Here is a 72089-nt window from a genome sequence, read left to right on the forward strand (position 1 = left end):
TGGGCAAGAAAATCCAACTTGTTGCACCTTCAAGCTTCCTTGTCCTATTCAAACAGGCCAAACAAAGGTACATAACACTAACAATGTATGTTATTGATAACAGCTAGATGATTGACTGCTAAGCTTGGATACACCCCAAAGATAAATAAGCTAAGATGTAGGCTTCTGATTAGCAGTGTGTCAGACTGCTCCATATAAATTGCTAATCAATCAGTATACTTGACATCGGCAGCTTTTTTTCCGTCAAATTGGAGTTGGAGTCTGGATATTCAATTCCAACGAGTCGGAATTGGAGTCGTTCACCAAAACAAACACTCAGAATGTTTGTATAGAATATACCTCGGCACAGTGATCTATCAATCCGCTGGGCACACACACTGGTTGAATCAACGTTGTTTCCACGTCATTTATATTTATACACCCCACTAAAGTATCAAATGTGAAAGCCCCCAAAATGTGTGCATTTGAGAAAAAAGATTGGAAATATGTATGTAATAGTTGCTAAATGACATTCAAAAGATAGTCTTTAACACAGTCAAACCTCAAAGGTTTGTAAATGTTTATTTTTACACTTGCCTTCAATTGTATCTAGTGTTTATCAAGATCTAATAAACTATGGGAAATCCTCATAGGACGAGTAACCTTCGCATAGATAAGAGCACATTTTTCCCCAGAATGTTTAGCCCCTCCCCTGAGGCTGTTCCATGCTCTATAAAAGGTGCGCCTCCATTGTCAGGCAGATCAATGAGCAGGAAGTAGTCACTATTTTTAGCCCTGTGTAGGTATAAGAGCTGTTTGAAGATGTCTCTTATAGAAGTTCTTCTCCAGACATCGAGTACGGTGACACTGCTGGGGGCTCTGCTGTTTCTGCTGGCTCTTTACTGCCTCTCCTCTGATTCCAACTCTGAGGAACAGGGGAAGGCGCCTCCAGGACCCAGGCCTCTGCCCCTGCTTGGTAACATGCTCCAGCTGGATCTCAAGAGGCCCTACCGCACCCTCTGTAAGGTGAGAGCAAGTCCTGAGATTAAACTATGTTATGGTTGTTGATATGATCTGTGACATTGTTTTACCTGCTTAAATATTTTCTAAATGTTTATTTTAGCAGGTTTAAAACTTCCAGTTAGTTTCAATAGGCATGTATTGTCAAAGCAACATAGTGTTTCAACCAGTTAGCAATAGTTTGTCAACACAGGAGCCCTCTAAAAGGTTTTTATTTTAATGTGGCCCTACTTACCACACTCGCTCTGAGTTTATGAATGTTTTCAGAGAATGTTCCTCCGTTAATGTTCCATTTCAGTTTTTTTAATTGCAGAATGTTATCAAATAATACAGGTGAAATGATGACATGTGCATTCACTCACATAATAGAGGCATTTGGCTTGAAAATCGTATCGGTCATAAATGCTTAAAGGGATAGTTTTTGTGAGGGGTAAAAACACAATCTTAATAGTTTTCTTGTCACAGACCAAACAACTCACCAAAATAGCTCACACATACTTCAATCCAACTTATATTGCAATGATATCACTTCAGGAGATGTGTCAACAGAATTATACTTTATTTGTTACAGAACTGCTTCCAACAACCTTTAGTTCAAGTTTTTATATTTACATTTCATGCATTGTTTACTTCACAGGGCTTTTCATAACACCTGCATTATAAGTCACACACTGATCTCCACAGTCTGTGTTTGGTTAATTTATTTTGAATAGCTAAGCTCTCAAAGCATCTTGAAGTTAAAGGGACAATCTGCAGTTCAAACAATAAAGCTTACACCCCACCACTGTTTAAGGTTAACAGCTGAGGAATGGGTCTGGAGAAATATAACCCCTCTGAAATTAGACAAACCTATGGATGCAATGACTGACCATCCATAATAATACAAATATAGTTTTAAATCATGTTTAGAGGCTACATGTATTTATTTTTATTTAACAATCTCATACTTTGGGTTCTGATGGGGTAAGCTCATAAGGTATTTCTAGTTATATTCTTCAAGAATCAATAGCTATAATTAGTAATTTAAAAGTTAAAAAATGGATGTACCAATGGCAGATTGACCCTTTTTAAACTGGTTCTCTTTAGAACTCAGTGTTTGTTTGTAAAAAAATGTGATTCTAACCAAACACTGTATAGCTTCACAACATTAAGGGCTAGATTGAATCCGATCGCATTTGTCCACTATGCACTTTTTAAAAGGCAATGTTCCCGCATTCTCGGAGATCACGGTAAAAGCTGCATATGTCGGCTCAATTGGAAATTACCTTTACATTCTGCATTGTCCAAATCAGCAATCGGATTGAATCCTGGCCTAAAAAGATAATTTCACGGATGGCCAGTCCTTGCATCCATAGTGCCATCTGTGAATTTGAGTGGTTGCATTTCTCCAGCCCCATTCCTCAGCTGTTTACCAAAATAAGTGATGGGACGGATGTTTTGATGTTTAATTATGGACTGCAGCTTTAAGATTGGTGTAAAACTCAGGAAAACATTGACAGACAGCTCTTTGAAACACCCTTGTGGTCATTGCCTGGTAAGGTCATTATGAGCCTAAATAGTATACTCCCAGTGTGTTGCACAGAACCCAAACCGGCTGCGTGTGTGGGCCATCGTGCAAACATTTATTTTGTCCCCCCACACAACGCGACCACGACACGCAGGTTAAAATATCAAAACAAACTCTGCTCCTATAAACCAATGAGGAGATGGGAGAGGCAGGACTTCCAGCGCGATCTGCGTCAGAAATATAACTAATTTCTATTGTAGCCCTTGGCAACGCAGGCACTCGTTGTCGCAATAATTGAATAACATGGATTTCCTCATTTATTTTGCAAAGCTCGGGCACGCAACGCGATCGGTGTGGTCAGCCTGTTAGATAGACCGTCAAGGCTCCGCCCGCCTGTGGGAAAACAACCTGCTGCTACATAGGTTACCCCATTGGCTCACCGCAAACAATTGTCTGCTTGTTTTAGTCAATTACAAAACTACATTTAAGAAAAGTACAACATGTCTAAAGATTACTTTTCAACATTGCTTCTCCCTAGCGTTTTCACTACTTAGAAAAATGTAATACTGTAGTGTCCTGAATGCCCCTATTCATGATGGTGCTAGCAGCCACGTGAGTGAGTGCTAACTAGCTACCGACCAGAATGTTATTAAAGCCCCTTTTCATGTGTTGTGGCTTTTAGCTAGCAAGCTACTTACTAGAATGCCGGATGTCATAGTGTTAACGTTGTTTATCAAATAATGAAGACAATACGATCGAGTGTGCAGTGCACATTCGAGTGAAGTTGATTTATCAATTGGGGAAAACATTCAATGGGTCTTCAGTATTGAATAGCCATTTATTTGTCTCGGTCTGCAAATTGTCCTCCTAAAAGGTAGGCTAACCTATAGGACTATGCTAAACGTCAAGTGTCGCTGTCATCATTCTTGCTGCTTTACAGTTCAGTAGCAGTACCTTTCGAGATCAGGTGCGCGTGTGTTCTCAACTAAAGAGTAGACTATAGTCTATGTAAACGTGGTCGGAGAAGCACAGAGTAGTTATCTTTCCAATTAAATATATTTCCTAAATATTGCCTAGAAATAGGGCTAAATATTGATCACCCATATTTCTCTGTCTGAAAATCTTCCCACTCCTAAAAGGTAGGCTATAAAAATAGCTCAAGAGAAAGTGCAATTTTCTCCAACTCTGCTCTCTTTAAACTACATCTACTAGCATATTGCCTGATATAGCCCAGTAATACAAAAGGCCATGTGAGAATCTCGGCTAATTTAACCCATTTCTTAAGTTATTTTTTTAGCATTTGATATTGCCTATAGGGCGCAAAATTGCTGGGACCATGGCTGGCTAGTGAGCTGCTTCACATTCGCCTAACATAACATTGCGGGACTTAGGTTAGGTTTGGGACCAGTTCTTGCGGTAGCGGGTGGAGGAGCGGGATGAAGAAATCGGTCCTGCGCAGACCTCTACTGTGCACCATGACAGTGAAGCCTGTAACGTTAGAGCTATTTATGACTGTCAATGTGAAAAGTAGGGAACCTGACAGATCAATTACGTTACATTGCCATACTGACTAAAAAACGTGACAATGTGCCTCCGAGTTGTCGGGTAGGCTGTTTGGAGTGTATCTCACTGGATTTAGGACTGCACAAACACAACAGAGCGTGCTGACAGGCTGTGTGAAGGAAAAGTCCTCCCCCCCCCCCATCCCCAGTGAACGTTGTGCCTGTGTATATGTAAACGATGTGAAATGGCTAGCTAGGTAGCGGTGGAGCGCGCTAGCAGCCTTTCAGTCGGTGACGTCACTTGCTCTGCAAGGGCCGCGGCTTTTGTGGAGCGATCGGTACTGCGCTTCGTGGGTAACTCTTGTTGTGTGCAGAGTCGGCGCGAACCAGGGACCCTCTGCACACATCAACAACTGACACCCATCCTCCTTTTCCGCAGCAACCAGTGATCCGGGTCAACAGCATCAATGTAACAGTATAACTTTATGGCGTCCCCTCGCCCCGACCCGGGCGCGAACCAGGGACCCTCTGCACACATCAACAACTGACACCCACGAAGCGTCGTTACCCATCGCTCCACAAAAGCCGCGGCCTTATAAAACGGGGACTAAGGAGGAAATGGGTCGTGGTTATCTTTATATGCATTCATTTTAGTTTTGTACCTGTAACCCTCTGAATATTTTTTTTTAACAAGTTGGTCACAAAAAAAATAAACATTTCAGGCTACATAGATTGGCTCCTGGATCTCCTCAACGAGGTCACACTTGATCCAGCGCTGTATGTGGGGAAGTTGTGCGAGCTGTCCATCCCAGGACCCCGATCTGCCCAGTATGAGGCCTGACAAGTAGGAGGCCAAAGCTGGATTTGTCTCCCGCTTCAATCTTGGGGGTGACTGTGGCCAAGTGGGTGACTGAAGCGGGGTACATGGGTCCCCCTCCTCTCCCGCTCCCCTCACCATCAAGCTCTGTAGTTGGTGGCATTCCCTAAAGCCTAAGTAATTCCCTTTTATGTGATATGATATCACATTGTTACTTTGTATAGTTTTATTTCAAGCATTCGGATGGAAGATGAGTGTTACAAATTGTACGAATCAGTGTGGTCCTGCACATTAGTGAGGCCGGATGTCTACAGTATATTAGGATATGGCTCTAAGAATGTATTTATGTCAAATGTCACCATTATTTATCATGATTGTTCATGTTGATCAATATTACGGCTATGCTGGCCTATTGTAAGTTATCAAATGAATGTCTGATCAATTAATACAATTCTGAACATATCATTTATAATGTTAATATAAAGGCACCAATAAATTGTTCAGTACACTTATTGTATGCTGTTTTCATGTACATTCCCTTATGTCTAAGCTTCTAAGGGGACTCAGGCTTTACTAATTCTGCTGAAGTGTATCAGTGAACTGTATTCTGTAATTAATTAGTTACAAAACAATAGAAATGCAAATGCGTATAGCTGCTGTTTGTCTGATATCCAACAGTCCATGATCAGCTCTATTGACCATGAGAGCATTTTGAAGAGAAAATTGGTTGAGGCATTCTCCGAGTCGATATTCACGTAATAAGATGGAATTCCCCTCGACCACGTCCACAAATTGGGGGATATCAAACATTCTTTCCCATTGACCCCCAGTGTAAAAGAGCCAACTTGGTCGTATAATTTTTTTGTTATACAGAAACAACAAACCATGATGAAAAGCTGCTGTGTGTTCAATGTACATGTAACCAGGTCAGAAATTACGGCCTACGGTTCGCAATGCTCCCACGTAGGGAAATAGAGCCTGAAAGAAGAGCCCTGTGGCTTCAGGCTATTCGGTATGGGAGTGTGGGAAATTGTGGGGAGCCGGTGTCCAAGTAGGCTACACATAGCTAGAGCTCTATAAATGTGGAAACAATGTAATCACAGGTAAGACATTTAACTTGTTTAGCAAGTACAGTCCGTTAGTAACTCCATTCACTACTTGTAGCTGTATAGTTTGTTTGTGTTGTTGGTCTTGGCTAGCTTAGTTACCAGTATCGTTCTGCTTGAGCTTTCTTACGGTTTGTAAACAAAGATGTATGATGACAGTTTTAAACTGTAACATATATTTTAACTGGTTAAGATAAGAGCTACCATTGGTGTTTTAAAATAGTCGGTTTTACCTGAAATGTAATAAAGCCAGAAGTAATGCCTGCCTCATGAATCCAAGCGTTTGACATGGGGGGGACCAGTAACTTTTTCAGCTTTGCCAATCTAGCAGCTACAGTACTTTTTCATACTTGGGTCAACCTGCTATGAACTGGTTACATCCAAATATCATCTAATTTGATGAAAAACATGATTTTCACTGTCCGGGACCTTTTAATAAACCATGCATTTAGTCTTTATGTTCTACAGCTGTCCAAGAAATATGGGTCTGTTTTCACGGTTCACTTTGGACCCACAAAAGTGGTCATCCTGGCAGGATACAAGACGGTCAAGCAGGCGCTGGTCAACCATGCAGAGGAGTTTGGGGACAGGGGCATGCTTCCTGTGTTGTATGACTTCACCAATGGACATGGTAATGTGGGATATGTGAAACTTGTAATCTCGGTTAACTGTTGCATTCTAGACAATATTCTGTCAAGCAAGCATATTTGGGTCTGTAACAGCCCCAATTATGTGACAAATAAATGATTCTCTCCTGACACATGCACAATATTACTTTTCAATAGGTATTCTGTTTGGCAATGGCGACTCATGGAAAGAGATGAGGCGCTTTGCCCTGGCGAACCTTAGAGACTTTGGGATGGGCAAGAAAGGGAGTGAGGAGAAAATCTCAGAGGAAATTCACTATCTGATTGAAGTGTTGGAAAAACATGAGGGTAAGAATTCGTAGTTCTGATTTTGAAAACCAAAAAAAGGGTTACATAAAAAAATCCTTAGGCTTTCTAATTGAATTTCTGATCTGGTTCTTTTTAATAGGTAAAGCATTTGACACAACCCAGCCATTGAGTTATGCTGTCGCCAACGTAATCTCCAACATTGTGTACGGCAGCAGGTTTGAATACTCTGACTCCAAGTTCCGAGCCACAGTGGATCGAGCCAATGAGAACCTACGAATTGCAGGCTCTGTTTCAGTTCAGGTACTGTACTATGTGCTCATGATGTTTACTTTGCCATTCTCAGAGTGAAAAACAAACTGGTCACACTTGACTAAACCAGGAAAATGTAATAGTTATTCAAATGTGTACTGGGCTACTGGAATAATAGAGGGTAATTCATGCTTAACTTTTTGTTTACTGGGAGATAGTTGTACAACATGTTCCCCTGGCTGGGCCCTTGGCTGAAAAGCAGGAAGCTTTTGTTGAAGAATATTGAGAACAACAAGAAGGAGATGAGGGAGCTGGTGAGGGGGCTGAAGGAGACTCTCAACCCTCAAATGTGTAGAGGCTTTGTGGACTCGTTCCTTGTCCGAAAGCAGACACTGGAGGTATGAAATCTCACTACAGTTAAAAATCATCTCAATTAAAAACAACAAGATGACAAATGTAAAAAATGACGGTGTCCGTAAAATGTATATAGGCTCAGAACTTTTGTAAAACAGCACAGATAGAAATATATGGCAAATAGAAATCAAGCTGAATGATCTTCAGAGATTGATCGGTGGGGTTGAGGGTAGCTGAAGGATGGGATTAAATACAAACAAAAGATAACTTTTGTAAAATGTATATAGTGTGTGTTAGCTGGAAGTAGAAGCCTAAGTGTTGTTGTCCATTAGTTTACTGCAATTAGGGGAGGGGTGGAAGGGTTAGTGAAAAATAATAAAGGTAAATATACACTGCTCAAAAAAATAAAGGGAACACTTAAACAACACAATGTAACTCCAAGTCAATCCCACTTCTGTGAAATCAAACTGTCCACTTAGGAAGCAACACTGATTGACAATAAATTTCACATGCTGTTGTGCAAATGGAATAGACAAAAGGTGGAAATTTATAGGCAATTAGCAAGACACCCCCAATAAAGGAATGGTTCTGCAGGTGGTGACCACAGACCACTTCTCAGTTCCTATGCTTCCTGGCTGATGTTTTGGACACTTTTGAATGCTGGCGGTGCTTTCACTCTAGTGGTAGCATGAGACGGAGTCTACAACCCACACAAGTGGCTCAGGTAGTGCAGTTCATCCAGGATGGCACATCAATGCGAGCTGTGGCAAAAAGGTTTGCTGTGTCTGTCAGCGTAGTGTCCAGAGCATGGATGCGCTACCAGGAGACAGGCCAGTACATCAGGAGACGTGGAGGAGGCCGTAGGAGGGCAACAACCCAGCAGCAGGACCGCTACCTCCGCCTTTGTGCAAGGAGGTGCAATGCCAGAGCCCTGCAAAATGACCTCCAGCAGGCCACAAATGTGCATGTGTCAGCATATGGTCTCAAGGGGTCTGAGGATCTCATCTCGGTACCTAATGGCAGTCAGGCTACCTCTGGCGAGCACATGGAGGGCTGTGCGGCCCCACAAAGAAATGCCACCCCACACCATGACTGACCCACCGCCAAACCGGTCATGCTGGAGGATGTTGCAGGCAGCAGAACGTTCTCCACGGCGTCTCCAGACTCTGTCACGTCTGTCACATGTGCTCAGTGTGAACCTGCTTTCATCTGTGAAGAGCACAGGGCGCCAGTGGCGAATTTGCCAATCTTGGTGTTCTCTGGCAAATGCCAAACGTCCTGCACGGTTTTGGGCTGTAAGCACAACCCCCACCTGTGGACGTTGGGCCCTCATGGAGTCTGTTTCTGACCGTTTGAGCAGACACCTGCACATTTGTGGCCTGCTGGAGGTCATTTTGCAGGGCTCTGGCAGTGCACCTCCTTGCACAAAGGCGGAGGTAGCGGTCCTGCTGCTGGGTTGTTGCCCTCCTACGGCCTCCTCCACGTCTCCTGATGTACTGGCCTGTCTCCTGGTAGCGCCTCCATGCTCTGGACACTACGCTGACAGACACAGCAAACCTTTTTGCCACAGCTCGCATTGATGTGCCATCCTGGATGAACTGCACTACCTGAGCCACTTGTGTGGGTTGTAGACTCCGTCTCATGCTACCACTAGAGTGAAAGCACCGCCAGCATTCAAGTGACCAAAACATCAGCCAGGAAGCATAGGAACTGAGAAGTGGTCTGTGGTCACCACCTGCAGAACCATTCCTTTATTGGGGGTGTCTTGCTAATTGCCTATAATTTCCACCTTTTGTCTATTCCATTTGCACAACAACATGTGAAATTTATTGTCAATCAGTGTTGCTTCCTAAGTGGACAGTTTGATTTCACAGAAGTGTGATTGACTTGGAGTTACATTGTGTTTAAGTGTTCCCTTTATTTTTTTGAGCAGTGTATTTAAACTCTCAATTCAATTCAAGGGCTTTATTGGCATGGGAAACATGTTAACATTGCCAAAGCAAGTGATGTAGATAAAACAAAAGTGAAATAACAATAAATGTACAGTAAACATTACTCACAAAAGTTCCAAAAGATTAGACATTTCAAATGTCATTGTGCAAGTAGTTAAAAGGGAAAATAAATAAAAATAAACACGGGTTGTATTTACTATGGTGTTTGTTCTTCACTGGTTGCCCTTTTCTTGTGGCAACAGGTCACAAATATTGCTGCTGTGATGGCACACTGTGGTATTTTGGGGGGCAAAATAAAACCACCCGCAGGCCAAATTCGGGCACGGGCTGCCAGATGGGGAAACCTTAGACTGACCAGGTAAATCCAGCTGAAAGCGATGATGTCACTTGTTAAATCCCCTTCGATCAATGTAGATGAAGGGGAGGAGACATGTTAAAGAAGGATTTTTAAGCTTTGAGACATGGATTGTCTGTGTGCCATTATTTGTACTATTTTCTACATTGTAGAATAATAGTGAAGACATCAAAACGATGAAATAACACATATGGGATCATTTAGTAACCAAAAAAAGTGTAAAACAAATCAACATTTATTTTAGATTCTTCAAAGTATTCACACTTTGCCTTTGACAGCTTTTGCACACTCTTGGCATTCTCTCAACCAGCTTCATGAGGTAGTCACCTGGAATGTACTTCAATTAACATGTGTGCCTTAAAAGTATTTGTGGAATTTCTTTCCTTAATGCGTTTGAGCCAATCAGTTGTGTTGTGACAGGGTAGGGGTGGTATACAAAATATAGCCCTATTTGGTAAAAGACCAAGTCCCTATTATGTCAAGAACAGCTCAAATAAGCAAAGAGAAACGACAGTCCATCATTACTTTAAGACATGAAGGTCAGTCAATCCGGAACATTAAGAACTTTGAACGTTTCTTCAAGTGCAGTCACAAAAACCATCAAGCGCTATGATGTAATTGGCTCTCATGAGGACTGCACAGGAAAGGATGACCCAGAGTTACCTCTGCAGCAGAGGATAAGTTCATTAGAGTTACCAGCCTCAGAAATTGCAGCCCAAATAATTGCTTCAGAGTTCAAGTAAGACACATCTCAACATCAACTGTTTAGAGGAGACTGCGTGAATGAGGCTTTCATGGTCGAATTGCTGCAAAGAAACCACTACTAAAAGACACCAATAAGAAAAGGAGACTTGCTTGGGCCAAGAAACACGAGCAATGGACATTAGACCGGTGGAAATCTGTCCTTTAGTCCGAGTCCAAATTTGAGATTTTTGGTTCCAACCGATGTGTCTAATTGAGATGCAGAGTAGGTGAAAGGATAATCTCTGCATGTGTGGTTCCCACCGAAAGGCATGGAGGAGGTGTGGGCCTTTGCTGGTGACACTGTCAGTCATTTATTTAGAATTCAAGGCACACTTAACCAACATGTGTTTTATTTCGTAATTTTGATGTCTTCACTATTAGTCTACAATGTAGAAATTTTTTTCAAATAAAGAAAAACCATGGAATGAGTGTCCAAACTTGTGTGTATACATACAGTTGAAGTCAGAAATGTACATACACTTTAGCCAAATACATTTTCACAATTCCTGACATTTAATACTTGTAAAAAGTCCATGTCTTAGGTTAGTTAGGATCACCACTTTATTTTAAGAATGTGAAATGTCAGAATAATAGTAGAGAATGCTTTATTTCAGCTTTTATTTCTTTCATCACATTCCCAGTGGGCCAGAAGTTTACGTACACTCAATTAGTATTTGGTAGCATTGCCTTTAAATTGTTTAACTTGGGTCAAACATTTTGGGTAGCCTACTACGAGCTTCCCACAATAAGTTGGGTGAATTTTGGCCCATTCCTCCTGACAGAGCTGGGTTAACAGTCAGTTTGTAGGCCTCCTTGCTGGGACATGCTTTTTCAGTTCTGCCCACAAATGTTCTATAGGATTGAGGTCAGGGCTTTGTGATGGCCACTCCAATACCTTGACTTTGTTGTCCTTAAGCCATTTTGCCACAACTTTGGAAGTCCATTTGGAAGACCCATTTGCGACCTAGCTTGTAGTGTTCTTCGGCTTGCAAGCCTCCCCCTTTTTCCTCCGAACATAACGATGGTCATTATGGCCAAACTGTTCTATTTTTGTTTCATCAGACCAGTGGACATTTCTCCAAAAAGTACAATCTTTATCCCCATGTGCAGTTGCAAACTGTAGTCTGGCTTTTTAATGGCGGTTTTGGACCAGTGGCTTCTTCCTTGCTGAGCGGCCTTTCAGGTTACATCGATATAGGACTCGTTTTACTGTGGATATTGATACTTTTCTACCAGTTTCCTCTAGCATATTCACAAGGTCCTTTGCTGTTGTTCTGGGATTGATTTGCACTTTTCGCACCAAACTACGTTCATCTCTAGGAGACAGAACATGTCTTCTTGAGCGGTATGGCGGTTACGTAGTCCCATGGTGTTTATACATGCGTTCTATTGTTTGAACAGATGAACGTGGTACCTTCAGGTGTTTGGAAATTTCTCCCAAGGATGCACCAGACTTGTTGGAGTTCTACAATTTTTTTTCTGAGGTCTTGGCTGATTTCTTTTGATTTTCCCATGATGTCAAGCAAAGGTAGGCCTTGAAATACATCCACAGATACACCTCTAATTGACTCAAATGATGTCCATTAGCTTATCCGAAGCTTCTAAAGCCATGACATCATTTTCTGGAATTGTCCAAGCTGTATAAAGGCACAGTCAACTTAGTGTATGTAAACTTCTGACCCACTGGAATTGTGATACAGTGAAATAATCTGTCTGTAAATAATTGTTGGAAAAATGACTTGTCATGCACAAAGTAGATGTCCTAACTGACTTGCCAAAACTATTGTTTGTTCACAAGAAATTTGTGGAGTGGTTGAAAAACGAGTTAATGATTCCAACCTGACTTCAAATATATATAATACACAGTGCATTCGGAAAGTATTCAGACCCCTTCCTTTTCCCCACATTTTGTTACGTTACAGCCTTATTCTAAAATGGATTACATGTATATTTTTCTTGATCAATCTACACACAATAACCCATAATGACAAAGCGAAAACAGGTTTGAATTTTTTTGCAAATTCATACCAAATAAAAAAAGATGCCTATTTGACAAGTATTCAGACTATGTCCACCTTTGGTAATTTCAAATGATTGGACATGATTTGGAAAGGCACACACCTGTCTATAATGTCCCACAGTTGACGGTGCATGTCAGAGAAAAAAACCAAGCAATGAGGTCAAAGGAATTGTCCGTATAACTCAGAGTATTGTCGATGCACAGATCTGGGGAAGGGTACCAAAAAATTATCGAAGCATTGAAGGTCCCAAAGACGACAGTGGCCTCCATCATTCTTAAATGGAAGAAGTTTGGAACCACCAAGACTCTTACTAGAGCTGGCTGCCCGGACAAACTGAGCAATCAGGGGAGAAGGGCCTTGGTCAGGAAGGTGACCAAGAACCCAATGGTCATTCTGACAAAGCTTCAGAGTTTCTCTGTGGAGTTGGGAGAATTTTCCAGAAGACAACCATCTCTGCAGCACTCCACCAATCAGGCCTTTATGGTAGAGCGGCCAGATGGAAGCCACTCCAGTAAAAGGCACACAACAGCCCGCTTGGAGTTTGCCAAAAGACACGTAAAGGACTCTGACCACGAGAAACAAGATTCTCTGGTCTGATGAAACCAAGATTGAACTCTTTGGCCTGAATGCCAAGCATCACGTCTGGAGGAAACCTGGCACCATCCCTACAGTGAAGAATGGTGGTGGCAGCATCATGCTGTGGGGATGTTTTTCAGCGGCAGGGAGACTAGTCAGGATCGAGGCAAAGATAAACGGAGCAAAGTACAGATATCCTTGATGAAAACCTGCTCCAGAGCGCTCAGGACCTCAGTGGGGCAAAGGTTTACTTTCCAACAGGACAACAACCAGGACACACTCAATGTCCTTGAGTGGCCCAGCCAGAGCCCATATTTGAACCCAATTGAACATCTCTGGTGAGACCTGAAAATAGCTGTGCAGAGCCACTCCCATCCAACGTGACAGAGCTTGAGAGGATCTGCAGAGAAGAATGGGGAAAAACTCCCCAAACACAGGTGTGCCAAGCTTGTAGCGTCATACTCAAGAATACGAGGCTATTATCGCTGTCAAAGGTGCTTCAAGAAAGTACTGAGTAAATGGTCTGAATACTTATATAAATATGATATTTAAGTTTATTTTATACATTTGTAAAAATGTATAAACCTGTTTTTGCTTTGTATTAAATATTAAAGCTGATCTACCCCCCCCCCCCACCCAAGTAGGGATTTAGTGTGCATTGAGAAATATGTAAATGGCCCATGTCATAAAGAAAAAAAAGCGTTCCACAGGGATACTGGCCCATGTTGACTCCAATGCTTCTCACAGTTGTTTCAAGTTGGCTGGATGTCCTTTGGGTGGTGGAACATTCTTGATACACACGGGAAACTGTTGAGCGTGAAAAACCCAGCAGCGTCACAGTTCTTGACACTCAAACAGATGCGCCTGGCACCTACTGTACTACCATACCCCATTCAAAGGCACTTAAATCTTTTGTCTTGCCCATTCACACACAATCCATGTCTCAAGGCTTAAAAATCCTTCTTAAACCTTTCTCCTCCCCTTCATCCACTGATTGAAGTGGATTTAACAAGTGATATCAATAAGGGATCATAGCTTTCACCTGGATTAACCTGGTCAGTTTATGTAAGGTTTCCCCAACTGGCAGCCCGCAGTCCGAATTTGGTGGTTTTACTTGGTCGCCTAGGTTTTCTGGAATTTAAAACGGTTTATTTTTATTTTATTTTTTTACACAAACTGTAAAACACCAGGAAATCAGCTCTAACTGATATTCATTTTGGAAATGTGCTCCCAAGTATTCCCACACATAAGAGAGAGACGTGATTATCTACAACTTTGAGAAATTATAGTATTTTAGTCATTATCTCGTGGTCAATTTGCAGTCTACAAATGTATATGTAATTATATTCCAGCCATCCGTTCAGGGGAATAAAAAAATAAAAATATCCGCCTGCAGGTGAATCTAGTTGATGATCCCTGGTCTATGCCATGGAAACATATTTTCTCCCCTTTTTTAAAATGCCTTTTCTGTGTTTTTCTGTCTGTATAAGGAATCTGGCAACAAGAACTCTCACTACCATGACAACAACCTGATATCCTCTGTGAGAAACATGTTTTCTAATGGTACTAACACCACAGGGACAACCCTATGCTGGGCTTTGATGCTAATGGCCAAGTACCCCCTTATACAGGGTAAGTATCAATGTGCACACAGACACACACCATTGTACAGACATTGCTACACGTGATTGTAGTAATGCAAGACAATCAAGGTGTTACTTGCTGTGAACATTTCCCACTTGAACCACAGGCCAGTTTATAGTTTGTTTCAATTGCTTGAACACTGAATGAAGCTGTAGTCCACATATATATATATATATATAAAGGGAACACTAAAATAACACATCCTAGATCTGAATTAAATACTTTTTTCTTTACATAGTTGAATGTGCTGACAACAAAATCACACAAATTATCAATGGAAATCAAATTTATCAACCCATGGAGGTCTGGATTTGGAGTCACACTCAAAATTAAAGTGGAAAACCACACTACAGGCTGATCCAACTTTGATGTAGTGTCCTTAGAACAAGTCAAAATGAGGCTCAGTAGTGTGTGTGGCCTCCACGTGCCTGTATGACCTCCCTACAACGCCTGGGCATGCTCCTGATGAGGTGGCGGATGGTCTCCTGAGGGATCTCCTCCCAGACCTGGACTAAAGCATCCGCCAACTCCTGGACAGTCTGTGGTGCAACGTGGCGTTGGTGGATGGAGCGAGACATGATGTGCTCAATTGGATTCAGGTCTGGGGAACGGGCGGGCCAGTCCATAGCATCAATGCCTTCCTCTTGCAGGAACTGCTGACACACTCCAGCCACATGAGGTCTAGCATTGTCTTGCATTAGGAGGAACCCAGGGCCAACCGCACCAGCATATGATCTCACAAGGGGTCTGAGGATCTCATCTCGGTACCTAATGGCAGTCAGGCTACCTCTGGCGAACACATGGAGGGCTGTGCGGCCCCCCAAAGAAATGCCACCCCACACCATGACTGACCCACCGCCAAACCGGTCATGCTGGAGGATGTTGCAGGCAGCAGAACGTTCTCCACGGCGTCTCCAGACTCTGTCACGTCTGTCACATGTGCTCAGTGTGAACCTGCTTTCATCTGTGAAGAGCACAGGGCGCCAGTGGAGAATTTGCCAATCTTGGTGTTCTCTGGCAAATGCCAAACGTCCTGCACGGTGTTGGGCTGTAAGCCCAACCCCCACCTGTGGACGTCGGGCCCTCATGGAGTCTGTTTCTGACTGTTTGAGCAGACACATGCACATTTGTGGCCTGCTGGAGGTCATTTTGCAGGGCTCTGGCAGTGCTCCTCCTTGCACAAAGGCGGAGGTAGCGGTCCTGCTGCTGGGTTGTTGCCCTCCTACTGCCTCCTCCACGTCTCCTGATGTACTGGCCTGTCTCCTGGTAGCGCCTCCATGCTCTGGACACTACGCTGACAGACACAGCAAACCTTCTTGCCACAGCTCGCATTGATGTGCCATCCTGGATGAGCTGCACTACCTGAGCCACTTGTGTGGGTTGTAGACTCCGTCTCATGCTACCACTAGAGTGAAAGCACCACCAGCATTCAAAAGTGACCAAAACATCAGCCAGGAAGCATATGAAATGAGAAGTGGTCTGTGGTCACCACCTGCAGAACCACTCCCTTATTGGGGGTGTCTTGCTAATTGCCTATAATTTCCACCTTTTGTCTATTCCATTTGCACAACAGCATGTGAAATTTATTGTCAATCAGTGTTGCTTCCTAAGTGGACAGTTTGATTTCACAGAAGTGTGATTGACTTGGAGTTACATTGTGTTTAAGTGTTCCCTTTATTTTTTTGAGCAGTGTATATATAAATAAAATGGAGTTGTACTATGGTGTGGTAATAAAGGATAGCCATAGAGGACAACAGGTTCTTAACTTGAGAGGGAGAGCAGTGGAGCGAAAACCCAGAAGGAAGCAGTGATCGGTGTAGAATACACAATTATAATCTTTGTTCTAATAATAAATAATTTAAAAAAAACTAGTCTACAAAGTATTTATAAATATTCTCAAAAAATCCACTTGCAAAAACAACATCCTTCCATGTTGATCAGATGCACTTTCCCCACCGTCCATTTTGCTCCAACCTTCCAGCTTGGACAGGTGTATATTTTGTGTGCAGTTTTTTTCTCATTCGTGTATAAGCATTTTATTTGGAACAATGTTTTAGATTTTCAAAACAGTGTACACAAGACACAGTACCGTTTTTCATAACACTAAATGCATTTTCTAAATGTACACTGAACAAAAATATGAACGCAACAATTTCTACAGGCTGTTATAACCTTCCCAGGGACTGCGGTTGAAAATTAGCCGGCTGGCTAAAACCGGCACTTTTACTGAAACGTTGATTAATGTGCACTGTCCCTGTAAAAATAAAATAAACTCAAACTCTACGATTTTACTGAGTTAGTTCATATCAGGAAATCATTCAATTGAGAAACATCTATGGATTTCACATGACTGGGAATACAGATATGCATCTGTTGGTCAGAGACCTTAAAGGTAGGGGAAGTATCTGGTGTGACCACCATTTCCCTCATGCAGTGCAACACATCTCCTTCACATAGAGTTGATCAGGCTGTTGATTGTGGCCTGTCGAATGTTGTCCCACTCCTCTTCGATGGCTGGGCGAAGTTGATAGGTATTGGCAGGAACTAGAACACGCTGTCGATCCAGAGCATCCCAAACATGCTCAATGTGACATGTCTGAGTATGTAGGCCATGGAAGAACTGGGACATCAGCTTCCAAACATCTGTTGTGTACAGCATGTAAAATGAAACTAAATCAGTACTCCCATAATGAAATCTTTTACCATTAACATGTAAACTCTTTGTACAGTGACTGGTTTTACAGTACTTCAGTCACAATTGCACTTTCAACATCTCTTCCCTTTGATTTATCTTTACTGCATTGTAAAGCGTTACAATATACACCACCGAACACTTTTGCAATTCTAAACAGAATCAAATTTAGTTTACTGAAATTCTTCCTGCTTTAGTATTAATCGCTAATTGAGAGAAGAATACAGGTAATTTCTAGTAAATGTTTGATAACCATATCCTACAATTTACTAATAGAAAAATAGTCTATTGATGGTGATAGTGTCACGCTTGCTCCCTCCCTCCTGCAATCAACGTCCCTGGTCTACTCTCCACCAGTCCTGACAACCCACATTGTGCATAGCTGCTCCCATCGTTAAGCCCACCTGGACTTCATCACCAGCCTGATTACTCTCCCTTATAGCCCTCACCAACCCCAGTCATCAGGCAGTACTGACTCTGTTTTCATGTCCTGATGTCCTGACGTCTCTTGTTTTGTATTCGCTATGTTCGTTATTATTAAAATCACCATCTGCACTTGACTTGGTGTTACAGTTAGTATTTGTTGAGACATTATGCAATGAATGTTGATTATCATCTTGTTCTATGACAAATTATACTGTTTTGATAGTTACTTAATTTAGTGACATGTTTTGATCGGGTTAGTGCATTTTGCTAGGGAAATGTGTTTTGGCAAACACTTTTGTTTGCGTTATCCCTGTTTTTAGGGAAGTGTTCAAACAATTCAGACACTAACAGTTTTGTTGGACATGATTTACACAATTTACTTATTGTGTAGCTGTTGTCTACTGTTTTGCAAAAAGGGTCTTGTGTACAATTGGGACTACTGTTTAACAAAAAGGTGTTATGCATTTAGTGTGATCTGTGCAGAAAAGGTAACTATTTTGGTACGTAGGTTAAGGTATCATTCCCAGCTTAATTCAGTTATTAAGCCGTCTTGGAAAAATTATAAAATGTCCAGGGTAAAGATTAAGATTACATTTTCTGAGGTCAGTAACTTTGGTCCTCCCTCCTTTCTGTCTCAGACCGGGTCCAAGAGGAGATCAGCAGCATCATAGGAAGTCGTCAGCCCTTAGCAGAGGACCGGAAGAACCTGCCCTACACTGATGCAGTGATCCATGAGACCCAGCGACTGGCCAACGTTTTACCCATGGCCATCCCTCACACCACCAGCAGAGACGTCACCTTCCAGGGATATTTCATCAAGAAGGGGACGCTTGTGTTTCCTCTACTGACGTCTGTCCTACAAGATGGAAGCGAGTGGGAGAGCCCACACACCTTTAACCCCGCCCACTTTCTGGATGAGGAAGGTCGATTCGCCAAGAGGGATGCCTTCATGCCCTTCTCTGCAGGTGAGTTCCACTGTTTCTGTATCCATACTGACTGGGTAAGTGAATCCTTCTATGGCACTCTAAAATTAAGAGTTTGGGGAATTGCTTTGAACCAGGGAGAGTTTATGGTATAAAATGTGTACAATTTGACATTTATGTGAACTATAGGAAATGTATGTAGACCTAATTGTCATATGTTGTCTTCCTCATTTGACCTTCTTCCAGGTCGTAGGGTGTGCCTGGGGGAGGGTCTGGCCAGGATGGCGCTCTTCCTCTTCTTCACCTCCCTCCTGCAGCGCTTTCGTTTCTCTCCTCCTCCTGGAGTAACAGAGGATGATCTGGACCTCACACCGGCCGTGGGGTTGACCCTCAATCCTTCACCTCACCAGCTGTGTGCTGTGAGCCGGGTCTGAGATGAGACCAGTCCCTCAATGGTTTTGGTTTAATTTGATTGCTCTACATTCCAACAATGTAATTGATTGATACAAAGCACCGCTATTATGTATGTACAGAATGCTTGTTGTTTTTGCTTGCTGTCCTGCCTTGTCTGGGACTGGACAGCTGTTGCTAAGTAAAGTCAATCAGTTTTCTAACTAATGTTATCAGTAGTTGATATATACCTACCCTTGTGGGAATGTTTTTATATGACTAGCAAGCATACTTAGCCATATCTGCTAGCTAGAACAAATAACTACCACTAACTAGCTAGCTCCAGCAGGAGTGGAAGGTCAACTGCCTACTTTCACTCCATGAGCGGTTCTAGTTATGGAAGGAGACTTGAAACAAAAAGACAGCATTTGCACAGGAAACCAATTTTTGGATCTTTTCCCACTGTTTGGTCTTTTGACCAACCAGATCAGCTCTTTTGCCTACAATTGGACAAAAGACCAGAATTGGGCTGCCTGTGTAAATGCAGCTTTTTGGTCTCACTAAAAGTTGTTTAACCTGTTCGCTAGCTGGTGGCTAGTTTAAGCTACTCCTTGTCCATTGATGTTAGCTAGTGGTTAGCTCTAGCCACATTAGCTACTGTACTAATAACTATTTACATTATATATATATATATGCACGAAAATCCATTTTATTGCACCTTTAAGCTTCCTTGTCCTATTCAAACAGGCCAACCAAAGGTACATAACACTAACAATGTATGTTATTGATAACAGCTAGATGATTGACTGCTAAGCTTGGATACACCCCAAAGATAAATAAGCTAAGATGTAGGCTTCTGATTAGCAGTGTGTCAGACTGCTCCATATAAATTGCTAATCAATCAGTATACTTGACATCGGCAGCTTTTTTTCCGTCAAATTGGAGTTGGAGTCTGGATATTCAATTCCAACGAGTCGGAATTGGAGTCGTTCACCAAAACAAACACTCAGAATGTTTGTATAGAATATACCTCGGCACAGTGATCTATCAATCCGCTGGGCACACACACTGGTTGAATCAACGTTGTTTCCACGTCATTTATATTTATACACCCCACTAAAGTATCAAATGTGAAAGCCCCCAAAATGTGTGCATTTGAGAAAAAAGATTGGAAATATGTATGTAATAGTTGCTAAATGACATTCAAAAGATAGTCTTTAACACAGTCAAACCTCAAAGGCTTGTAAATGTTTATTTTTACACTTGCCTTCAATTGTATCTAGTGTTTATCAAGATCTAATAAACTATGGGAAATCCTCATAGGACGAGTAACCTTCGCATAGATAAGAGCACATTTTTCCCCAGAATGTTTAGCCCCTCCCCTGAGGCTGTTCCATGCTCTATAAAAGGTGCGCCTCCATTGTCAGGCAGATCAATGAGCAGGAAGTAGTCACTATTTTTAGCCCTGTGTAGGTATAAGAGCTGTTTGAAGATGTCTCTTATAGAAGTTCTTCTCCAGACATCGAGTACGGTGACACTGCTGGGGGCTCTGCTGTTTCTGCTGGCTCTTTACTGCCTCTCCTCTGATTCCAACTCTGAGGAACAGGGGAAGGCGCCTCCAGGACCCAGGCCTCTGCCCCTGCTTGGTAACATGCTCCAGCTGGATCTCAAGAGGCCCTACCGCACCCTCTGTAAGGTGAGAGCAAGTCCTGAGATTAAACTATGTTATGGTTGTTGATATGATCTGTGACATTGTTTTACCTGCTTAAATATTTTCTAAATGTTTATTTTAGCAGGTTTAAAACTTCCAGTTAGTTTCAATAGGCATGTATTGTCAAAGCAACATAGTGTTTCAACCAGTTAGCAATAGTTTGTCAACACAGGAGCCCTCTAAAAGGTTTTTATTTTAATGTGGCCCTACTTACCACACTCGCTCTGAGTTTATGAATGTTTTCAGAGAATGTTCCTCCGTTAATGTTCCATTTCAGTTTTTTTAATTGCAGAATGTTATCAAATAATACAGGTGAAATGATGACCAATGTGCATTCACTCACATAATAGAGGCATTTGGCTTGAAAATCGTATCGGTCATAAATGCTTAAAGGGATAGTTTTTGTGAGGGGTAAAAACACAATCTTAATAGTTTTCTTGTCACAGACCAAACAACTCACCAAAATAGCTCACACATACTTCAATCCAACTTATATTGCAATGATATCACTTCAGGAGATGTGTCAACAGAATTATACTTTATTTGTTACAGAACTGCTTCCAACAACCTTTAGTTCAAGTTTTTATATTTACATTTCATGCATTGTTTACTTCACAGGGCTTTTCATAACACCTGCATTATAAGTCACACACTGATCTCCACAGTCTGTGTTTGGTTAATTTATTTTGAATAGCTAAGCTCTCAAAGCATCTTGAAGTTAAAGGGACAATCTGCAGTTCAAACAATAAAGCTTACACCCCACCACTGTTTTAGGTTAACAGCTGAGGAATGGGTCTGGAGAAATATAACCCCTCTGAAATTAGACAAACCTATGGATGCAATGACTGACCATCCATAATAATACAAATATAGTTTTAAATCATGTTTAGAGGCTACATGTATTTATTTTTATTTAACAATCTCATACTTTGGGTTCTGATGGGGTAAGCTCATAAGGTATTTCTAGTTATATTCTTCAAGAATCAATAGCTATAATTAGTAATTTAAAAGTTAAAAAATGGATGTACCAATGGCAGATTGACCCTTTTTAAACTGGTTCTCTTTAGAACTCAGTGTTTGTTTGTAAAAAAATGTGATTCTAACCAAACACTGTATAGCTTCACAACATTAAGGGCTAGATTGAATCCGATCGCATTTGTCCACTATGCACTTTTTAAAAGGCAATGTTCCCGCATTCTCGGAGATCACGGTAAAAGCTGCATATGTCGGCTCAATTGGAAATTACCTTTACATTCTGCATTGTCCAAATCAGCAATCGGATTGAATCCTGGCCTAAAAAGATAATTTCACGGATGGCCAGTCCTTGCATCCATAGTGCCATCTGTGAATTTGAGTGGTTGCATTTCTCCAGCCCCATTCCTCAGCTGTTTACCAAAATAAGTGATGGGACGGATGTTTTGATGTTTAATTATGGACTGCAGCTTTAAGATTGGTGTAAAACTCAGGAAAACATTGACAGACAGCTCTTTGAAACACCCTTGTGGTCATTGCCTGGTAAGGTCATTATGAGCCTAAATAGTATACTCCCAGTGTGTTGCACAGAACCCAAACCGGCTGCGTGTGTGGGCCATCGTGCAAACATTTATTTTGTCCCCCCACACCAAACGCGACCACGACACGCAGGTTAAAATATCAAAACAAACTCTGCTCCTATAAACCAATGAGGAGATGGGAGAGGCAGGACTTCCAGCGCGATCTGCGTCAGAAATATAACTAATTTCTATTGTAGCCCTTGGCAACGCAGGCACTCGTTGTCGCAATAATTGAATAACATGGATTTCCTCATTTATTTTGCAATGCTCGGGCACGCAACGCGATCGGTGTGGTCAGCCTGTTAGATAGACCGTCAAGGCTCCGCCCGCCTGTGGGAAAACAACCTGCTGCTACATAGGTTACCCCATTGGCTCACCGCAAACAATTGTCTGCTTGTTTTAGTCAATTACAAAACTACATTTAAGAAAAGTACAACATGTCTAAAGATTACTTTTCAACATTGCTTCTCCCTAGCGTTTTCACTACTTAGAAAAATGTAATACTGTAGTGTCCTGAATGCCCCTATTCATGATGGTGCTAGCAGCCACGTGAGTGAGTGCTAACTAGCTACCGACCAGAATGTTATTAAAGCCCCTTTTCATGTGTTGTGTTGTGGCTTTTAGCTAGCAAGCTACTTACTAGAATGCCGGATGTCATAGTGTTAACGTTGTTTATCAAATAATGAAGACAATACGATCGAGTGTGCAGTGCACATTCGAGTGAAGTTGATTTATCAATTGGGGAAAACATTCAATGGGTCTTCAGTATTGAATAGCCATTTATTTGTCTCGGTCTGCAAATTGTCCTCCTAAAAGGTAGGCTAACCTATAGGACTATGCTAAACGTCAAGTGTCGCTGTCATCATTCTTGCTGCTTTACAGTTCAGTAGCAGTACCTTTCGAGATCAGGTGCGCGTGTGTTCTCAACTAAAGAGTAGACTATAGTCTATGTAAACGTGGTCGGAGAAGCACAGAGTAGTTATCTTTCCAATTAAATATATTTCCTAAATATTGCCTAGAAATAGGGCTAAATATTGATCACCCATATTTCTCTGTCTGAAAATCTTCCCACTCCTAAAAGGTAGGCTATAAAAATAGCTCAAGAGAAAGTGCAATTTTCTCCAACTCTGCTCTCTTTAAACTACATCTACTAGCATATTGCCTGATATAGCCCAGTAATACAAAAGGCCATGTGAGAATCTCGGCTAATTTAACCCATTTCTTAAGTTATTTTTTTAGCATTTGATATTGCCTATAGGGCGCAAAATTGCTGGGACCATGGCTGGCTAGTGAGCTGCTTCACATTCGCCTAACATAACATTGCGGGACTTAGGTTAGGTTTGGGACCAGTTCTTGCGGTAGCGGGTGGAGGAGCGGGATGAAGAAATCGGTCCTGCGCAGACCTCTACTGTGCACCATGACAGTGAAGCCTGTAACGTTAGAGCTATTTATGACTGTCAATGTGAAAAGTAGGGAACCTGACAGATCAATTACGTTACATTGCCATACTGACTAAAAAACGTGACAATGTGCCTCCGAGTTGTCGGGTAGGCTGTTTGGAGTGTATCTCACTGGATTTAGGACTGCACAAACACAACAGAGCGTGCTGACAGGCTGTGTGAAGGAAAAGTCCTCCCCCCCCCCCATCCCCAGTGAACGTTGTGCCTGTGTATATGTAAACGATGTGAAATGGCTAGCTAGGTAGCGGTGGAGCGCGCTAGCAGCCTTTCAGTCGGTGACGTCACTTGCTCTGCAAGGGCCGCGGCTTTTGTGGAGCGATCGGTACTGCGCTTCGTGGGTAACTCTTGTTGTGTGCAGAGTCGGCGCGAACCAGGGACCCTCTGCACACATCAACAACTGACACCCATCCTCCTTTTCCGCAGCAACCAGTGATCCGGGTCAACAGCATCAATGTAACAGTATAACTTTATGGCGTCCCCTCGCCCCGACCCGGGCGCGAACCAGGGACCCTCTGCACACATCAACAACTGACACCCACGAAGCGTCGTTACCCATCGCTCCACAAAAGCCGCGGCCTTATAAAACGGGGACTAAGGAGGAAATGGGTCGTGGTTATCTTTATATGCATTCATTTTAGTTTTGTACCTGTAACCCTCTGAATATTTTTTTTTAACAAGTTGGTCACAAAAAAATAAACATTTCAGGCTACATAGATTGGCTCCTGGATCTCCTCAACGAGGTCACACTTGATCCAGCGCTGTATGTGGGGAAGTTGTGCGAGCTGTCCATCCCAGGACCCCGATCTGCCCAGTATGAGGCCTGACAAGTAGGAGGCCAAAGCTGGATTTGTCTCCCGCTTCAATCTTGGGGGTGACTGTGGCCAAGTGGGTGACTGAAGCGGGGTACATGGGTCCCCCTCCTCTCCCGCTCCCCTCACCATCAAGCTCTGTAGTTGGTGGCATTCCCTAAAGCCTAAGTAATTCCCTTTTATGTGATATGATATCACATTGTTACTTTGTATAGTTTTATTTCAAGCATTCGGATGGAAGATGAGTGTTACAAATTGTACGAATCAGTGTGGTCCTGCACATTAGTGAGGCCGGATGTCTACAGTATATTAGGATATGGCTCTAAGAATGTATTTATGTCAAATGTCACCATTATTTATCATGATTGTTCATGTTGATCAATATTACGGCTATGCTGGCCTATTGTAAGTTATCAAATGAATGTCTGATCAATTAATACAATTCTGAACATATCATTTATAATGTTAATATAAAGGCACCAATAAATTGTTCAGTACACTTATTGTATGCTGTTTTCATGTACATTCCCTTATGTCTAAGCTTCTAAGGGGACTCAGGCTTTACTAATTCTGCTGAAGTGTATCAGTGAACTGTATTCTGTAATTAATTAGTTACAAAACAATAGAAATGCAAATGCGTATAGCTGCTGTTTGTCTGATATCCAACAGTCCATGATCAGCTCTATTGACCATGAGAGCATTTTGAAGAGAAAATTGGTTGAGGCATTCTCCGAGTCGATATTCACGTAATAAGATGGAATTCCCCTCGACCACGTCCACAAATTGGGGATATCAAACATTCTTTCCCATTGACCCCCAGTGTAAAAGAGCCAACTTGGTCGTATAATTTTTTTGTTATACAGAAACAACAAACCATGATGAAAAGCTGCTGTGTGTTCAATGTACATGTAACCAGGTCAGAAATTACGGCCTACGGTTCGCAATGCTCCCACGTAGGGAAATAGAGCCTGAAAGAAGAGCCCTGTGGCTTCAGGCTATTCGGTATGGGAGTGTGGGAAATTGTGGGGAGCCGGTGTCCAAGTAGGCTACACATAGCTAGAGCTCTATAAATGTGGAAACAATGTAATCACAGGTAAGACATTTAACTTGTTTAGCAAGTACAGTCCGTTAGTAACTCCATTCACTACTTGTAGCTGTATAGTTTGTTTGTGTTGTTGGTCTTGGCTAGCTTAGTTACCAGTATCGTTCTGCTTGAGCTTTCTTACGGTTTGTAAACAAAGATGTATGATGACAGTTTTAAACTGTAACATATATTTTAACTGGTTAAGATAAGAGCTACCATTGGTGTTTTAAAATAGTCGGTTTTACCTGAAATGTAATAAAGCCAGAAGTAATGCCTGCCTCATGAATCCAAGCGTTTGACATGGGGGGGACCAGTAACTTTTTCAGCTTTGCCAATCTAGCAGCTACAGTACTTTTTCATACTTGGGTCAACCTGCTATGAACTGGTTACATCCAAATATCATCTAATTTGATGAAAAACATGATTTTCACTGTCCGGGACCTTTTAATAAACCATGCATTTAGTCTTTATGTTCTACAGCTGTCCAAGAAATATGGGTCTGTTTTCACGGTTCACTTTGGACCCACAAAAGTGGTCATCCTGGCAGGATACAAGACGGTCAAGCAGGCGCTGGTCAACCATGCAGAGGAGTTTGGGGACAGGGGCATGCTTCCTGTGTTGTATGACTTCACCAATGGACATGGTAATGTGGGATATGTGAAACTTGTAATCTCGGTTAACTGTTGCATTCTAGACAATATTCTGTCAAGCAAGCATATTTGGGTCTGTAACAGCCCCAATTATGTGACAAATAAATGATTCTCTCCTGACACATGCACAATATTACTTTTCAATAGGTATTCTGTTTGGCAATGGTCGACTCATGGAAAGAGATGAGGCACTTTGCCCTGGCGAACCTTAGAGACTTTGGGATGGGCAAGAAAGGGAGTGAGGAGAAAATCTCAGAGGAAATTCACTATCTGATTGAAGTGTTGGAAAAACATGAGGGTAAGAATTCGTAGTTCTGATTTTGAAAACCAAAAAAAGGGTTACATAAAAAAATCCTTAGGCTTTCTAATTGAATTTCTGATCTGGTTCTTTTTAATAGGTAAAGCATTTGACACAACCCAGCCATTGAGTTATGCTGTCGCCAACGTAATCTCCAACATTGTGTACGGCAGCAGGTTTGAATACTCTGACTCCAAGTTCCGAGCCACAGTGGATCGAGCCAATGAGAACCTACGAATTGCAGGCTCTGTTTCAGTTCAGGTACTGTACTATGTGCTCATGATGTTTACTTTGAGAATAATGGCAGAGTGAAAAACAAACTGGTCACACTTGACTAAACCAGGAAAATGTAATAGTTATTCAAATGTGTACTGGGCTACTGGAATAATAGAGGGTAATTCATGCTTAACTTTTTGTTTACTGGGAGATAGTTGTACAACATGTTCCCCTGGCTGGGCCCTTGGCTGAAAAGCAGGAAGCTTTTGTTGAAGAATATTGAGAACAACAAGAAGGAGATGAGGGGAGCTGGTGAGGGGGCTGAAGGAGACTCTCAACCCTCAGATGTGTAGAGGCTTTGTGGACTCGTTCCTTGTCCGAAAGCAGACACTGGAGGTATGAAATCTCACTACAGTTAAAAATCATCTCAATTAAAAACAACAAGATGACAAATGTAAAAAATGACGGTGTCCGTAAAATGTATATAGGCTCAGAACTTTTGTAAAACAGCACAGATAGAAATATATGGCAAATAGAAATCAAGCTGAATGATCTTCAGAGATTGATCGGTGGGGTTGAGGGTAGCTGAAGGATGGGATTAAATACAAACAAAAGATAACTTTTGTAAAATGTATATAGTGTGTGTTAGCTGGAAGTAGAAGCCTAAGTGTTGTTGTCCATTAGTTTACTGCAATTAGGGGAGGGGTGGAAGGGTTAGTGAAAAATAATAAAGGTAAATATACACTGCTCAAAAAAATAAAGGGAACACTTAAACAACACAATGTAACTCCAAGTCAATCCCACTTCTGTGAAATCAAACTGTCCACTTAGGAAGCAACACTGATTGACAATAAATTTCACATGCTGTTGTGCAAATGGAATAGACAAAAGGTGGAAATTTATAGGCAATTAGCAAGACACCCCCAATAAAGGAATGGTTCTGCAGGTGGTGACCACAGACCACTTCTCAGTTCCTATGCTTCCTGGCTGATGTTTTGGACACTTTTGAATGCTGGCGGTGCTTTCACTCTAGTGGTAGCATGAGACGGAGTCTACAACCCACACAAGTGGCTCAGGTAGTGCAGTTCATCCAGGATGGCACATCAATGCGAGCTGTGGCAAAAAGGTTTGCTGTGTCTGTCAGCGTAGTGTCCAGAGCATGGATGCGCTACCAGGAGACAGGCCAGTACATCAGGAGACGTGGAGGAGGCCGTAGGAGGGCAACAACCCAGCAGCAGGACCGCTACCTCCGCCTTTGTGCAAGGAGGTGCACTGCCAGAGCCCTGCAAAATGACCTCCAGCAGGCCACAAATGTGCATGTGTCAGCATATGGTCTCAAGGGGTCTGAGGATCTCATCTCGGTACCTAATGGCAGTCAGGCTACCTCTGGCGAGCACATGGAGGGCTGTGCGGCCCCACAAAGAAATGCCACCCCACACCATGACTGACCCACCGCCAAACCGGTCATGCTGGAGGATGTTGCAGGCAGCAGAACGTTCTCCACGGCGTCTCCAGACTCTGTCACGTCTGTCACATGTGCTCAGTGTGAACCTGCTTTCATCTGTGAAGAGCACAGGGCGCCAGTGGCGAATTTGCCAATCTTGGTGTTCTCTGGCAAATGCCAAACGTCCTGCACGGTTTTGGGCTGTAAGCACAACCCCCACCTGTGGACGTTGGGCCCTCATGGAGTCTGTTTCTGACCGTTTGAGCAGACACCTGCACATTTGTGGCCTGCTGGAGGTCATTTTGCAGGGCTCTGGCAGTGCACCTCCTTGCACAAAGGCGGAGGTAGCGGTCCTGCTGCTGGGTTGTTGCCCTCCTACGGCCTCCTCCACGTCTCCTGATGTACTGGCCTGTCTCCTGGTAGCGCCTCCATGCTCTGGACACTACGCTGACAGACACAGCAAACCTTTTTGCCACAGCTCGCATTGATGTGCCATCCTGGATGAACTGCACTACCTGAGCCACTTGTGTGGGTTGTAGACTCCGTCTCATGCTACCACTAGAGTGAAAGCACCGCCAGCATTCAAGTGACCAAAACATCAGCCAGGAAGCATAGGAACTGAGAAGTGGTCTGTGGTCACCACCTGCAGAACCATTCCTTTATTGGGGGTGTCTTGCTAATTGCCTATAATTTCCACCTTTTGTCTATTCCATTTGCACAACAACATGTGAAATTTATTGTCAATCAGTGTTGCTTCCTAAGTGGACAGTTTGATTTCACAGAAGTGTGATTGACTTGGAGTTACATTGTGTTTAAGTGTTCCCTTTATTTTTTTGAGCAGTGTATTTAAACTCTCAATTCAATTCAAGGGCTTTATTGGCATGGGAAACATGTTAACATTGCCAAAGCAAGTGATGTAGATAAAACAAAAGTGAAATAACAATAAATGTACAGTAAACATTACTCACAAAAGTTCCAAAAGATTAGACATTTCAAATGTCATTGTGCAAGTAGTTAAAAGGGAAAATAAATAAAAATAAACACGGGTTGTATTTACTATGGTGTTTGTTCTTCACTGGTTGCCCTTTTCTTGTGGCAACAGGTCACAAATATTGCTGCTGTGATGGCACACTGTGGTATTTTGGGGGGCAAAATAAAACCACCCGCAGGCCAAATTCGGGCACGGGCTGCCAGATGGGGAAACCTTAGACTGACCAGGTAAATCCAGCTGAAAGCGATGATGTCACTTGTTAAATCCCCTTCGATCAATGTAGATGAAGGGGAGGAGACATGTTAAAGAAGGATTTTTAAGCTTTGAGACATGGATTGTCTGTGTGCCATTATTTGTACTATTTTCTACATTGTAGAATAATAGTGAAGACATCAAAACGATGAAATAACACATATGGGATCATTTAGTAACCAAAAAAAGTGTAAAACAAATCAACATTTATTTTAGATTCTTCAAAGTATTCACACTTTGCCTTTGACAGCTTTTGCACACTCTTGGCATTCTCTCAACCAGCTTCATGAGGTAGTCACCTGGAATGTACTTCAATTAACATGTGTGCCTTAAAAGTATTTGTGGAATTTCTTTCCTTAATGCGTTTGAGCCAATCAGTTGTGTTGTGACAGGGTAGGGGTGGTATACAAAATATAGCCCTATTTGGTAAAAGACCAAGTCCCTATTATGTCAAGAACAGCTCAAATAAGCAAAGAGAAACGACAGTCCATCATTACTTTAAGACATGAAGGTCAGTCAATCCGGAACATTAAGAACTTTGAACGTTTCTTCAAGTGCAGTCACAAAAACCATCAAGCGCTATGATGTAATTGGCTCTCATGAGGACTGCACAGGAAAGGATGACCCAGAGTTACCTCTGCAGCAGAGGATAAGTTCATTAGAGTTACCAGCCTCAGAAATTGCAGCCCAAATAATTGCTTCAGAGTTCAAGTAAGACACATCTCAACATCAACTGTTTAGAGGAGACTGCGTGAATGAGGCTTTCATGGTCGAATTGCTGCAAAGAAACCACTACTAAAAGACACCAATAAGAAAAGGAGACTTGCTTGGGCCAAGAAACACGAGCAATGGACATTAGACCGGTGGAAATCTGTCCTTTAGTCCGAGTCCAAATTTGAGATTTTTGGTTCCAACCGATGTGTCTAATTGAGATGCAGAGTAGGTGAAAGGATAATCTCTGCATGTGTGGTTCCCACCGAAAGGCATGGAGGAGGTGTGGGCCTTTGCTGGTGACACTGTCAGTCATTTATTTAGAATTCAAGGCACACTTAACCAACATGTGTTTTATTTCGTAATTTTGATGTCTTCACTATTAGTCTACAATGTAGAAAATTTTTTCTAATAAAGAAAAACCATGGAATGAGTGTCCAAACTTGTGTGTATACATACAGTTGAAGTCAGAAATGTACATACACTTTAGCCAAATACATTTTCACAATTCCTGACATTTAATACTTGTAAAAAGTCCATGTCTTAGGTTAGTTAGGATCACCACTTTATTTTAAGAATGTGAAATGTCAGAATAATAGTAGAGAATGCTTTATTTCAGCTTTTATTTCTTTCATCACATTCCCAGTGGGCCAGAAGTTTACGTACACTCAATTAGTATTTGGTAGCATTGCCTTTAAATTGTTTAACTTGGGTCAAACATTTTGGGTAGCCTACTACGAGCTTCCCACAATAAGTTGGGTGAATTTTGGCCCATTCCTCCTGACAGAGCTGGGTTAACAGTCAGTTTGTAGGCCTCCTTGCTGGGACATGCTTTTTCAGTTCTGCCCACAAATGTTCTATAGGATTGAGGTCAGGGCTTTGTGATGGCCACTCCAATACCTTGACTTTGTTGTCCTTAAGCCATTTTGCCACAACTTTGGAAGTCCATTTGGAAGACCCATTTGCGACCTAGCTTGTAGTGTTCTTCGGCTTGCAAGCCTCCCCCTTTTTCCTCCGAACATAACGATGGTCATTATGGCCAAACTGTTCTATTTTTGTTTCATCAGACCAGTGGACATTTCTCCAAAAAGTACAATCTTTATCCCCATGTGCAGTTGCAAACTGTAGTCTGGCTTTTTAATGGCGGTTTTGGACCAGTGGCTTCTTCCTTGCTGAGCGGCCTTTCAGGTTACATCGATATAGGACTCGTTTTACTGTGGATATTGATACTTTTCTACCAGTTTCCTCTAGCATATTCACAAGGTCCTTTGCTGTTGTTCTGGGATTGATTTGCACTTTTCGCACCAAACTACGTTCATCTCTAGGAGACAGAACATGTCTTCTTGAGCGGTATGGCGGTTACGTAGTCCCATGGTGTTTATACATGCGTTCTATTGTTTGAACAGATGAACGTGGTACCTTCAGGTGTTTGGAAATTTCTCCCAAGGATGCACCAGACTTGTTGGAGTTCTACAATTTTTTTTCTGAGGTCTTGGCTGATTTCTTTTGATTTTCCCATGATGTCAAGCAAAGGTAGGCCTTGAAATACATCCACAGATACACCTCTAATTGACTCAAATGATGTCCATTAGCTTATCCGAAGCTTCTAAAGCCATGACATCATTTTCTGGAATTGTCCAAGCTGTATAAAGGCACAGTCAACTTAGTGTATGTAAACTTCTGACCCACTGGAATTGTGATACAGTGAAATAATCTGTCTGTAAATAATTGTTGGAAAAATGACTTGTCATGCACAAAGTAGATGTCCTAACTGACTTGCCAAAACTATTGTTTGTTCACAAGAAATTTGTGGAGTGGTTGAAAAACGAGTTAATGATTCCAACCTGACTTCAAATATATATAATACACAGTGCATTCGGAAAGTATTCAGACCCCTTCCTTTTCCCCACATTTTGTTACGTTACAGCCTTATTCTAAAATGGATTACATGTATATTTTTCTTGATCAATCTACACACAATAACCCATAATGACAAAGCGAAAACAGGTTTGAATTTTTTTGCAAATTCATACCAAATAAAAAAAGATGCCTATTTGACAAGTATTCAGACTATGTCCACCTTTGGTAATTTCAAATGATTGGACATGATTTGGAAAGGCACACACCTGTCTATAATGTCCCACAGTTGACGGTGCATGTCAGAGAAAAAAACCAAGCAATGAGGTCAAAGGAATTGTCCGTATAACTCAGAGTATTGTCGATGCACAGATCTGGGGAAGGGTACCAAAAAATTATCGAAGCATTGAAGGTCCCAAAGACGACAGTGGCCTCCATCATTCTTAAATGGAAGAAGTTTGGAACCACCAAGACTCTTACTAGAGCTGGCTGCCCGGACAAACTGAGCAATCAGGGGAGAAGGGCCTTGGTCAGGAAGGTGACCAAGAACCCAATGGTCATTCTGACAAAGCTTCAGAGTTTCTCTGTGGAGTTGGGAGAATTTTCCAGAAGACAACCATCTCTGCAGCACTCCACCAATCAGGCCTTTATGGTAGAGCGGCCAGATGGAAGCCACTCCAGTAAAAGGCACACAACAGCCCGCTTGGAGTTTGCCAAAAGACACGTAAAGGACTCTGACCACGAGAAACAAGATTCTCTGGTCTGATGAAACCAAGATTGAACTCTTTGGCCTGAATGCCAAGCATCACGTCTGGAGGAAACCTGGCACCATCCCTACAGTGAAGAATGGTGGTGGCAGCATCATGCTGTGGGGATGTTTTTCAGCGGCAGGGAGACTAGTCAGGATCGAGGCAAAGATAAACGGAGCAAAGTACAGAGATATCCTTGATGAAAACCTGCTCCAGAGTGCTCAGGACCTCAGTGGGGCAAAGGTTTACTTTCCAACAGGACAACAACCAGGACACACTCAATGTCCTTGAGTGGCCCAGCCAGAGCCCAGATTTGAACCCAATTGAACATCTCTGGCGAGACCTGAAAATAGCTGTGCAGAGGCACTCTCATCCAACGTGACAGAGCTTGAGAGGATCTGCAGAGAAGAATGGGAAAAAACTCCCCAAACACAGGTGTGCCAAGCTTGTAGCGTCATACTCAAGAATACGAGGCTATTATCGCTGTCAAAGGTGCTTCAAGAAAGTACTGAGTAAATGGTCTGAATACTTATATAAATATGATATTTAAGTTTATTTTATACATTTGTAAAAATGTATAAACCTGTTTTTTGCTTTGTATTAAATATTAAAGCTGATCTACCCCCCCCCCCCACCCAAGTAGGGATTTAGTGTGCATTGAGAAATATGTAAATGGCCCATGTCATAAAGAAAAAAAAAGCGTTCCACAGGGATACTGGCCCATGTTGACTCCAATGCTTCTCACAGTTGTTTCAAGTTGGCTGGATGTCCTTTGGGTGGTGGAACATTCTTGATACACACGGGAAACTGTTGAGCGTGAAAAACCCAGCAGCGTCACAGTTCTTGACACTCAAACAGATGCGCCTGGCACCTACTGTACTACCATACCCCATTCAAAGGCACTTAAATCTTTTGTCTTGCCCATTCACACACAATCCATGTCTCAAGGCTTAAAAATCCTTCTTAAACCTTTCTCCTCCCCTTCATCCACTGATTGAAGTGGATTTAACAAGTGATATCAATAAGGGATCATAGCTTTCACCTGGATTAACCTGGTCAGTTTATGTAAGGTTTCCCCAACTGGCAGCCCGCAGTCCGAATTTGGTGGTTTTACTTGGTCGCCTAGGTTTTCTGGAATTTAAAACGGTTTATTTTTATTTTATTTTTTTACACAAACTGTAAAACACCAGGAAATCAGCTCTAACTGATATTCATTTTGGAAATGTGCTCCCAAGTATTCCCACACATAAGAGAGAGACGTGATTATCTACAACTTTGAGAAATTATAGTATTTTAGTCATTATCTCGTGGTCAATTTGCAGTCTACAAATGTATATGTAATTATATTCCAGCCATCCGTTCAGGGGAATAAAAAAATAAAAATATCCGCCTGCAGGTGAATCTAGTTGATGATCCCTGGTCTATGCCATGGAAACATATTTTCTCCCCTTTTTTAAAATGCCTTTTCTGTGTTTTTCTGTCTGTATAAGGAATCTGGCAACAAGAACTCTCACTACCATGACAACAACCTGATATCCTCTGTGAGAAACATGTTTTCTAATGGTACTAACACCACAGGGACAACCCTATGCTGGGCTTTGATGCTAATGGCCAAGTACCCCCTTATACAGGGTAAGTATCAATGTGCACACAGACACACACCATTGTACAGACATTGCTACACGTGATTGTAGTAATGCAAGACAATCAAGGTGTTACTTGCTGTGAACATTTCCCACTTGAACCACAGGCCAGTTTATAGTTTGTTTCAATTGCTTGAACACTGAATGAAGCTGTAGTCCACATTATATATATATATATATATATATAAGGGAACACTAAAATAACACATCCTAGATCTGAATTAAATACTTTTTTCTTTACATAGTTGAATGTGCTGACAACAAAATCACACAAATTATCAATGGAAATCAAATTTATCAACCCATGGAGGTCTGGATTTGGAGTCACACTCAAAATTAAAGTGGAAAACCACACTACAGGCTGATCCAACTTTGATGTAGTGTCCTTAGAACAAGTCAAAATGAGGCTCAGTAGTGTGTGTGTGGCCTCCACGTGCCTGTATGACCTCCCTACAACGCCTGGGCATGCTCCTGATGAGGTGGCGGATGGTCTCCTGAGGGATCTCCTCCCAGACCTGGACTAAAGCATCCGCCAACTCCTGGACAGTCTGTGGTGCAACGTGGCGTTGGTGGATGGAGCGAGACATGATGTGCTCAATTGGATTCAGGTCTGGGGAACGGGCGGGCCAGTCCATAGCATCAATGCCTTCCTCTTGCAGGAACTGCTGACACACTCCAGCCACATGAGGTCTAGCATTGTCTTGCATTAGGAGGAACCCAGGGCCAACCGCACCAGCATATGATCTCACAAGGGGTCTGAGGATCTCATCTCGGTACCTAATGGCAGTCAGGCTACCTCTGGCGAACACATGGAGGGCTGTGCGGCCCCCCAAAGAAATGCCACCCCACACCATGACTGACCCACCGCCAAACCGGTCATGCTGGAGGATGTTGCAGGCAGCAGAACGTTCTCCACGGCGTCTCCAGACTCTGTCACGTCTGTCACATGTGCTCAGTGTGAACCTGCTTTCATCTGTGAAGAGCACAGGGCGCCAGTGGAGAATTTGCCAATCTTGGTGTTCTCTGGCAAATGCCAAACGTCCTGCACGGTGTTGGGCTGTAAGCCCAACCCCCACCTGTGGACGTCGGGCCCTCATGGAGTCTGTTTCTGACTGTTTGAGCAGACACATGCACATTTGTGGCCTGCTGGAGGTCATTTTGCAGGGCTCTGGCAGTGCTCCTCCTTGCACAAAGGCGGAGGTAGCGGTCCTGCTGCTGGGTTGTTGCCCTCCTACTGCCTCCTCCACGTCTCCTGATGTACTGGCCTGTCTCCTGGTAGCGCCTCCATGCTCTGGACACTACGCTGACAGACACAGCAAACCTTCTTGCCACAGCTCGCATTGATGTGCCATCCTGGATGAGCTGCACTACCTGAGCCACTTGTGTGGGTTGTAGACTCCGTCTCATGCTACCACTAGAGTGAAAGCACCACCAGCATTCAAAAGTGACCAAAACATCAGCCAGGAAGCATATGAAATGAGAAGTGGTCTGTGGTCACCACCTGCAGAACCACTCCTTTATTGGGGGTGTCTTGCTAATTGCCTATAATTTCCACCTTTTGTCTATTCCATTTGCACAACAGCATGTGAAATTTATTGTCAATCAGTGTTGCTTCCTAAGTGGACAGTTTGATTTCACAGAAGTGTGATTGACTTGGAGTTACATTGTGTTTAAGTGTTCCCTTTATTTTTTTGAGCAGTGTATATATAAATAAAATGGAGTTGTACTATGGTGTGGTAATAAAGGATAGCCATAGAGGACAACAGGTTCTTAACTTGAGAGGGAGAGCAGTGGAGCGAAAACCCAGAAGGAAGCAGTGATCGGTGTAGAATACACAATTATAATCTTTGTTCTAATAATAAATAATTTAAAAAAAACTAGTCTACAAAGTATTTATAAATATTCTCAAAATCCACTTGCAAAAACAACATCCTTCCATGTTGATCAGATGCACTTTCCCCACCGTCCATTTTGCTCCAACCTTCCAGCTTGGACAGGTGTATATTTTGTGTGCAGTTTTTTTCTCATTCGTGTATAAGCATTTTATTTGGAACAATGTTTTAGATTTTCAAAACAGTGTACACAAGACACAGTACCGTTTTTCATAACACTAAATGCATTTTCTAAATGTACACTGAACAAAAATATGAACGCAACAATTTCTACAGGCTGTTATAACCTTCCCAGGGACTGCGGTTGAAAATTAGCCGGCTGGCTAAAACCGGCACTTTTACTGAAACGTTGATTAATGTGCACTGTCCCTGTAAAAATAAAATAAACTCAAACTCTACGATTTTACTGAGTTAGTTCATATCAGGAAATCATTCAATTGAGAAACATCTATGGATTTCACATGACTGGGAATACAGATATGCATCTGTTGGTCAGAGACCTTAAAGGTAGGGGAAGTATCTGGTGTGACCACCATTTCCCTCATGCAGTGCAACACATCTCCTTCACATAGAGTTGATCAGGCTGTTGATTGTGGCCTGTCGAATGTTGTCCCACTCCTCTTCGATGGCTGGGCGAAGTTGATAGGTATTGGCAGGAACTAGAACACGCTGTCGATCCAGAGCATCCCAAACATGCTCAATGTGTGACATGTCTGAGTATGTAGGCCATGGAAGAACTGGGACATCAGCTTCCAAACATCTGTTGTGTACAGCATGTAAAATGAAACTAAATCAGTACTCCCATAATGAAATCTTTTACCATTAACATGTAAACTCTTTGTACAGTGACTGGTTTTACAGTACTTCAGTCACAATTGCACTTTCAACATCTCTTCCCTTTGATTTATCTTTACTGCATTGTAAAGCGTTACAATATACACCACCGAACACTTTTGCAATTCTAAACAGAATCAAATTTAGTTTACTGAAATTCTTCCTGCTTTAGTATTAATCGCTAATTGAGAGAAGAATACAGGTAATTTCTAGTAAATGTTTGATAACCATATCCTACAATTTACTAATAGAAAAATAGTCTATTGATGGTGATAGTGTCACGCTTGCTCCCTCCCTCCTGCAATCAACGTCCCTGGTCTACTCTCCACCAGTCCTGACAACCCACATTGTGCATAGCTGCTCCCATCGTTAAGCCCACCTGGACTTCATCACCAGCCTGATTACTCTCCCTTATAGCCCTCACCAACCCCAGTCATCAGGCAGTACTGACTCTGTTTTCATGTCCTGATGTCCTGACGTCTCTTGTTTTGTATTCGCTATGTTCGTTATTATTAAAATCACCATCTGCACTTGACTTGGTGTTACAGTTAGTATTTGTTGAGACATTATGCAATGAATGTTGATTATCATCTTGTTCTATGACAAATTATACTGTTTTGATAGTTACTTAATTTAGTGACATGTTTTGATCGGGTTAGTGCATTTTGCTAGGGAAATGTGTTTTGGCAAACACTTTTGTTTGCGTTATCCCTGTTTTTAGGGAAGTGTTCAAACAATTCAGACACTAACAGTTTTGTTGGACATGATTTACACAATTTACTTATTGTGTAGCTGTTGTCTACTGTTTTGCAAAAAGGGTCTTGTGTACAATTGGGACTACTGTTTAACAAAAAGGTGTTATGCATTTAGTGTGATCTGTGCAGAAAAGGTAACTATTTTGGTACGTAGGTTAAGGTATCATTCCCAGCTTAATTCAGTTATTAAGCCGTCTTGGAAAAATTATAAAATGTCCAGGGTAAAGATTAAGATTACATTTTCTGAGGTCAGTAACTTTGGTCCTCCCTCCTTTCTGTCTCAGACCGGGTCCAAGAGGAGATCAGCAGCATCATAGGAAGTCGTCAGCCCTTAGCAGAGGACCGGAAGAACCTGCCCTACACTGATGCAGTGATCCATGAGACCCAGCGACTGGCCAACGTTTTACCCATGGCCATCCCTCACACCACCAGCAGAGACGTCACCTTCCAGGGATATTTCATCAAGAAGGGGACGCTTGTGTTTCCTCTACTGACGTCTGTCCTACAAGATGGAAGCGAGTGGGAGAGCCCACACACCTTTAACCCCGCCCACTTTCTGGATGAGGAAGGTCGATTCGCCAAGAGGGATGCCTTCATGCCCTTCTCTGCAGGTGAGTTCCACTGTTTCTGTATCCATACTGACTGGGTAAGTGAATCCTTCTATGGCACTCTAAAATTAAGAGTTTGGGGAATTGCTTTGAACCAGGGAGAGTTTATGGTATAAAATGTGTACAATTTGACATTTATGTCAACTATAGGAAATGTATGTAGACCTAATTGTCATATGTTGTCTTCCTCATTTGACCTTCTTCCAGGTCGTAGGGTGTGCCTGGGGGAGGGTCTGGCCAGGATGGCGCTCTTCCTCTTCTTCACCTCCCTCCTGCAGCGCTTTCGTTTCTCTCCTCCTCCTGGAGTAACAGAGGATGATCTGGACCTCACACCGGCCGTGGGGTTGACCCTCAATCCTTCACCTCACCAGCTGTGTGCTGTGAGCCGGGTCTGAGATGAGACCAGTCCCTCAATGGTTTTGGTTTAATTTGATTGCTCTACATTCCAACAATGTAATTGATTGATACAAAGCACCGCTATTATGTATGTACAGAATGCTTGTTGTTTTTGCTTGCTGTCCTGCCTTGTCTGGGACTGGACAGCTGTTGCTAAGTAAAGTCAATCAGTTTTCTAACTAATGTTATCAGTAGTTGATATATACCTACCCTTGTGGGAATGTTTTTATATGACTAGCAAGCATACTTAGCCATATCTGCTAGCTAGAACAAATAACTACCACTAACTAGCTAGCTCCAGCAGGAGTGGAAGGTCAACTGCCTACTTTCACTCCATGAGCGGTTCTAGTTATGGAAGGAGACTTGAAACAAAAAGACAGCATTTGCACAGGAAACCAATTTTTGGATCTTTTCCCACTGTTTGGTCTTTTGACCAACCAGATCAGCTCTTTTGCCTACAATTGGACAAAAGACCAGAATTGGGCTGCCTGTGTAAATGCAGCTTTTTGGTCTCACTAAAAGTTGTTTAACCTGTTCGCTAGCTGGTGGCTAGTTTAAGCTACTCCTTGTCCATTGATGTTAGCTAGTGGTTAGCTCTAGCCACATTAGCTACTGTACTAATAACTATTTACATTATATATATATATATGCACGAAAATCCATTTTATTGCACCTTTAAGCTTCCTTGTCCTATTCAAACAGGCCAACCAAAGGTACATAACACTAACAATGTATGTTATTGATAACAGCTAGATGATTGACTGCTAAGCTTGGATACACCCCAAAGATAAATAAGCTAAGATGTAGGCTTCTGATTAGCAGTGTGTCAGACTGCTCCATATAAATTGCTAATCAATCAGTATACTTGACATCGGCAGCTTTTTTTCCGTCAAATTGGAGTTGGAGTCTGGATATTCAATTCCAACGAGTCGGAATTGGAGTCGTTCACCAAAACAAACACTCAGAATGTTTGTATAGAATATACCTCGGCACAGTGATCTATCAATCCGCTGGGCACACACACTGGTTGAATCAACGTTGTTTCCACGTCATTTATATTTATACACCCCACTAAAGTATCAAATGTGAAAGCCCCCAAAATGTGTGCATTTGAGAAAAAAGATTGGAAATATGTATGTAATAGTTGCTAAATGACATTCAAAAGATAGTCTTTAACACAGTCAAACCTCAAAGGCTTGTAAATGTTTATTTTTACACTTGCCTTCAATTGTATCTAGTGTTTATCAAGATCTAATAAACTATGGGAAATCCTCATAGGACGAGTAACCTTCGCATAGATAAGAGCACATTTTTCCCCAGAATGTTTAGCCCCTCCCCTGAGGCTGTTCCATGCTCTATAAAAGGTGCGCCTCCATTGTCAGGCAGATCAATGAGCAGGAAGTAGTCACTATTTTTAGCCCTGTGTAGGTATAAGAGCTGTTTGAAGATGTCTCTTATAGAAGTTCTTCTCCAGACATCGAGTACGGTGACACTGCTGGGGGCTCTGCTGTTTCTGCTGGCTCTTTACTGCCTCTCCTCTGATTCCAACTCTGAGGAACAGGGGAAGGCGCCTCCAGGACCCAGGCCTCTGCCCCTGCTTGGTAACATGCTCCAGCTGGATCTCAAGAGGCCCTACCGCACCCTCTGTAAGGTGAGAGCAAGTCCTGAGATTAAACTATGTTATGGTTGTTGATATGATCTGTGACATTGTTTTACCTGCTTAAATATTTTCTAAATGTTTATTTTAGCAGGTTTAAAACTTCCAGTTAGTTTCAATAGGCATGTATTGTCAAAGCAACATAGTGTTTCAACCAGTTAGCAATAGTTTGTCAACACAGGAGCCCTCTAAAAGGTTTTTATTTTAATGTGGCCCTACTTACCACACTCGCTCTGAGTTTATGAATGTTTTCAGAGAATGTTCCTCCGTTAATGTTCCATTTCAGTTTTTTTAATTGCAGAATGTTATCAAATAATACAGGTGAAATGATGACCAATGTGCATTCACTCACATAATAGAGGCATTTGGCTTGAAAATCGTATCGGTCATAAATGCTTAAAGGGATAGTTTTTGTGAGGGGTAAAAACACAATCTTAATAGTTTTCTTGTCACAGACCAAACAACTCACCAAAATAGCTCACACATACTTCAATCCAACTTATATTGCAATGATATCACTTCAGGAGATGTGTCAACAGAATTATACTTTATTTGTTACAGAACTGCTTCCAACAACCTTTAGTTCAAGTTTTTATATTTACATTTCATGCATTGTTTACTTCACAGGGCTTTTCATAACACCTGCATTATAAGTCACACACTGATCTCCACAGTCTGTGTTTGGTTAATTTATTTTGAATAGCTAAGCTCTCAAAGCATCTTGAAGTTAAAGGGACAATCTGCAGGTCAAACAATAAAGCTTACACCCCACCACTGTTTTAGGTTAACAGCTGAGGAATGGGTCTGGAGAAATATAACCCCTCTGAAATTAGACAAACCTATGGATGCAATGACTGACCATCCATAATAATACAAATATAGTTTTAAATCATGTTTAGAGGCTACATGTATTTATTTTTATTTAACAATCTCATACTTTGGGTTCTGATGGGGTAAGCTCATAAGGTATTTCTAGTTATATTCTTCAAGAATCAATAGCTATAATTAGTAATTTAAAAGTTAAAAAATGGATGTACCAATGGCAGATTGACCCTTTTTAAACTGGTTCTCTTTAGAACTCAGTGTTTGTTTGTAAAAAAATGTGATTCTAACCAAACACTGTATAGCTTCACAACATTAAGGGCTAGATTGAATCCGATCGCATTTGTCCACTATGCACTTTTTAAAAGGCAATGTTCCCGCATTCTCGGAGATCACGGTAAAAGCTGCATATGTCGGCTCAATTGGAAATTACCTTTACATTCTGCATTGTCCAAATCAGCAATCGGATTGAATCCTGGCCTAAAAAGATAATTTCACGGATGGCCAGTCCTTGCATCCATAGTGCCATCTGTGAATTTGAGTGGTTGCATTTCTCCAGCCCCATTCCTCAGCTGTTTACCAAAATAAGTGATGGGACGGATGTTTTGATGTTTAATTATGGACTGCAGCTTTAAGATTGGTGTAAAACTCAGGAAAACATTGACAGACAGCTCTTTGAAACACCCTTGTGGTCATTGCCTGGTAAGGTCATTATGAGCCTAAATAGTATACTCCCAGTGTGTTGCACAGAACCCAAACCGGCTGCGTGTGTGGGCCATCGTGCAAACATTTATTTTGTCCCCCCACACCAAACGCGACCACGACACGCAGGTTAAAATATCAAAACAAACTCTGCTCCTATAAACCAATGAGGAGATGGGAGAGGCAGGACTTCCAGCGCGATCTGCGTCAGAAATATAACTAATTTCTATTGTAGCCCTTGGCAACGCAGGCACTCGTTGTCGCAATAATTGAATAACATGGATTTCCTCATTTATTTTGCAATGCTCGGGCACGCAACGCGATCGGTGTGGTCAGCCTGTTAGATAGACCGTCAAGGCTCCGCCCGCCTGTGGGAAAACAACCTGCTGCTACATAGGTTACCCCATTGGCTCACCGCAAACAATTGTCTGCTTGTTTTAGTCAATTACAAAACTACATTTAAGAAAAGTACAACATGTCTAAAGATTACTTTTCAACATTGCTTCTCCCTAGCGTTTTCACTACTTAGAAAAATGTAATACTGTAGTGTCCTGAATGCCCCTATTCATGATGGTGCTAGCAGCCACGTGAGTGAGTGCTAACTAGCTACCGACCAGAATGTTATTAAAGCCCCTTTTCATGTGTTGTGTTGTGGCTTTTAGCTAGCAAGCTACTTACTAGAATGCCGGATGTCATAGTGTTAACGTTGTTTATCAAATAATGAAGACAATACGATCGAGTGTGCAGTGCACATTCGAGTGAAGTTGATTTATCAATTGGGGAAAACATTCAATGGGTCTTCAGTATTGAATAGCCATTTATTTGTCTCGGTCTGCAAATTGTCCTCCTAAAAGGTAGGCTAACCTATAGGACTATGCTAAACGTCAAGTGTCGCTGTCATCATTCTTGCTGCTTTACAGTTCAGTAGCAGTACCTTTCGAGATCAGGTGCGCGTGTGTTCTCAACTAAAGAGTAGACTATAGTCTATGTAAACGTGGTCGGAGAAGCACAGAGTAGTTATCTTTCCAATTAAATATATTTCCTAAATATTGCCTAGAAATAGGGCTAAATATTGATCACCCATATTTCTCTGTCTGAAAATCTTCCCACTCCTAAAAGGTAGGCTATAAAAATAGCTCAAGAGAAAGTGCAATTTTCTCCAACTCTGCTCTCTTTAAACTACATCTACTAGCATATTGCCTGATATAGCCCAGTAATACAAAAGGCCATGTGAGAATCTCGGCTAATTTAACCCATTTCTTAAGTTATTTTTTAGCATTTGATATTGCCTATAGGGTGCAAAATTGCTGGGACCATGGCTGGCTAGTGAGCTGCTTCACATTCGCCTAACATAACATTGCGGGACTTAGGTTAGGTTTGGGACCAGTTCTTGCGGTAGCGGGTGGAGGAGCGGGATGAAGAAGTCGGTCCTGCGCAGACCTCTACTGTGCACCATGACAGTGAAGCCTGTAACGTTAGAGCTATTTATGACTGTCAATGTGAAAAGTAGGGAACCTGACAGATCAATTACGTTACATTGCCATACTGACTAAAAAACGTGACAATGTGCCTCCGAGTTGTCGGGTAGGCTGTTTGGAGTGTATCTCACTGGATTTAGGACTGCACAAACACAACAGAGCGTGCTGACAGGCTGTGTGAAGGAAAAGTCCTCCCCCCCCCATCCCCAGTGAACGTTGTGCCTGTGTATATGTAAACGATGTGAAATGGCTAGCTAGGTAGCGGTGGAGCGCGCTAGCAGCCTTTCAGTCGGTGACGTCACTTGCTCTGCAAGGGCCGCGGCTTTTGTGGAGCGATCGGTACTCTTCGTGGGTAACTCTTGTTGTGTGCAGAGTCGGCGCGAACCAGGGACCCTCTGCACACATCAACAACTGACACCCATCCTCCTTTTCCGCAGCAACCAGTGATCCGGGTCAACAGCATCAATGTAACAGTATAACTTTATGGCGTCCCCTCGCCCCGACCCGGGCGCGAACCAGGGACCCTCTGCACACATCAACAACTGACACCCACGAAGCGTCGTTACCCATCGCTCCACAAAAGCCGCGGCCTTATAAAACGGGGACTAAGGAGGAAATGGGTCGTGGTTATCTTTATATGCATTCATTTTAGTTTTGTACCTGTAACCCTCTGAATATTTTTTTTTAACAAGTTGGTCACAAAAAAAATAAACATTTCAGGCTACATAGATTGGCTCCTGGATCTCCTCAACGAGGTCACACTTGATCCAGCGCTGTATGTGGGGAAGTTGTGCGAGCTGTCCATCCCAGGACCCCGATCTGCCCAGTATGAGGCCTGACAAGTAGGAGGCCAAAGCTGGATTTGTCTCCCGCTTCAATCTTGGGGGTGACTGTGGCCAAGTGGGTGACTGAAGCGGGGTACATGGGTCCCCCTCCTCTCCCGCTCCCCTCACCATCAAGCTCTGTAGTTGGTGGCATTCCCTAAAGCCTAAGTAATTCCCTTTTATGTGATATGATATCACATTGTTACTTTGTATAGTTTTATTTCAAGCATTCGGATGGAAGATGAGTGTTACAAATTGTACGAATCAGTGTGGTCCTGCACATTAGTGAGGCCGGATGTCTACAGTATATTAGGATATGGCTCTAAGAATGTATTTATGTCAAATGTCACCATTATTTATCATGATTGTTCATGTTGATCAATATTACGGCTATGCTGGCCTATTGTAAGTTATCAAATGAATGTCTGATCAATTAATACAATTCTGAACATATCATTTATAATGTTAATATAAAGGCACCAATAAATTGTTCAGTACACTTATTGTATGCTGTTTTCATGTACATTCCCTTATGTCTAAGCTTCTAAGGGGACTCAGGCTTTACTAATTCTGCTGAAGTGTATCAGTGAACTGTATTCTGTAATTAATTAGTTACAAAACAATAGAAATGCAAATGCGTATAGCTGCTGTTTGTCTGATATCCAACAGTCCATGATCAGCTCTATTGACCATGAGAGCATTTTGAAGAGAAAATTGGTTGAGGCATTCTCCGAGTCGATATTCACGTAATAAGATGGAATTCCCCTCGACCACGTCCACAAATTGGGGGATATCAAACATTCTTTCCCATTGACCCCCAGTGTAAAAGAGCCAACTTGGTCGTATAATTTTTTTGTTATACAGAAACAACAAACCATGATGAAAAGCTGCTGTGTGTTCAATGTACATGTAACCAGGTCAGAAATTACGGCCTACGGTTCGCAATGCTCCCACGTAGGGAAATAGAGCCTGAAAGAAGAGCCCTGTGGCTTCAGGCTATTCGGTGTGGGAAATTGTGGGGAGCCGGTGTCCAAGTAGGCTACACATAGCTAGAGCTCTATAAATGTGGAAACAATGTAATCACAGGTAAGACATTTAACTTGTTTAGCAAGTACAGTCCGTTAGTAACTCCATTCACTACTTGTAGCTGTATAGTTTGTTTGTGTTGTTGGTCTTGGCTAGCTTAGTTACCAGTATCGTTCTGCTTGAGCTTTCTTACGGTTTGTAAACAAAGATGTATGATGACAGTTTTAAACTGTAACATATATTTTAACTGGTTAAGATAAGAGCTACCATTGGTGTTTTAAAATAGTCGGTTTTACCTGAAATGTAATAAAGCCAGAAGTAATGCCTGCCTCATGAATCCAAGCGTTTGACATGGGGGGGACCAGTAACTTTTTCAGCTTTGCCAATCTAGCAGCTACAGTACTTTTTCATACTTGGGTCAACCTGCTATGAACTGGTTACATCCAAATATCATCTAATTTGATGAAAAACATGATTTTCACTGTCCGGGACCTTTTAATAAACCATGCATTTAGTCTTATTTTATGTTCTACAGCTGTCCAAGAAATATGGGTCTGTTTTCACGGTTCACTTTGGACCCACAAAAGTGGTCATCCTGGCAGGATACAAGACGGTCAAGCAGGCGCTGGTCAACCATGCAGAGGAGTTTGGGGACAGGGGCATGCTTCCTGTGTTGTATGACTTCACCAATGGACATGGTAATGTGGGATATGTGAAACTTGTAATCTCGGTTAACTGTTGCATTCTAGACAATATTCTGTCAAGCAAGCATATTTGGGTCTGTAACAGCCCCAATTATGTGACAAATAAATGATTCTCTCCTGACACATGCACAATATTACTTTTCAATAGGTATTCTGTTTGGCAATGGCGACTCATGGAAAGAGATGAGGCGCTTTGCCCTGGCGAACCTTAGAGACTTTGGGATGGGCAAGAAAGGGAGTGAGGAGAAAATCTCAGAGGAAATTCACTATCTGATTGAAGTGTTGGAAAAACATGAGGGTAAGAATTCGTAGTTCTGATTTTGAAAACCAAAAAAAGGGTTACATAAAAAAATCCTTAGGCTTTCTAATTGAATTTCTGATCTGGTTCTTTTTAATAGGTAAAGCATTTGACACAACCCAGCCATTGAGTTATGCTGTCGCCAACGTAATCTCCAACATTGTGTACGGCAGCAGGTTTGAATACTCTGACTCCAAGTTCCGAGCCACAGTGGATCGAGCCAATGAGAACCTACGAATTGCAGGCTCTGTTTCAGTTCAGGTACTGTACTATGTGCTCATGATGTTTACTTTGAGAATAATGGCAGAGTGAAAAACAAACTGGTCACACTTGACTAAACCAGGAAAATGTAATAGTTATTCAAATGTGTACTGGGCTACTGGAATAATAGAGGGTAATTCATGCTTAACTTTTTGTTTACTGGGAGATAGTTGTACAACATGTTCCCCTGGCTGGGCCCTTGGCTGAAAAGCAGGAAGCTTTTGTTGAAGAATATTGAGAACAACAAGAAGGAGATGGGGGAGCTGGTGAGGGGGCTGAAGGAGACTCTCAACCCTCAAATGTGTAGAGGCTTTGTGGACTCGTTCCTTGTCCGAAAGCAGACCCTGGAGGTATGAAATCTCACTACAGTTAAAAATCATCTCAATTAAAAACAACAAGATGACAAATGTAAAAAATGACGGTGTCCGTAAAATGTATATAGGCTCAGAACTTTTGTAAAACAGCACAGATAGAAATATATGGCAAATAGAAATCAAGCTGAATGATCTTCAGAGATTGATCGGTGGGGTTGAGGGTAGCTGAAGGATGGGATTAAATACAAACAAAAGATAACTTTTGTAAAATGTATATAGTGTGTGTTAGCTGGAAGTAGAAGCCTAAGTGTTGTTGTCCATTAGTTTACTGCAATTAGGGGAGGGGTGGAAGGGTTAGTGAAAAATAATAAAGGTAAATATACACTGCTCAAAAAAATAAAGGGAACACTTAAACAACACAATGTAACTCCAAGTCAATCCCACTTCTGTGAAATCAAACTGTCCACTTAGGAAGCAACACTGATTGACAATAAATTTCACATGCTGTTGTGCAAATGGAATAGACAAAAGGTGGAAATTTATAGGCAATTAGCAAGACACCCCCAATAAAGGAATGGTTCTGCAGGTGGTGACCACAGACCACTTCTCAGTTCCTATGCTTCCTGGCTGATGTTTTGGACACTTTTGAATGCTGGCGGTGCTTTCACTCTAGTGGTAGCATGAGACGGAGTCTACAACCCACACAAGTGGCTCAGGTAGTGCAGTTCATCCAGGATGGCACATCAATGCGAGCTGTGGCAAAAAGGTTTGCTGTGTCTGTCAGCGTAGTGTCCAGAGCATGGATGCGCTACCAGGAGACAGGCCAGTACATCAGGAGACGTGGAGGAGGCCGTAGGAGGGCAACAACCCAGCAGCAGGACCGCTACCTCCGCCTTTGTGCAAGGAGGTGCACTGCCAGAGCCCTGCAAAATGACCTCCAGCAGGCCACAAATGTGCATGTGTCAGCATATGGTCTCAAGGGGTCTGAGGATCTCATCTCGGTACCTAATGGCAGTCAGGCTACCTCTGGCGAGCACATGGAGGGCTGTGCGGCCCCACAAAGAAATGCCACCCCACACCATGACTGACCCACCGCCAAACCGGTCATGCTGGAGGATGTTGCAGGCAGCAGAACGTTCTCCACGGCGTCTCCAGACTCTGTCACGTCTGTCACATGTGCTCAGTGTGAACCTGCTTTCATCTGTGAAGAGCACAGGGCGCCAGTGGCGAATTTGCCAATCTTGGTGTTCTCTGGCAAATGCCAAACGTCCTGCACGGTTTTGGGCTGTAAGCACAACCCCCACCTGTGGACGTCGGGCCCTCATGGAGTCTGTTTCTGACCGTTTGAGCAGACACCTGCACATTTGTGGCCTGCTGGAGGTCATTTTGCAGGGCTCTGGCAGTGCACCTCCTTGCACAAAGGCGGAGGTAGCGGTCCTGCTGCTGGGTTGTTGCCCTCCTACGGCCTCCTCCACGTCTCCTGATGTACTGGCCTGTCTCCTGGTAGCGCCTCCATGCTCTGGACACTACGCTGACAGACACAGCAAACCTTTTTGCCACAGCTCGCATTGATGTGCCATCCTGGATGAACTGCACTACCTGAGCCACTTGTGTGGGTTGTAGACTCCGTCTCATGCTACCACTAGAGTGAAAGCACCGCCAGCATTCAAGTGACCAAAACATCAGCCAGGAAGCATAGGAACTGAGAAGTGGTCTGTGGTCACCACCTGCAGAACCATTCCTTTATTGGGGGTGTCTTGCTAATTGCCTATAATTTCCACCTTTTGTCTATTCCATTTGCACAACAACATGTGAAATTTATTGTCAATCAGTGTTGCTTCCTAAGTGGACAGTTTGATTTCACAGAAGTGTGATTGACTTGGAGTTACATTGTGTTTAAGTGTTCCCTTTATTTTTTTGAGCAGTGTATTTAAACTCTCAATTCAATTCAAGGGCTTTATTGGCATGGGAAACATGTTAACATTGCCAAAGCAAGTGATGTAGATAAAACAAAAGTGAAATAACAAATGTACAGTAAACATTACTCACAAAAGTTCCAAAAGATTAGACATTTCAAATGTCATTGTGCAAGTAGTTAAAAGGGAAAATAAATCAAAATAAACACGGGTTGTATTTACTATGGTGTTTGTTCTTCACTGGTTGCCCTTTTCTTGTGGCAACAGGTCACAAATATTGCTGCTGTGATGGCACACTGTGGTATTTTGGGGGACAAAATAAAACCACCGCAGGCCAAATTCGGGCACGGGCTGCCAGATGGGGAAACCTTAGACTGACCAGGTAAATCCAGCTGAAAGCGATGATGTCACTTGTTAAATCCCCTTCGATCAATGTAGATGAAGGGGAGGAGACATGTTAAAGAAGGATTTTTAAGCTTTGAGACATGGATTGTCTATGTGCCATTATTTGTACTATTTTCTACATTGTAGAATAATAGTGAAGACATCAAAACAATGAAATAACACATGGAATCATTTAGTAACCAAAAAAGTGTAAAACAAATCAACATTTATTTTAGATTCTTCAAAGTATTCACGCTTTGCCTTTGACAGCTTTGCACACTTGGCATTCTCTCAACCAGCTTCATGAGGTAGTCACCTGGAATGTACTTCAATTAACATGTGTGCCTTGTTAAAAGTATTTGTGGAATTTCTTTCCTTAATGCGTTTGAGCCAATCAGTTGTGTTGTGACAGGGTAGGGGTGGTATACAAAAGATAGCCCTATTTGGTAAAAGACCAAGTCCCTATTATGTCAAGAACAGCTCAAATAAGCAAAGAGAAATGACAGTCCATCATTACTTCTAGACATGAAGGTCAGTCAATCCGGAACATTAAGAACTTTGAACGTTTCTTCAAGTGCAGTCACAAAAACCATCAAGCGCTATGATGTAATTGGCTCTCATGAGGACTGCACAGGAAAGGATGACCCAGAGTTACCTCTGCTGCAGATAAGTTCATTAGAGTTACCAGCCTCAGAAATTGCAGCCCAAATAATTGCTTCAGAGTTCAAGTAAGACACATCTCAACATCAACTGGTTAGAGGAGACTGCATGAATGAGGCTTTCATGGTTGAATTGCTGCAAAGAAACCACTACTAAAAGACACCAATAAGAAAAAGAGACTTGCTTGGGCCAAGAAACACGAGCAATGGACATTAGACCGGTGGAAATCTGTCCTTTAGTCCGAGTCCAAATTTGAGATTTTTTGGTTCCAACCGATGTGTCTAATTGAGATGCAGAGTAGGTGAAAGGATAATCTCTGCATGTGTGGTTCCCACCGAAAGGCATGGAGGAGGTGTGGGGCTTTGCTGGTGACACTGTCAGTCATTTATTTAGAATTCAAGGCACACTTAACCAACATGTGTTTTATTTCGTAATTTTGATGTCTTCACTATAAGTCTACAATGTAGAAAAAAATTCAAATAAAGAAAAACCATGGAATGAGTGTCCAAACTTGTGTGTATACATACAGTTGAAGTCAGAAATGTACATACACTTTAGCCAAATACATTTTCACAATTCCTGACATTTAATACTTGTAAAAATTCCATGTCTTAGGTTAGTTAGGATCACCACTTTATTTTAAGATTGTGAAATGTCAGAATAATAGTAGAGAATGCTTTATTTCAGCTTTTATTTCTTTCATCACATTCCCAGTGGGCCAGAAGTTTACGTACACTCAATTAGTATTTGGTAGCATTGCCTTTAAATTGTTTAACTTGGGTCAAACATTTTGGGTAGCCTACTACGAGCTTCCCACAATAAGTTGGGTGAATTTTGGCCCATTCCTCCTGACAGAGCTGGGTTAACAGTCAGTTTGTAGGCCTCCTTGCTGGGACATGCTTTTTCAGTTCTGCCCACAAATGTTCTATAGGATTGAGGTCAGGGCTTTGTGATGGCCACTCCAATACCTTGACTTTGTTGTCCTTAAGCCATTTTGCCACAACTTTGGAAGTCCATTTGGAAGACCCATTTGCGACCTAGCTTGTAGTGTTCTTCGGCTTGCAAGCCTCCCCCTTTTTCCTCCGAACATAACGATGGTCATTATGGCCAAACTGTTCTATTTTTGTTTCATCAGACCAGTGGACATTTCTCCAAAAAGTACAATCTTTATCCCCATGTGCAGTTGCAAACTGTAGTCTGGCTTTTTAATGGCGGTTTTGGACCAGTGGCTTCTTCCTTGCTGAGCGGCCTTTCAGGTTACATCGATATAGGACTCGTTTTACTGTGGATATTGATACTTTTCTACCAGTTTCCTCTAGCATATTCACAAGGTCCTTTGCTGTTGTTCTGGGATTGATTTGCACTTTTCGCACCAAACTACGTTCATCTCTAGGAGACAGAACATGTCTTCTTGAGCGGTATGGCGGTTACGTAGTCCCATGGTGTTTATACATGCGTTCTATTGTTTGAACAGATGAACGTGGTACCTTCAGGTGTTTGGAAATTTCTCCCAAGGATGCACCAGACTTGTTGGAGTTCTACAATTTTTTTTCTGAGGTCTTGGCTGATTTCTTTTGATTTTCCCATGATGTCAAGCAAAGGTAGGCCTTGAAATACATCCACAGATACACCTCTAATTGACTCAAATGATGTCCATTAGCTTATCCGAAGCTTCTAAAGCCATGACATCATTTTCTGGAATTGTCCAAGCTGTATAAAGGCACAGTCAACTTAGTGTATGTAAACTTCTGACCCACTGGAATTGTGATACAGTGAAATAATCTGTCTGTAAATAATTGTTGGAAAAATGACTTGTCATGCACAAAGTAGATGTCCTAACTGACTTGCCAAAACTATTGTTTGTTCACAAGAAATTTGTGGAGTGGTTGAAAAACGAGTTAATGATTCCAACCTGACTTCAAATATATATAATACACAGTGCATTCGGAAAGTATTCAGACCCCTTCCTTTTCCCCACATTTTGTTACGTTACAGCCTTATTCTAAAATGGATTACATGTATATTTTTCTTGATCAATCTACACACAATAACCCATAATGACAAAGCGAAAACAGGTTTGAATTTTTTTGCAAATTCATACCAAATAAAAAAAGATGCCTATTTGACAAGTATTCAGACTATGTCCACCTTTGGTAATTTCAAATGATTGGACATGATTTGGAAAGGCACACACCTGTCTATAATGTCCCACAGTTGACGGTGCATGTCAGAGAAAAAAACCAAGCAATGAGGTCAAAGGAATTGTCCGTATAACTCAGAGTATTGTCGATGCACAGATCTGGGGAAGGGTACCAAAAAATTATCGAAGCATTGAAGGTCCCAAAGACGACAGTGGCCTCCATCATTCTTAAATGGAAGAAGTTTGGAACCACCAAGACTCTTACTAGAGCTGGCTGCCCGGACAAACTGAGCAATCAGGGGAGAAGGGCCTTGGTCAGGAAGGTGACCAAGAACCCAATGGTCATTCTGACAAAGCTTCAGAGTTTCTCTGTGGAGTTGGGAGAATTTTCCAGAAGACAACCATCTCTGCAGCACTCCACCAATCAGGCCTTTATGGTAGAGCGGCCAGATGGAAGCCACTCCAGTAAAAGGCACACAACAGCCCGCTTGGAGTTTGCCAAAAGACACGTAAAGGACTCTGACCACGAGAAACAAGATTCTCTGGTCTGATGAAACCAAGATTGAACTCTTTGGCCTGAATGCCAAGCATCACGTCTGGAGGAAACCTGGCACCATCCCTACAGTGAAGAATGGTGGTGGCAGCATCATGCTGTGGGGATGTTTTTCAGCGGCAGGGAGACTAGTCAGGATCGAGGCAAAGATAAACGGAGCAAAGTACAGATATCCTTGATGAAAACCTGCTCCAGAGCGCTCAGGACCTCAGTGGGGCAAAGGTTTACTTTCCAACAGGACAACAACCAGGACACACTCAATGTCCTTGAGTGGCCCAGCCAGAGCCCATATTTGAACCCAATTGAACATCTCTGGTGAGACCTGAAAATAGCTGTGCAGAGCCACTCCCATCCAACGTGACAGAGCTTGAGAGGATCTGCAGAGAAGAATGGGGAAAAACTCCCCAAACACAGGTGTGCCAAGCTTGTAGCGTCATACTCAAGAATACGAGGCTATTATCGCTGTCAAAGGTGCTTCAAGAAAGTACTGAGTAAATGGTCTGAATACTTATATAAATATGATATTTAAGTTTATTTTATACATTTGTAAAAATGTATAAACCTGTTTTTTGCTTTGTATTAAATATTAAAGCTGATCTACCCCCCCCCCCCACCCAAGTAGGGATTTAGTGTGCATTGAGAAATATGTAAATGGCCCATGTCATAAAGAAAAAAAAGCGTTCCACAGGGATACTGGCCCATGTTGACTCCAATGCTTCTCACAGTTGTTTCAAGTTGGCTGGATGTCCTTTGGGTGGTGGAACATTCTTGATACACACGGGAAACTGTTGAGCGTGAAAAACCCAGCAGCGTCACAGTTCTTGACACTCAAACAGATGCGCCTGGCACCTACTGTACTACCATACCCCATTCAAAGGCACTTAAATCTTTTGTCTTGCCCATTCACACACAATCCATGTCTCAAGGCTTAAAAATCCTTCTTAAACCTTTCTCCTCCCCTTCATCCACTGATTGAAGTGGATTTAACAAGTGATATCAATAAGGGATCATAGCTTTCACCTGGATTAACCTGGTCAGTTTATGTAAGGTTTCCCCAACTGGCAGCCCGCAGTCCGAATTTGGTGGTTTTACTTGGTCGCCTAGGTTTTCTGGAATTTAAAACGGTTTATTTTTATTTTATTTTTTTACACAAACTGTAAAACACCAGGAAATCAGCTCTAACTGATATTCATTTTGGAAATGTGCTCCCAAGTATTCCCACACATAAGAGAGAGACGTGATTATCTACAACTTTGAGAAATTATAGTATTTTAGTCATTATCTCGTGGTCAATTTGCAGTCTACAAATGTATATGTAATTATATTCCAGCCATCCGTTCAGGGGAATAAAAAAATAAAAATATCCGCCTGCAGGTGAATCTAGTTGATGATCCCTGGTCTATGCCATGGAAACATATTTTCTCCCCTTTTTTAAAATGCCTTTTCTGTGTTTTTCTGTCTGTATAAGGAATCTGGCAACAAGAACTCTCACTACCATGACAACAACCTGATATCCTCTGTGAGAAACATGTTTTCTAATGGTACTAACACCACAGGGACAACCCTATGCTGGGCTTTGATGCTAATGGCCAAGTACCCCCTTATACAGGGTAAGTATCAATGTGCACAGACACACACCATTGTACAGACATTGCTACACGTGATTGTAGTAATGCAAGACAATCAAGGTGTTACTTGCTGTGAACATTTCCCACTTGAACCACAGGCCAGTTTATAGTTTGTTTCAATTGCTTGAACACTGAATGAAGCTGTAGTCCACATTATATATATATATATATATAAGGGAACACTAAAATAACACATCCTAGATCTGAATTAAATACTTTTTTCTTTACATAGTTGAATGTGCTGACAACAAAATCACACAAATTATCAATGGAAATCAAATTTATCAACCCATGGAGGTCTGGATTTGGAGTCACACTCAAAATTAAAGTGGAAAACCACACTACAGGCTGATCCAACTTTGATGTAGTGTCCTTAGAACAAGTCAAAATGAGGCTCAGTAGTGTGTGTGTGGCCTCCACGTGCCTGTATGACCTCCCTACAACGCCTGGGCATGCTCCTGATGAGGTGGCGGATGGTCTCCTGAGGGATCTCCTCCCAGACCTGGACTAAAGCATCCGCCAACTCCTGGACAGTCTGTGGTGCAACGTGGCGTTGGTGGATGGAGCGAGACATGATGTGCTCAATTGGATTCAGGTCTGGGGAACGGGCGGGCCAGTCCATAGCATCAATGCCTTCCTCTTGCAGGAACTGCTGACACACTCCAGCCACATGAGGTCTAGCATTGTCTTGCATTAGGAGGAACCCAGGGCCAACCGCACCAGCATATGATCTCACAAGGGGTCTGAGGATCTCATCTCGGTACCTAATGGCAGTCAGGCTACCTCTGGCGAACACATGGAGGGCTGTGCGGCCCCCCAAAGAAATGCCACCCCACACCATGACTGACCCACCGCCAAACCGGTCATGCTGGAGGATGTTGCAGGCAGCAGAACGTTCTCCACGGCGTCTCCAGACTCTGTCACGTCTGTCACATGTGCTCAGTGTGAACCTGCTTTCATCTGTGAAGAGCACAGGGCGCCAGTGGAGAATTTGCCAATCTTGGTGTTCTCTGGCAAATGCCAAACGTCCTGCACGGTGTTGGGCTGTAAGCCCAACCCCCACCTGTGGACGTCGGGCCCTCATGGAGTCTGTTTCTGACTGTTTGAGCAGACACATGCACATTTGTGGCCTGCTGGAGGTCATTTTGCAGGGCTCTGGCAGTGCTCCTCCTTGCACAAAGGCGGAGGTAGCGGTCCTGCTGCTGGGTTGTTGCCCTCCTACTGCCTCCTCCACGTCTCCTGATGTACTGGCCTGTCTCCTGGTAGCGCCTCCATGCTCTGGACACTACGCTGACAGACACAGCAAACCTTCTTGCCACAGCTCGCATTGATGTGCCATCCTGGATGAGCTGCACTACCTGAGCCACTTGTGTGGGTTGTAGACTCCGTCTCATGCTACCACTAGAGTGAAAGCACCACCAGCATTCAAAAGTGACCAAAACATCAGCCAGGAAGCATATGAAATGAGAAGTGGTCTGTGGTCACCACCTGCAGAACCACTCCTTTATTGGGGGTGTCTTGCTAATTGCCTATAATTTCCACCTTTTGTCTATTCCATTTGCACAACAGCATGTGAAATTTATTGTCAATCAGTGTTGCTTCCTAAGTGGACAGTTTGATTTCACAGAAGTGTGATTGACTTGGAGTTACATTGTGTTTAAGTGTTCCCTTTATTTTTTTGAGCAGTGTATATATAAATAAAATGGAGTTGTACTATGGTGTGGTAATAAAGGATAGCCATAGAGGACAACAGGTTCTTAACTTGAGAGGGAGAGCAGTGGAGCGAAAACCCAGAAGGAAGCAGTGATCGGTGTAGAATACACAATTATAATCTTTGTTCTAATAATAAATAATTTAAAAAAAACTAGTCTACAAAGTATTTATAAATATTCTCAAAAAAATCCACTTGCAAAAACAACATCCTTCCATGTTGATCAGATGCACTTTCCCCACCGTCCATTTTGCTCCAACCTTCCAGCTTGGACAGGTGTATATTTTGTGTGCAGTTTTTTTCTCATTCGTGTATAAGCATTTTATTTGGAACAATGTTTTAGATTTTCAAAACAGTGTACACAAGACACAGTACCGTTTTTCATAACACTAAATGCATTTTCTAAATGTACACTGAACAAAAATATGAACGCAACAATTTCTACAGGCTGTTATAACCTTCCCAGGGACTGCGGTTGAAAATTAGCCGGCTGGCTAAAACCGGCACTTTTACTGAAACGTTGATTAATGTGCACTGTCCCTGTAAAAATAAAATAAACTCAAACTCTACGATTTTACTGAGTTAGTTCATATCAGGAAATCATTCAATTGAGAAACATCTATGGATTTCACATGACTGGGAATACAGATATGCATCTGTTGGTCAGAGACCTTAAAGGTAGGGGAAGTATCTGGTGTGACCACCATTTCCCTCATGCAGTGCAACACATCTCCTTCACATAGAGTTGATCAGGCTGTTGATTGTGGCCTGTCGAATGTTGTCCCACTCCTCTTCGATGGCTGGGCGAAGTTGATAGGTATTGGCAGGAACTAGAACACGCTGTCGATCCAGAGCATCCCAAACATGCTCAATGTGTGACATGTCTGAGTATGTAGGCCATGGAAGAACTGGGACATCAGCTTCCAAACATCTGTTGTGTACAGCATGTAAAATGAAACTAAATCAGTACTCCCATAATGAAATCTTTTACCATTAACATGTAAACTCTTTGTACAGTGACTGGTTTTACAGTACTTCAGTCACAATTGCACTTTCAACATCTCTTCCCTTTGATTTATCTTTACTGCATTGTAAAGCGTTACAATATACACCACCGAACACTTTTGCAATTCTAAACAGAATCAAATTTAGTTTACTGAAATTCTTCCTGCTTTAGTATTAATCGCTAATTGAGAGAAGAATACAGGTAATTTCTAGTAAATGTTTGATAACCATATCCTACAATTTACTAATAGAAAAATAGTCTATTGATGGTGATAGTGTCACGCTTGCTCCCTCCCTCCTGCGATCAACGTCCCTGGTCTACTCCACCAGTCCTGACAACCCACATTGTGCATAGCTGCTCCCATCGTTAAGCCCACCTGGACTTCATCACCAGCCTGATTACTCTCCCTTATAGCCCTCACCAACCCCAGTCATCAGGCAGTACTGACTCTGTTTTCATGTCCTGATGCGTCTCTTGTTTTGTATTCGCTATGTTCGTTATTATTAAAATCACGATCTGCACTTGACTTGGTGTTACAGTTAGTATTTGTTGAGACATTATGCAATGAATGTTGAGATTACCATCTTGTTCTATGACAAATTATACTGTTTTGATAGTTACTTAATTTAGTGACATGTTTTGATCGGGTTAGTGCATTTTGCTAGGGAAATGTGTTTTGGCAAACACTTTTGTTTGCGTTATCCCTGTTTTTAGGGAAGTGTTCAAACAATTCAGACACTAACAGTTTTGTTGGACATGATTTACACAATTTACTTCTTGTGTAGCTGTTGTCTACTGTTTTGTAAAAAGGGTCTTGTGTACAATTGGGACTACTGTTTAACAAAAAGGTGTTATGCATTTAGTGTGATCTGTGCAGAAAAGGTAACTATTTTGGTACGTAGGTTAAGGTATCATTCCCAGCTTAATTCAGTTATTAAGCCATCTTGGAAAAATTATAAAATGTCCAGGGTAAAGATTAAGATTACATTTTCTGAGGTCAGTAACTTTGGTCCTCCCTCCTTTCTGTCTCAGACCGGGTCCAAGAGGAGATCAGCAGCATCATAGGAAGTCGTCAGCCCTTAGCAGAGGACAGGATGAACCTGCCCTACACTGATGCAGTGATCCATGAGACCCAGCGACTGGCCAACGTTTTACCCATGGCCATCCCTCACACCACCAGCCGAGATGTCACCTTCCAGGGATATTTCATCAAGAAGGGGACGCTTGTGTTTCCTCTACTGACGTCTGTCCTACAAGATGGAAGCGAATGGGAGAGCCCACACCTTTAACCCCGCCCACTTTCTGGATGAGGAAGGTCGATTCACCAAGAGGGATGCCTTCATGCCCTTCTCTGCAGGTGAGTTCCACTGTTTCTGTATCCATACTGACTGGGTAAGTGAATCCTTCTATGGCACTCTAAAATTAAGAGTTTGGGGAATTGCTTTGAACCAGGGAGAGTTTATGGTATAAAATGTGTACAATTTGACATTTATGTCAACTATAGGAAATCTATGTAGACCTAATTGTTATAGGTTGTCTTCCTCATTTGATCTTCTTCCAGGTTGTAGGGTGTGCCTGGGGGAGGGTCTGGCCAGGATGGCGCTCTTCCTCTTCTTCACCTCCCTCCTGCAGCGCTTTCGTTTCTCTCCTCCTCCTGGAGTAACAGAGGATGATCTGGACCTCACACCGGCCGTGGGGTTGACCCTCAATCCTTCACCTCACCAGCTGTGTGCTGTGAGCCGGGTCTGAGATGAGACCAGTCCCTCAATGGTTTTGGTTTAATTTGATTGCTCTACATTCCAACAATGTAATTGATTGATACAAAGCACCGCTATTATGTATGTACAGAATGCTTGTTGTTTTTGCTTGCTGTCCTGCCTTGTCTGGGACTGGACAGCTGTTGCTAAGTAAAGTCAATCAGTTTTCTAGCTAATGTTATCAGTAGTTGATATATACCTACCCTTGTGGGAATGTTTTTATATGACTAGCAAGCATACTTAGCCATATCTGCTAGCTAGAACAAATAACTACCACTAACTAGCTAGCTCCAGTAGGAGTGGAAGGTCAGCTGCCTACTTCCCTCCGTGAGCGGTTCTAGTTATGAAAGGACACTTAAAACAAAGACTGCATTTACACAGGAAACCAATTTTGGATCTTTTCCCACTGTTTGGTCTTTTGACCAACCAGATCAGCTCTTTTGCCTACAATTGGACAAAAGACCAGAATTGGGCTGCCTGTGTAAATGCAGCTTTTTGGTCTCACTAAAAGTTGTTTAACCTGTTTGCTAGCTGGTGGCTAGTTTAAGCTACTCCTTGTCCATTGATGTTAGCTAGTGGTTAGCTCTAGCCACATTAGCTACTGTACTAATAACTATTTACATTATATATATATATGCACGAATATCCATTTTATTGCACCTTTAAGCTTTCTTGTCCTATTCAAACGGGCCAACCAAAGGTACATAACACTAACCGTGTCAGTTATTGATAACAGCTAGATGATTGACTCTGCTAAGCTTGGATACACCCCAAAGATAAACAAGTTAAGATGTAGGCTTCTGATTTAGCCTTTGACTATTTGATTATTAGTGTCAGACTGCTCCATATGTATTGCTAATCAATAATACAGTTGATGAGTGCTTGACATCGGCAGCAGTTTGTCAAATTTTGGTCCATTTAGTCAACTTGGAGTCGGGGTTTGCAATATAATAGATTTAGAATTACTGTCTGTGCTCAGTGGGAACCAATCACTGTGCAGCAATGTAAAACGTTGAACTTGTAGATTTCACCAAAACGTTTAATAAAGGCTTAAAGTGGAACTGACAGTATTTTAGCAACATGAAGTGGTATTAACATATGTTCATATACACCCCCAGGAAGAATGACACCTTTTCATTTATATCTTCAGACAAGTGAGCACTTAGATATGGTCATTTTCATCATAAATTGATGAAATGTTTGGGAATGACGTATAGTAAGGCATTTGTGAAAATTCTATTGCAATACAAAGCAGCCGTGCGTTTGCACAATGAATAGACACTGCATTAACAGAGCAAATTACATGTAACCATACTTTAAAAGTGGTATACCACGGCTAAGGGCTGTTCTTATGCGCGACGCATCACGGAGTGCATGAACACAGTCCTTAACCGTGGTATATTGGCCATATACCACAAATCCCCAAGGTGCCTTATTGCTATTATAAACTGGTTACCGACGTAATTAGAGCAGTAAAAATAAATGTTTTGTCATACCTATGGTATACCACGGCTGTCAGCCAATCGGCATTCGGGGCTCGAACCACCCAGTTTATAACATCAATTATACTATTTATTTGCTGCGGGTGATTCTTTGATCCACCTCTACACAGACGACACCATTCTGTATACATTTTCCCCTTTTGGACACTTAACAAACCTCCAGACGAGCTTCAATGCCATTACAACTCTCCTTCCGTGGCATCCAACTGCTCTTAAATGCTAGTAAAACGAAATGCATGCTCTTCAACCGATCGCTGCCCGCCCGTCCAGCATCACTACTCTGGACGGTTCTGACTTAGAATATGTGGACAACTATAAATACCTAGGTGTCTGGCTAGACTCTCCTTCCAGACTCATACTAAGCATTTCCAATCCAAAGTTAAATCTGGAATCAGCTTCCTTTTTCGCAACAAAGCATCTTTCACTCATGCTGCCAAACATACCCTCGTAAAACTGACTATCCTACCGATCCTTGATTTCGGCGATGTCATTTACAAAATAGCCTCCAACACTACTCAGTCTACATCCAGTTTGTCACCAAAGCCCCATATACTACCCACCACTGCGACCTGTATGCTCTCGTTGGCTGGTTCTCACTACATATTAGTAGCCAAACCCACTGGCTCCTGGTCATCTACAAGTCTTTGCTAGGTAAATATCTGCCTTATCTCAGCTCACTGGTCACCATAGCAACATCCACTCGTAGCATGCGCTCCAGCAGGTATATCTCACTGGTCATCCCCAAAGCCAACACTGGCTGCACTTGAAAAATCTATCTAATTGAATTAATTTTGATACCTCCTCTGCTTTCTCATTTTTGGCCTTCCTCTTTTTTTCTTGTTGATTCATTGCTGATTTTTAAATCCATAATTTTCTATTCTCGACTCTCTCAAATTTTGTTTTTTGGCTGTTGTCTCTTGTTAGCTAGCTCAACTGTTGCTTAAAACGATGACAGAAACAACGCTTTGGAGAGTATTTGCACAATGAATCCCAGAATGCATTTCATTATCTTAACATGGTTTTGAAGCTATTGAATAATATGAGTTATTTAGCTAATTAATTAGATTTGTCATCAATACACTAAAATATCATACTGACTTATGTAGTGGCAAAAAAATATTTTGTTGGTGAAACATCAGTGGGATCATTTATCATATAGCCTACATTAAAGAAAGATCTTGTTGTCAAACCATAGACATGATAGACCCGCGTCAACAATTAATACTTGGACGTGGTGGGGAGGTATTCAGATCTGGGCCCATCATGGGGCCCATGTATGTTGCAGGCCCTGGTGTGACTGCACCGGCTGAAGCTACGCCACCAGTCTGCTTGCAATTGTCAGTCACCATCAGGTATGTGGATGATCAGGGCTTTATTCAGGAATGTTTGTTGGGCTACTTTGATGTGTCAAGTGGGCGAGATGCGCAGTCTGTGTTTGACTTTATGAATGTTGAGATGTCTGAGTTTAACTTCATAGAGAAACTCGTCCAAACCTACGATGGCGCAGCTGTAATGGAACGTATCTGCTATTTGTATTTATAGTCCCCTCATGTTCCCTGATTTAAGAGGTGATGACTACTCCACTAACATTGTCAACTTTCTCCTGACATGAACTGAAGCCACAACGTCTCATGTGCCATCTCATCCACTGGCACATTGAATGTTTCCCTTCCAAGCACAGTGAGTACCCCTATCAATTTTCTCTCATTACTGTATGTAGAGTCAATCGCATACACAATCACATTATTACAAATTTTTTACTCCTTGCTTGGACTACCTCATTCTTAGCTCTTGTCTAACTGTGTAGTGTCTTGTGTTATTATTTTTTTATCTTCCCAGTAAAATCCTGTCCTGCACTGGTCAAGCGTCTGAACACCTCAACCCATGCCACATACCCTCATTCAATCACTGCTGTGATCCCTTTCCAACACTAAGTAGCCTTCTCATTCCCTGTAATATTGTACTATAAATGTCTTTATTACATTGATGATTTTTGAAATGCACTTTGGTCTCCATGCATTCCGCACCTATACCGTGGGTCTCCCATCCTCCTCAATTTTAAGTCACCAGCCTCCACTGGTGCCATGGGATCTTTAGTGACCACAGTCAGGACACACGTTTAACGTCCCATCCGAAAGACTGCACCCTACACAGGGCAACGTCCCCAATCACTGGCCTGTGACATATTTTGTTAGACCAGAGGAATGGGTGCCTCCCACTGGCCCTCTAACACCACTTCCAGCAGCATCTGGTCTCCCATCCAGGTCCAACCCTGCTTAGCTTCAGAAGCAAGCCAGCAGTGGGATGCAGGTTGGTGTGCTGCTCCTATGACTGAACCCTTTCGGCCGTAGACTTATGTGATTTCATAGGCCTACAAACAGTAAGTATGTTTTCACCCATTCTATCTTCAATAAGAACATTATCAATGAGATCACCAGGTATCATTGGGCTGTAATTGCTAAAATGGCACATTTTTCAACCGGGCCTGGTCAAGAATCCACTTTTCTAGTTTGAATCACATGGCTTATGGAATCCAGGCAGTAGGCCTCATGCTTATTTTCATTTTCCTATTTTAATCACAGGTACAGCATGACACCACTCAGCCTTTGAATTACACCATCTCCAACATAATCTTGGCCATTGTCTATGGCAGCAGGTTTGAATACACTGACTGTATTTACAGGCATGGCGGTTAGGGCCAATGAGACTTCACTCCTTACAGGCTGCGCATTAATTCAGTCCACTCTGTTTTTACTCTACTTTCTCAGTAGAGAATGACAGTCTTGGTGCAATCAATACCACTAGGAAATAAAACACTAGTTAGACTGAGATGTTTCTAACCAAAACATCAAGCTCCATTTGGAAAATACATGAGTCAACCATAGAGTTGGATAGAGGGCTCTTTGCCATAATGGCTTGCCACAAAGCCTGTTTAGCATGGGCAATGACATTGAGGACATTCACCCTTTTGAAGTAGTCATGTGGGTGGGACTTGCTATGGGTTAGGAGGGACCACAGAATTCTATCCAGATCAGCAGGAGGGATCAGCCAACTAATTATACTACTGAGCAAACATTCCATAACTGAAGGTAGCAGTAAATCACCAACCTTGGCTTTATGCCTGTTCAGACACACTCCAGATGGCAGTATTTAAAAAAAAAAAAAAAAAATTAAAAAAATGTGAACCTTTATTTTACTAGGCAAGTCAGTTAAGAACACATTCTTATTTACAATGTCGGCCTATAGGGGAACAGTGGGTTAACTGCCTTGTTCAGGAGCAGAATGACATTTTTACCTGGTCAGCTCGGGCATTCGTTCCAACAACCATTCATTTACTGGCCCAATGCTCTAACCACTAGGCTACCTGCTGCCCCTTACAGTTTCTTACTGACTGTCAATAAACGTTTTAATTAAAATGACTACTTTAAAATAGTAAATCCTCAATGGCACTGCCCATGCTAAAACAGGTTTTGTAGCATGTGAGCCGTCTATCAAGTCTATGGAGCCAACTGAATCAGAGTACAACTTCCTGTTTCTTTTGCAAGTACCATTTTCTTGGTCCTAGAGTCATGAAATGTTCAGAGTACATCAAGGGGAGTTACTGCTTTCAATAAATGTACAACAATTTGGCAAAACTTGTTAAGAGATTTATCAGGCATGATAATATTCTATATTTCCATGTAGTAATAGTTATATACATGCAATAATAGTATACAGTGCCCTCCATAATTATTAGGACAGTGAAGCATGTTTTCCTTCTTTTGGCTCTATTCTTTTGGCTCAAAAGTTTGGATTTTAAATCAATTACTATGAGGTTAAAGTGCAGACTTAGGGTATTTTTATTAATATCAGGTGAACCATTTAGAAATTACAGCACTTTTTGTACCCATTTTAGGGGACCAAAAGTATTGCGAGAAATTCACTTGTGTAGTTAAAAAGTCAAATATTTGGTCCCATATTCATAGCACACAATGACTACATCAAACTTGTGACTAAATACTTGTTGGCTGCATTTGCTGTTTGTTTTGGTTGTTTCAGATTATGGTGTGCCCAATAGTGAATAATGTATTATGTCACTTTTATTGTAAATAAGAATAGAATATGTTTCTCAACACTTCTACATTAATTGTGGATGCTACCATGATAACGGATAGTCCTGGAGTATAGAGCCATAAGAAGAAAAAATGCTTCATTGTCCCAATAATTACAGAGGGCACTGTATAAGAAATGTATACAAGCAGATGTTTGCATAAAGTGTTATGCATATTCTATATGTGTATATCCTGATAGATGTACAACATGTTCCCCTGGCTGGGTCCATGGATTAAGGACCGGACACGTCTGAAGAAGAATTATGCCGATATTAAAGTGGATGTTAGAGCTAGCGAGAGGCTTGAAGGGGACCCTGAATCCTCAGATGTGTAGAGGCTACAGGAAGGTTACAGTAGTCGTCAGCCCTTGGTAGAGGACAAGAAGAACCTGCCCTACACTGATGCAGTGATCCATGAGACCCAGAGCCTGGCTAACATTGTACCCATGGCCATCCCTCACCACCAGCCGGGATGTCACCTTCCAGGAATACTTCATCAAAAAGGTCAGATACCTGGCTGTCCAAATCAGATTTTTAAAATAATTTTGCCTGAAACTTTTTGAGTGTGCACTTCATTTATTAAACAAAGTTTCATTACTTTTACTCTGAATATAAGTGTCCTATGCTTCACTCTCACTGCAGGGGACGTCTGTGATTCCTTTATTGATGTCCATCCTACAGGACAATAGCGAATGGGAGAGCCCCCACTCCTTTAAACCCTCCCACTTTCTGGATGAGCAGTGATGATTCGTCAACAGGGATGCCTTCATGGCCCTTTCTGCAGGTATATCAACTTCATCATTTAGCAAATAATTTCATTGCAAAATGTAGAGAAATTGTGGTAGCTTCTTGGACAGACTTCATGCTATTTCCTATTTCCTTGGTCTCTCTCGCATGTCGGGGAGGGTCTGGGCAGGATGGAGCTCTTCCTCTTCACCTCCCTCCTGCCTTAGTTTCTCTCCTCCTCCTGGAGTAACAGAGGATGATCTGGACCTCACACCATTACTGGGGTTCACCCTCAATCCTTCACCTCACAAGATGTGTGCTGTGAGCCGGGTCTGAGATGAGTCTGGACCAATGTACAGTATATTACACACTGCTTAGAACAACTTCTCTACTTTAGCCAAACAAAGGGTTATGCTGAATTTAAAAACAAAATGGTGTTGTGAATGATCTGTAAGTCACTGGAAAAAAGCATCTGCTAAATGACATTATTGTATACTGAAGAAATACCTTGCTAGGTACAGTAAATGTGTTTGTACTTTTTGCATTGCAACACCGGCGAGGAAGACGAATCAGATGTTTAAGTCAATTATAGAGAACAAAACATTTCCTACTAATATTTTTTAAATCCTAATAAATAAAATGTGAGTATCTTAAAGCGTGTATATTTGTGATAGTGGATTTTCCAGTAGTGATATCAGTGTAACAGGTTTGTCCAGTTAGGGTAAGGAGGACCAATAGAAGCACTCAACCTTTATTTATGTAGGGACCTTTAGACTGCATAAAACACATCCACGACCTTTTACACAGAGACACAGAGACTGGTGTTATCAGCTGTAAATGTTGTCAAAGGGCCAACTTGAAGCACAGGTTATTGAACCAAGCTAAAGATCATTCTCTCTTCCTGTGTTTGGTTTAGATGTGTTTGTTAACAATTAATGAATTAAAATAAAATGTATCTAGTATTGAACTGAACTGGTGCAACTGAATTCCTGGAAAAGCAAACTGAGCCAAGACTTAACACTAACAAAAACAAAATAGGAATGAAAAAAGATTACATTGGAATTTAAAATAAATAAAGTTGTTAAAATTTGCCTGGGCATCAGAGGCCCATGTTGTCCAAAGGTGGGGAGATGATAACTAATGTTTGGAAACTGTTGTCTGCCTCTGAGTAACTTGCCTGTCCAACCCAAATCTAAGAGCCTGTGTGTAGTTTGAATCAGAGCTATCTGTTGTCTTTGGTACACACTTATAGGGTGGTGTAGGAGGAACCCTGTGACATCAGAAACAAACATATCCTAGCTATTGCATAATCCCCCCCATCAGTTTGTTCCTCATTTGTATTTATTATGGATCCCCACTACTCTTCTAGGGGTCCAGCAAAATTAAGGCAGCAATTCTATTCAGTGTTTTTTTTATTTATTTTTTTAAGTTAGGTTTAAATAGAGTGCATCATCTCTCCAGATAATAGGTATTGAAAAAAGCGCCACCATGTGGTGGTTTCCAAAAGGGGTGCCGGTTTCGATTATAGGTGCAACTGTCCCGGTTAGAGAACGCTAATGACCAGTAGGAGACAGGGATACAATCCACACTTTATTACCACACTGAACAGACAGGGGCACACACACACAGCGACAGGAAGAGGACTGATGGAATGGTGAACTGTGGTTTTATGGTATTCAGCCACAAACACCACAATGATGTTAGAGAAAGTCCAGAGTGAAGAATAGTGTCCATGGGTGAGGTCCATAGGTGAGGCCCTCTGTTGATGCAGCCAGAAGGTTTATAAACCAGCTGTTGACTCCTGAAGCTGCAGAAAGAGACTGAGGAGCTCAGAGACAGTGTTGGGGGTTCTCCTAGCGCAGGTGGGCACCTAATTGGCTGTCCCCAGTCCGTTGACTTGTTCAGGAGAGTTAGACAAGGCAACCATAGCAACCTGTCCTAGAAACAGAGTTGTGAACGGATGGTTTACAACCAATAGGGGGAACGGAGCGTACTGCAGCAGGTAGAGAATCCCAAAGTTTGTCTCTTGTCCCAGGACCAGAGATGGTTTGAGTTATTATACATTATTTTACAGGTATAGTGATCATCATAAACCAATGGTCCCCGTTATCAGACCATACTATAATTTAGTCAAAGATCTGCAGGACGTGCTGTTTAGGCTTGGCAATATTATTCTGTTTTTCAGACTGCCTAGCTCCTCCCCTGAGGCTGTCCACTTATCTATACAAGGTGAGTCTTCATGGACAGGCAGATGGACGAGCAGGAAGTTCTTACAGAGTTATTGTTTTGTGTGAACACAACTCGTCTCTCTTTTTAGCCCAGTGTAAGGTATAAGAGTTGAGTTTGAAGATGTCTCTTATAGAAGATCTTCTCCAGACATCGAGCATGGGGACTGCTGGGGGTTCTACTGTTTCTACTGGTCCTCTACCTCTTCTTCTCTGCTTCCATCTCTGAGGCCTGCTTGGTAACATGCTCCAGCTGAATCTCAAGTGGCTCTACCAGACTCTCTGTGGGGTGAGATCAATAAATCAAATGTTTGCTTGCTTGAACTGTTCAATTTCAAGGACCTCCTTTCTAGGTATTGACAGATTTACAGTATGTACACTCAGTCATTCATTTCTGGGAGGTAACACAATAAATCAAGTACTAAACTTGCCTGTCAAACATTGACCTCAGATGTTCATCCAGTCATATTTGATGAGGCATTTGGCTCTGAAATGAAAGGATTGTATCTGTCTCAATAAAGCTGTCCCTTCACATCATCTCATGTTCTACAGCTGTCTAAGAAATATGTCTCAGTGTTCACAGTTCCCCTTGGACCCAGAAAAGTGGTTGTTCTGGCCGGATATAAGCCGGTCAAGCAGGCACTGGTAAACTATGCAGAGCCGTTTGGGGACAGGGACATCACTCCTGTGCTCGGTGAACTAAACAAAGAGCACAGTAATGGCAGATAACTGGTGCACAAACCAACTACGTTGCACTTGACAATGGACCGTTAAACAGGCATAATTGGTGCTATACTGTGAACACCACCCTGAATATCTGACAAATATGTTATTCTCTCCTGACTAGGGTTGCAAAGCTACCTGTAAATTACCAAAGTTACCAGAATCTTCAGTAATTTTGGTAATAAACAAGTAATCTATGGTAACTTTGGCAATTTATACTTAAATATATATATATATTTTATATATTAATATATAATATTATTTTTTCACATCTGTGTCCATAGATATGAAACATGAATCCCCAAGTTTCTACTGGATAGTATAACATCTACTTCCAACTAACACCCTCAAACACCTAGATCCCCTGAATGCAGCTCACTCTCCAGATCCCAATCACCTGTTCACACACCTGTATGTCATTATCACACTATTTAGTTCAGTTCTTTACATCCCATCACTGTGAGGTATTGTTTGTTTTGTGACACATGTTGTGTGCAGTGTGTCCTGTAAATTACTCCTCCTGTGTATGATAGATTTTGCCTGCCTCACTAACGATACTTTTTTTGCCTATTCCCTGCCTGTACTTTAGCCGATCGGATTTCCTGTTATCTACCTATTGCCTGATCTCCCGGACTATGTTACTAGCCTTTTCCCTGCCTGTGTTGTTGCACTTTTGGACCCCCTGTGTATGACCTTCTGCCTGCCCCTGGACCCAGCTACCTGCCTCATCCTGTGATCCTTTGATATAAACACCTGCGGTGCCCTGCGCTTGAAACCAGCTCTGTCTCCCCTCGTGTTCATTACAGATAGGCTTTTAATTAAGCTTTTCTAGTCTATTTAATGAAAAAAGCATCTCATTGGCATTATTTTCAATTATTTCTGCAACTCTTCCAACTATTGAGTTTTTTACAACTGCCACCAGTTTGGTGCCATAACATTTGACATAGTAAAATAAATAAAAGTGTGTAAAAATAAATCTAAAGTATATTTCATACTGAAACCCTCATAGTGAATAACATTAGTATTTAATAAGTTGATGGTCACAGGTAAAACATTTGACACAACCAAGCCAATGTATGGCAGCCAGTTTGAATACTCTGATCTGAGGCATGATGGATTGAGCCAATGAGACCATCCAACTTGGATGCTCTTTTCCAATACAGGTATTCTACTGTGCTTATGATGATGATTACTTTGAGAACAATGACAGGCTGGTCACACTATGCTAAATTTACTGAGAAATGCTTGCTTACGAGCCCTTTTCATTGATGCAGAGTTTAATAAGAATAGAACAGTAACACAAGAATGGATCTACAGTATTTCCTCCATAGAGATCCTGTTAGTATTCTAATTCTTTGAACACCTCCTGGCGTTTTGCCCACTATCACATTCTAACTATAGAATTAGAACAGGTATTATATTTCCATGATTCCAACAGTTCAACCAAGTGTTTTGATCTAAATCACAAGTCAAATCACAATTTCAATATTTTGTAAAAATAAGGCCTAGATTTTTCACCTATATAGTGCAGCACTGTGGCAGTGTGGGAATGATCTCAAATGAGATCAACTTCTGGTTGAAGTTTAATTGAACAGTATAAAATAATCCAAATGGAAAAGCCCCACTGAAATCAATGTGAATGTATGTGGCCACAACTTATACAGCAAATTTAGAACTTTTAATATAATAATAAATTAATATATATTTTGGCCATATCGCCCAGCCCTAGGTTGTTGATATGATCTATAAGATTGTTTTATCTGGCTAATGTTTTCAGGTTTCTAACATTCAGTAAGTAAAATTATAGAATGGACTTCAGCACACTATGCCTGCTTTTAGCTGGCTAATGTTTTCTTTCCAAAGGACTTCATGACTCAAGCATTGCATTTGTTAATAAATGTTGAAGTGGCAAGTACATAGTGTTCCATTTGCTACAGTTTTACAAATAAATGTTTGTTGACAGAAGAGACCTCTGACACATTTTATCCACTAACATGACTTGTGTTCTTCTACCTCAAAAGTAAACTGACTTCAGGTTGTCTTTATCAGTATCTATAGACACTGGCGTAACAGTTTCTGTGGACCACACCCCCAAGGTCGGAGTTCGCCCCCCCCCCACCTCCCTTAAATAAAAATAATAGAACGTGTCAGCCAGACAATACCCATACTTGCATTCTAAATATACTGAACAAAAATATCAACGTAACATGTAAAGTGTTGGTCCCATGTTTCATGAGCTGAAATAAAAGATGCTGGAAATGTTCCATATGCAGAAAAAGCTTATTTTTCTCAATCTGTTTAAATCCCTGTTGGTGAGCATTTCTCTTTTGCCAAGATAATCCATCCACCTGACAGGTGTGGCATATCAAGAAGCTGATTAAACGGCTTGATCATTACACAGGTGCACCTTCTGCTGGGGACAATAAAAGACCACTGTAAAATGTGCAGTTTTTGTTACACAACACAATGCACAGATGCCTGAAGCTTCTGCGATGGTGTTCAAATGTAGGCTAAGTAGTTTTTCTCCTTAAAATGATCACACGTATTGCAGCGTAGTCTACATCTTTGAAAACAGAAGTCTTTGGGGCCAAAGTGGATTTTTGTTTTCCACTGAAACTGTTTCTTGTTCTCTTGGTCTTTGTTAGAGCTTTAAACTAAATAGTAAACCATCTTCTGATTCCTGAATGTGTTGGCACCGGGGACTCTGGATGTGGCTGCGTTATTGATGTCATGTTAATCAGGCCTTTGAATTTGAACTGATTGTTTTAGTTTTGTAGGCGTGGCTACCTATTTAATTCATGTATCAAGCCTTAGCACTCATTCTGATCTTGTTCCCAATCTTCAGTTTATTATCTTGCTGTCCAGCGGTACTGCATTTGAGATGCACACGACTGTCCACGTTTTTCTGTGCAATAGCCTTTTTGATTTGAAAAGGTTTAGTGTGTGTGTGTACTAAGCTATGTGATTTAATGTACAGTATATACACTATATATACTAAAATATGTGGACACCTCTTCAAATTAGTGGATTCGGCTATTTCAGTCACACCCGTTGCTTACAGGGGTATAAAATCGAGAACACAGCCATGCAATCTCCATAGACAACCATTGGCAGTAGAATGGCTGAAGAGCTCAGTGACTGTAAACGTGGCACCGTCATAGGATGCCACCTTTACAACAAGTCAGTTCGTTCAATTTCTGCCCTGCCAGACCTGCCCTGGTCAACGTTAAGTGCTGTTATTGTGAAGGGGAAACGCCTAGGAGCAACAACGTCTCAGCCGCAAAGTGGTAGGCCACACAAGCTCACAGAACGGGAGTGCTGAAGCGCATAGCGTATAAAAAGCCGCTGTCCTCAGTTGCAACACTCACTACTAAGTTCCAATCTGCCTCTGGAAGCAACGTCAGCACAACAACTGGAGCTTCATGAAATGGGTTTCCATGGCCGAGCAGCCTAAGATCACAATGCTAAATCTGTCTGGGAAACCTTTATTGGGCTTGGGCTATTCTTTCACTCCCCTGAATGGAAAAGTAGGGGTTGGTCAAAGACATTCATATTACCAGGAAGCATGAAGAAAAGTATTTTATAGGTGTGAGAGGGATTTGTGTCAGTTCTTTGTTCATGTTCACAATCTGCTAACTGATTCTTCAGAAAGTGTGAAACACAATCAGGCCTAAAAGACAATTGAGGTTAAACTGTATTCCTACTTCCTCTTATTCAATTTTGTGATGACTTTTAATCAGTAAATTCTCTGTTGCTCAGTATAGACGGATTACAGTATGAGATAATGACATCTACGTGATATCCATGTTCTACATTCTGTTGAGGCTGTTCCGTTATGTTGAAAAATATGGTCAGCATATACAGTGCCTTAGGAAAGTATTCAGACCCCTTGACTTTTTCCACATTTTGTTATGTT

The 72089-nt window shown here is 42.0% G+C and overlaps 1 protein-coding gene and 2 pseudogenes across 1 annotated transcript; all 3 read left to right on the forward strand.

Annotated features, from left to right (window-relative positions):
- The first annotated feature begins 801 nt into the window (after window positions 1-801).
- Window positions 802-20058, forward strand: LOC120041561 (cytochrome P450 2K1-like). Its single transcript, XM_038986437.1, has 8 exons — window positions 802-1005; window positions 6400-6562; window positions 6717-6866; window positions 6967-7127; window positions 7295-7474; window positions 14569-14710; window positions 18479-18805; window positions 19010-20058. Exons 1-8 carry the CDS (start codon window positions 802-804, stop codon window positions 19195-19197), a joined length of 1515 nt encoding a protein of 504 aa, XP_038842365.1. The 3' UTR covers window positions 19198-20058.
- Window positions 20059-20564: 506 nt separating this feature from the next.
- LOC120041563 lies at window positions 20565-39065 on the forward strand (annotated as a pseudogene).
- Window positions 39066-40513: 1448 nt separating this feature from the next.
- Window positions 40514-59078, forward strand: LOC120041562 (annotated as a pseudogene).
- Window positions 59079-72089: the final 13011 nt, after the last annotated feature.

The sequence above is a fragment of the Salvelinus namaycush genome, unplaced genomic scaffold (genome assembly GCF_016432855.1).
Source record: "Salvelinus namaycush isolate Seneca unplaced genomic scaffold, SaNama_1.0 Scaffold477, whole genome shotgun sequence".
In the NCBI taxonomy this organism is placed as follows: domain Eukaryota; kingdom Metazoa; phylum Chordata; class Actinopteri; order Salmoniformes; family Salmonidae; genus Salvelinus; species Salvelinus namaycush.

Coding starts and splice junctions, on each gene's coding strand:
- LOC120041561 (XM_038986437.1), top strand. CDS start 802: ATGTCTCTTATAGAAGTTCTTCTCCAGACATCGAGTACGGTGACACTG. Junction 1,006..6,399: donor CCTACCGCACCCTCTGTAAG/GTGAGAGCAAGT, acceptor TATGTTCTACAG/CTGTCCAAGAAATATGGGTC. Junction 7,128..7,294: donor CAGGCTCTGTTTCAGTTCAG/GTACTGTACTAT, acceptor ACTGGGAGATAG/TTGTACAACATGTTCCCCTG.